The 72,089-nt window shown below is 33.0% G+C and overlaps 3 protein-coding genes and 1 pseudogene across 18 annotated transcripts; 2 read left to right on the forward strand and 2 right to left on the reverse strand.

The window, feature by feature from the left end:
* The first annotated feature begins 9,117 nt into the window (after positions 1-9,117).
* LOC107417121 (uncharacterized) lies at positions 9,118-14,702 on the forward strand. 14 transcript variants are annotated; one of them, XM_060816314.1, is made up of 11 exons: positions 9,118-9,599; positions 10,545-10,591; positions 10,780-10,878; positions 11,011-11,039; positions 11,195-11,441; positions 11,978-12,049; positions 12,174-12,241; positions 12,356-12,506; positions 13,420-13,500; positions 13,599-13,688; positions 14,291-14,702. In XM_060816314.1, exons 5-11 carry the CDS (start codon positions 11,196-11,198, stop codon positions 14,369-14,371), a joined length of 789 nt encoding a protein of 262 aa, XP_060672297.1. In that variant the 5' UTR covers positions 9,118-9,599; positions 10,545-10,591; positions 10,780-10,878; positions 11,011-11,039; position 11,195; the 3' UTR covers positions 14,372-14,702. The 14 variants fall into 14 exon arrangements, with proteins under 14 accessions (XP_060672297.1, XP_060672303.1, XP_048327404.1 ...); XM_060816320.1 differs by having other exon boundaries at positions 9,118-9,304; positions 9,526-9,599; positions 10,780-11,039; XM_048471443.2 differs by lacking the exon at positions 10,780-10,878 and having other exon boundaries at positions 9,119-9,304; positions 9,526-9,599.
* Positions 14,703-14,932: 230 nt separating this feature from the next.
* Positions 14,933-18,066, reverse strand: LOC107417120 (eukaryotic translation initiation factor 5). Of its 3 annotated transcripts, none has more exons than XM_016025683.4 (2): positions 17,908-18,066; positions 14,933-16,891 (listed from the first exon to the last, which is right to left on the reverse strand). In XM_016025683.4, the coding sequence occupies exon 2, from the start codon at positions 16,531-16,533 to the stop codon at positions 15,223-15,225; it is 1,311 nt and encodes a 436-aa protein (XP_015881169.3). In that variant the 5' UTR covers positions 16,534-16,891; positions 17,908-18,066; the 3' UTR covers positions 14,933-15,222. The 3 variants fall into 3 exon arrangements, with proteins under 3 accessions (XP_015881169.3, XP_048327397.2, XP_048327398.2); XM_048471440.2 differs by having other exon boundaries at positions 14,933-16,899; XM_048471441.2 differs by having other exon boundaries at positions 14,933-16,917; positions 17,908-18,063.
* A 5,023-nt stretch (positions 18,067-23,089) lies between these two features.
* Positions 23,090-27,226, forward strand: LOC125422118 (valencene synthase-like). Its single transcript, XM_048472581.2, has 7 exons — positions 23,090-23,227; positions 24,341-24,623; positions 24,860-25,232; positions 25,462-25,680; positions 25,865-26,003; positions 26,253-26,504; positions 27,029-27,226. Exons 1-7 carry the CDS (start codon positions 23,117-23,119, stop codon positions 27,224-27,226), a joined length of 1,575 nt encoding a protein of 524 aa, XP_048328538.2. The 5' UTR covers positions 23,090-23,116.
* A 5,436-nt stretch (positions 27,227-32,662) lies between these two features.
* LOC125422117 (protein PIN-LIKES 2-like) lies at positions 32,663-34,052 on the reverse strand (annotated as a pseudogene).
* Between the last annotated feature and the right edge of the window lie 38,037 nt (positions 34,053-72,089).

Below are 72,089 nucleotides of genomic sequence, written 5' to 3' on the forward strand. Positions count from 1 at the left end.
GTAAAACTAGATCTTTTCGGTTCGCTAACAATATTATAATCTATTTTTGGCATGCATTATTTAAGAAACAAAGTGACAAAGAGTCTAGTCATTAGTTTTTGTCTTATATTTGAGTTGGCTGGCTTTTGAATTCATTATTAAAAAATATATCTCTAAGGATAGTGAAGGATTCGGTCTTGGCTAATTGATACGATTAATTATTTTTATTTAGAGACTCTAAAAAAAAAGTTAGAATTTCAAGGTTTTTGTTTTTGTTTTTTAAGAAAACGTACCCTAGCTCTTATAAATCCCGTAAAAACATATGACTATTACTAAGTAACTAAATATGCTAAATTTTATATACCATATGATGTAGAACTAGGTAATATGTATGTATAGTTAATAAATAAATATTATAGGCCAAATAATTAATTAAAATTGGATGAGAAAATTCAATGACACAATATTACATAAACATATTATTATTCAAATAAAACAAACAAATGCTACATAAATTAATTAGTATCCAAGATTTGGCACAAAAAGTAAGAGAGATTTAGAGAGAGAAGTGGAACATGAAGATCAAAGAGATTTGCAGAACTTCCGACTCTGGATACGGTCACATGCAATATGTTCAACTTTTTCTTTCCTTTTTTTCTATAAAAAAAAAAAAAAATTGATTCAGTAACATAATATGAATATTTCTTTTTGCTAATTATATAAATCCTTTTAAAGTACATAAAAAAAAATCCTCGTGGTTACATAAATAATGATATGAGGGAAAAGAATAGAAAATCTGAATTTTATTTAAACTAGACCAATTAATATCCACGTGCTTACCCAAAAAAATAATTTGAGAGACATAATACCGGAGCTACCGAACCCGATAGTGGGTTACTTCCATGTGGGGACGAAGCTGGTGATAGACACGACACAATCGCCTTAATTGAAGGAATTGAGCATTAGCGATGAAAATGTTGTGCATGATTTGCAGGTCTACTTGCATGGAATTGCAGGAACTCAAGGCTCGGCAGGAGGGTTTGAATTGGAAGTGAAGCGAGATTTGGCTCTCATGAACAAAGCAGTTGGATGCTCTGAAAGATGAATACAAATGTGAGTCCTCAATGGTGGTGTGTGAGTAACAAAGGCATGCTTCAGTTGGCTGATGGATCTTGGGTCGTCAGTGAAATCGATGTTGAAGATTGTAACTTCTCTGTTGTAAGGGTAAGCTGGTTAGCATACCCATTCATGTTGACTGGGCAATCTCTGTTTCACAAGGAAATAAGAATCATGGAAAAAACTCCCTGTCTTCTCCATGGAAAATGTGTCTTTCATGTATTATATATATATATATATATATATATATATATATGTCTTCCAGCCAGTATTATATAAAAGTTACTCACTTAAAAAAAAAAAAAAATTGTGGAAAAAGAAAAGCCATTTTGAGTTATTTGTCACATATTAGGGTGACTAACGTCTTTTTAAATAAAGATATTTTTATTTTACCCAAAAAAAATTTTTTTTTTTTTTTCAATTTTTGATAGTGAGCAATCAAACAAACCGTCAATACCCTTTTTTTTTTTTTTTTTTGAAACGACTAAAACCATCTATCCATACTTAACTATAAGCTTTAATAATTCAAAAAAATAAAAAATAAAAAAAGTCAAACGGGCTTAATTTAGATACGGGCCTATGCTAGGCCCACTCATATCATATATTAATTTGATGCCGTGGGATCATGCATGATTTGAAATTTTGCAAATTTTTATAAAAGGCGCCAAAATCTCTTTCCTACTCCTAATCAACTACTTGTTTCTTATTTCTCTACCCCATTTTAGTTTCTATACATTTTTATTATAATCCTACTAAACTTCGAAATATGCATTATATATATATATGTATATATATTGTGCTTTATTGCATAAAACAGCTAATCTCGTTTTTCTTTTAAATTCTTTTTCCACTGTTCACTCTTTTTTTCAATTTTTCTTGACAATGGAGCAGACTGATGAAGAACTTTGGTATGGGCTGAATCTTCTTGCAACTGTCAGTGTTCAAATACTAGAGTCTATGTCTACTAAAAAATCCACTTCTGGATACCCAAAATCAGGTATACCAATCAATTTCCCTAAGAAGAAAAGATCCAATATCCGTTTGAAGAAAAAATCGAAAACATCACCAATTGAAGGTCAGCCAAATTTGAAAATCTCATCAGATAGTTCTAGTTATAATTCTAATATTGTGAGTAATAATTGTTTTTTCCAAGAACATCATGGGCATCATAAGATGACCAATGAGCAATTGATAATGATGAGAAAGATGAATATGATTGAGGAAGAGGAGGATGATCAGGGTCCAAATTCAAAACCCGAGTTGTCAAGAGGGTTATTGGGTCGAATCCAAGAGATGGGTGGCTCGGATATAAAATTGGTGATCCAAAAGAAACTTTACAAGAGTGATTTGGAGAGAGACAGCAATAGGCTTTCCATGCCATGGAATGAATTGAAGTCTGAATTTCTTGGCCCAGAAGAAAAGACTTTATTGAACACAAAGAGAGAAAATAACAATCGTCATGAAGGCATAGAGGTTTTGGTTATAGAACCAAACCAAAATGTATCTCAACTCTGCTTGGAAAAATGGGATTCTAATGATAATAGCAGCTCTTATGTGCTTACTAAAAAGTGGTATGATGTTGCAAGAAACAACAATTTAGAGGTTGATGATATCGTGCAGGTTTGGTCATTCAGAGTCAATTCGGATCTCTCCTTCGTAGTCGTCAACTTAAGCTCCCAGCAATCATGTACAACATCGATTTAATTTGCGCCAGGAAAATTCTTTATTGGAAACTTTCATTTACATTATTTATCAGTTTATAATTAGTTGTTTTTTATTTTATCAATTTTCAATACAATTATTACTTAACTATTTGTGGAAACAGAAAGTAACTTTTGAGATTATGTTATTTCGGCCATTCTAGATTCCATAATTTGATGTAATACATCAATCTTATTAGCTCTCTCTACTTTTTTTCAACCCATATATATATATATATATATAATAAAAAAACATATTAAATTAAAGAGAAATAAATTAAAGTTAATTTTCCTGTTATACATACCTTCGAACCTAAACCATTTATATGTAATTAAATAATTAGATAGCCGATTAATTGTTCAACTAGTCAATTTAGATAAAGTATTTAGATAGCTGGTTAATTGTTCAACTAGTCAATTTAGATAAAGTATTAACCCCGAATGCCATATATCCTAACCTGAGATGATCATTCAATAGCTAAGCTAGTTTAGTCTGAATTCTAATACCAAAGGCAAAATCATGAGGCATAGATACATTAATTCGTAAACCTACTTTTATGTGGAAATTATTTTATCTTTTGCGAAGGCCGTTAAGATCAACTATAAGCACCACGTCAAGTGAGTTGAGTCAGTTGATAAAGCCAATCATACTTACATTTGAAAGGTCGTGAGTTTGAAATATTAAAACAGAAAGAAGGGAAATCATTGTAATTATAAAGAGGTATAATTATAAATAAAAAACCCATGAGCATCAGGTTTCAAACCAATAATGTTTCAATAATTTCTTGAATATTTAAAGGCAAATTTGACTTGAGGAGTACAATTGTAAGAAATTAAAATTAATTTTCTATATTTGACTTGGAAATGTCATTATTTTATTAGTTGAATAAATAATATAACTATGTTAATTATAGATAAATAAAGCTTTGAAGGAATAAGTGAAATTAAATATAAATCAGCAAAATAATAATATACAAATTATCAATATCACTTGGTAAAAAATTTGATAGGCTTGTCGGTGTCCTTGACATTATTCATTTAACCTTGATGGCTTTATTTTTTATTTAACATTGAAATGGAGATTGAGATTCTAACTCCGTAGTAAAACAGTAAACTTTACCAACAAGAGTCTTTTAGTGTTGATCCAAATTAAATATATTTGGAGAGCGTATGATTTAGATTGCGTACCTTGAACACACTTATCTGGGGTCGTTTTCTTTGCATATTATTGCTTTAGGATACCATTTCATGTGCACATTTAACATGTATCATCATTTCCATCTCATGGTGCTTATCAAGAATTTACTATCCAGATAAATTTTGAATTTTAATCTATGATAAGAAAAAAATTACATAAATATATATATACGTAATAAGTTTAAAGATGAAGATTCAAACTGGATCTCATTCTATATCTATATGACAAAATATGCAAAATTAATAATATTGTGTAATCATGGTTTTTCATGGCCAACTTTGCATAAAGATCTAAAGTGCTCGTTTTCAATAACCGATTTTATATTATGAGTAAAACATTTTTAAAAACAAACTTTTAAGCACTATGATATATTTGACCCATTCATCAGTTCAAATTCATTTTGTAAGAAAAAGGTTTTTTTTTTTTTTTTTTTTTTTTAATTGCTATCAAAGAAAGGGAATTTTCACTTTAAATTTTGAATTTTGAAAGTATATATATTTTAAATGGAACTTTTTTTAATTATTTATAATAATTTTTTCCATTCATTTGATATCTCAAATCTACAACCTTTTAGTTTAAAATATAAACGGTTTAAAGTTAATCTATTTAATAAAACTCTCTCAAATACGTTAATTGACCCACGATGAAACCAACAACGAATGTCTATAAGGAATAGCGGGAATATTTTACCTTTATTTTTGGGTGAGAATACATAATATTAATTACTAAATAAAAGGGACCCAGAAATCAAATAATAATCTAGTAGGTCCCTGAAACCAACTCCATATAAGTTGTAAACTAGTTTCCTACCATCAAGACAATAATGAAAAGGCTTTCCCAAGCCGTCAACATTTTCCCATTTTTTCACTTTGATCACATACTTCCTTTTAGATGTGAACCACGAATATTGTATATGATCTCCCATCCACAGAAATAAGATAAAATAAAATAAAAGCTTAATTAATTAAAAATAAAAACAATTGAGTAAACTAGAGAGTTGTACGAAGTGTAAGAAATTAAGCACTCATTTTCTTTTCCTTCTTATTTTCTTTTCTTTTTTATGAAAATAACCAAAACAACAAGAGGTTTGTTTGATTATTTTGAAAGAATAGCGACATGGCTTGCGTTTGTGGACAAATGAGCTCCCCTGGACCACGAGAGTTGCGTAATATTTGAAATATTATATAATTCATATACTCGTAGAAAGTTTCGTTTGGTATTTATTTATTATTTTTTTTTTCCCTTTCAGCCAAAAAAAAGAAAAAAAAAGAAAAAAAAAAGGTTTTATTCAATCCAAAATAATAATGTTGACGCATAGAGACAGGAGACTCAGACCATTAAAGAGGAATTATTGACAAATCTTTGTAACAAACTATTTTATCTTCAAAATTGATTTATCCAATCTCTACATAAATGTATATATATATCAGTATTCTACAAGACGAAAAAAATGCTGCCTATGCATGATGTTTTTAGATAACATCTTGCATAATAGTAAGATTTAGAAAAAAAGGATTAATGCTGTGTTGACCAATTAAGTATTAAAAAACGTGAGCCTTTTTGTCAAAGTTTCTTTTAAGATTATTTTTTAGAAAATGTTAAAAAACAATTCATAAGAAATTAAAATATATATATATATATATATATATTGTTAAAAAATAGAAACTTTTTTAAAATTAAGTTTTATTTCTTAAAAAAAAATAAAATAAAAATGAAAATGATTAATAAAAAAAAGAAGAGTAATAAATTAGAAACTCTACCAGCAAGTGATGTTAGTAATGCACAATGATAAATTGTTTAAGGTTGCAATGATGATGAAAATAATGATGAGATAGAGAATGATATATTACCACTTAAAAAAAGTTCTAAAAATGCTCAAATTGAAATTAGAAAGCCCGAAAAAAATGATTTTGTATCAGATGTCACGGAAGATGAGTTGGATGAAGATGTAGATATTGAATTGGAGTCCGATAAAGAATTAAACAAACGATAGATTATGATAATAGCTAAAATATGTATTAATCTAGAAATTATTAGATATTTGTAGGTTTGTAATATATATGTTTTGAAACTAATCTATTGTTTAAAACTTGAAAAACATGAATTTTCATAAATCTATTATAATCAATTATATACTAATTCATATTTATTGTATATACAAAAATAATATAGACTTATATATATTTTGACATTTAAAATATAAATTATTTTATTTATTAGCAATATTATAATAATTAAAATAATCATATAATTGTGAAATATCTTGTTTTTGATTAAGTTTCATCTAAACATACCTAAACTTGTAAAATTTAAAGCTTAATTTTGTCGTTTTATAATTTTTTATGCCTTTTAGAACACTAATATATATACACACACATATAATTTAACATTTCATTACTGATTCAGCTAAATAAAAAAAATAAAAACGTTTCATTACTGATATATTGGATACATATCCCTATGATATATATGATGGAGTGTGTGTGTGTGTGTGTGTGTGTGTGTGATGCATTCAGGCACAGAGTCTTGATAAGACATAAAAAAAATTGTCTTATAGAGCTAGTCTAATCAGATGGATGCATTAATAATGCATTCAAGTTGAAGGGCCATCTCTTATATTCCAACTCAAGATAAAGCTAATAAGACTTGTGTGCAAACGTGGCGGTTATTATAGAAAAAACTTAAATATTATATAGATAAATTTATATGATTTGATAGTTGTGAAATTATTTTTTTAAATAATATTAATTTTTTTGACAATAATATTTTTGTGTACATATATATATATATATGTTTTTTGAATTCATGCCAAATTTTTTTTTTTGGTAATATGAATTCATATTATACTAGATCATCAGACTCATAAACCATACATAAGAATCATTTGTTTGTCTTCAAATTGAATTGTTGTCTAAGGTACATTTCAAATAAAAAATATAATATATATCACCTTTTTTTTTTAATTGGTTAATATATATTAAATGTAAATATTTATATAAGATTTGGATCATATGAAATGAGCCTACTTTACAATTTTTACAAATGCTGTCCTCATTTACCAAAGAAAAGAGAGAGAGAGAGAGAGAGAAATTCTGTCCTTACTGCAGCCCTAATATTATAAATATAGTATATACCATCTTCCAAAGTCAATAATTAGATCCACATGTATATACAAAAAACACGACATAATTGTTTGAAGCACAAGGCTGAGAGTTTTCGACCCTTTAATTAATTCACATTGATTGACAAACAAAAAACTCCTGATATACATAATCTGATCTTCCTGAGTCTAACTCATAATTCTACTCTTCTATTAATAGCACAATTTTAATCAAGGATGATACAAAAAGGAACTTGAACAACAAACAGGATACTAAACAATGCCTCAGTCCAAGACCAGTCTGTGACACAATATATAAAAGGATATTTGAAGATTCCATCAAAATGGAGTTGTTTTTTTTTTTTTTTTTTTTTTTTTTTATAATTTTTTCCAACCTATATCAATAAGACTTCTAATGGTAGCACAATTGTAATTCAGACTAATGTTCTATATGGGGGGAAAAAGTTATTGTTTATTTTCAACAACTACATAAAAGAGAAAGAACTCTACTCCTAGGTATCATGACCTAGTAAAGGTGTATTAATTTTTTTAGGCCATCCGATAATAATATGACCTTATGTATGTATGCATATTTGCCTTAATCATGCATACTACCAACATTCATTAGAATCAAAAAGGGAAAGGCAGATCCCAGAATCAGGAAGTAGATACGGAGTTCTCCTAATTCATACTAAAATAAAAGTTCCTAGAAATAAGATGAGGATCAACAGGCCCTTTACCAACATACTTTATTCAATGTTGAGTTGTTAAGGGATGAGACATATTATAAGCTGATTTGCTTTAGCATATGCTAGTTATTTAAACAATTATTTCAAGAAATTCTAGCGAATTTAATATATGTAACTCAGCTCATTTAAGCCTATCAAATAATAGAATCCAAGTTCTAACTCAAAACCCCACCCGTGGGCCAACATCCAAATATTTAATCATTGATTCTCATTAAATATTATCCACATGAATAAATGAATGAACCTCGCCCATCATGTCCCTGATTGAAGTTACTTCCCAAGTTCCAACCTTTTCAGTCTTTAGATTTAGGAAAATGGTAAATATTTAAAAGAAATATTTTACCCAAAAAAAAAAAAAAAAAAAAAACTTCAACGTTTTGAGTTTTTAAATCTTTATCATGCTAATTGTTAAGGGTTATAAAAATCCATATTTAATTTTAGAATCAATTTTAAAAATTCAAAAATTATTATTATCTTCTAATCAGGGGTTCAGGAATGATCTGGCATTTAACCTATAGTTTAAATTCAAAAAGATTCAAAAATATATCTTTTAATTACCCATATTCTCACAGTTATTATTGTCATTACCTACGTACACCGTTTTTCTGATAATAATTTTAATTTTGAAAATTTGAAAATTGATTTATATAAAAATCAATTAAAATCTATAATTGAATTTGTCACATCTAAGAATCTACTTATCTACAGGTACATTTACCAAAAAATAAAAAATAAAAACTAAGAAATCTATATGTCCATTAAAAAAATAAAAAAAATACAGATACAATTCTATAAGCAATACAAAACATAAACATAAAATAAACCAAGTAAAAGATGACAATTTTTGTCAATTTATGTTATATATTACTTTTTCGCTGAAATTTATGTTATATTATTGAAGCTAGACTGAACTGTCTTTTTCATGGCAAGACTTAGCTGGTATAGTGTGAAATTTAGTAGGAAATTCAATTCAATGCAAGTTTCTATTTTGGCTTTGATCATTTAAATGGATATATGTTTCCCATATAACAAAATTCCCCATAAACTTCATATATAATAAATTTAAGAAAAAAAATTCCATATAATCGAACTGGGTCCAAGATTCAATGGCCTAGCAAAGATTTTCTTAGCCCAGCGAAAATCAATATCAAAATCACCATGAAAATGAGTGATAAGCACAAATATTTGTGACCAAGCAATATGATGAAACTTTCGCGAGAAATTGAAAAAAAGAGAAAGTAATATATATATATATATATATATATTATATACTCTGAAAGAAGGAAAGCGGTGAATGAGGAAAGAGGAATCGTGGAGAGGGTGTACGTGGTATTGGCGTGGAGCTTTTTGCCGTTAGAATCTCTCTCTCTCTTTCTCTCTCTTTCTCTTTCTCTACTTTTCTCTCACCCTTTTCCCACTTTGTCTTGCTCTCTCCTTCCACAGACAAAACACGTAAGAATATGTAAGTGTAATGTAACAGAGACGCAGAGAGAAAAAAAAAAAAAAAAAAAACAGAGAGAAAGAGAAAGAAAGAGGGAGTTTTTGTTTTCTTTCTAGTGGGTTTTTGGGCTTTTGGGATATTATTATTATTATTATTATTTGTTATTATTGAAGCAATGATGTTGCTAATCGTTATTGTATAAGCCTAACACTCAATCTCTTGCTTCGTTTCTTGAAACAAAGAAAATAAAATACACAACCAGCGAAGGCAAAGATTGTTGCTTTCTTCCATTGCAGAAAATCCCATTTTCTTTCTTGTAAGCTTCTTTATCTCTCTTTCTTTAACATTTCTCAACCATTAAAGTGTTCTGCCTCTGTCTCTGTCTCTTTCTTCCTCTGTATTTTAAACTTATTTAAAACTTTTTTTGTGTTTCATTGGATTCCTCTCTATTGCAAATTCTGTAAGATTTTTAAGTAAATGGGTTTTCTTTTTTTGAAGGATTAAAATACTGGGTTTGGTTTAAATTTTCCATTTTTCAATCGGATTTGAATTTTCCATTTTTCGATTGGGTGTCTTTCTTTCGGCCACTTTCTCTGTTTTTATTCCCAGAATTGTATTTCGGTTTGATCTCATTTTCATCTTTCCTTTCTTGTATTTTTCAAACCATTATTGTTCGCCTATTTTGCTTTTTGGGTTTTGTGCTTTCAATCAATGCCTGTCTATTATAGCTTCTCATTGTGGATAAAAGGTACATTCACTTTAATTGTTTTAACTTTTTTTGCTTGTAGACAGCTTTGGATCTCTTATTTCCTCCTTTCTTTCTCCTTTTTTTAAGTTTTTCTTCCTTATGGTCCTATAATGATTTTGGTGCAGCTTGAGTATTGCTCTTTTGACTGGTTGCCAATACTTCCTTTATTGGGTTTCCTCTATCCTTTCTTGCATTAATCATTAATACTTGTTTTTCTAAATGTAAGGTTTATTATTTGTTTTTAGTCATAATTATACAACAATATTCTGATGAATGCCAGTTCATTTATGTTGAAATGGTAGCCCCTTCCTTATTCCCCGTTTGGTTGCTGAGAAACCCGAGGAAAGGAAGGGGAAAACTGTTTTGTTTTGGATCTTTTTGCTCTATCCTGACCCACTTTTGAAAATAAGTGCTCAATATTGAAAAATCCGGTTTCTTTTCTTGTGCTACATTTTTTCAGCAATCCAACATTGTCAATTATTTTCACACAGTTCTTTTCTTTTGACAATTTAGGATTCATTTCTATACCAGAATCATAAGTTGCCTTGACCATAAAAGAGGTGATTTCACAACTCTTTCTTGATTTGTAATTGTTTTGTTGTCTTTTTCATCTTTATATGCTTTCTACGGTTCATGTTCCTTTTTTATAGTCATTTAATTGTTTCCAACTACCAGTAGCGTTCTAGGATAGATTCCAATTGTCTAATAAATGGTGATTTGTCCTTTTTTTCTTCCTTCATGTGGGAAGCTAAGAAAGATTGTGGTTCCATACCCACTTCTTAAATAGGAAAAGCCGGTCATAACTAAGCCAAGTAGTGACCCTTGCTCAACTCAGCGGTCTCATTAGGCAAGTCAATATTTTTTCAGCAACCATAGGAGTCACTGGGGTTTTATTTCTATTTCATAAATTGTCATTTTCTTGCTTCTTGGAATTTTATGTATTTTCATATGAATATATGGGCTTCTGTTACCATTGCAGATTCATATTTTATTACAGCTGTATTGGAGGTAATCCTATTATCCTTTTTTGTTGTTTAGTTCAATCTTTTCAAAGGCTTGGTGATTGCATTGATCATCTACTTTTTGATCTTCTGATGAAGGAAAATTTAGTCCCATTTAGGGTTGGCTTTGTTTTCCTCAAATTAATCTTCTTTGATTTGAAGGATGGGGGATCATTTTGTGTTGTTGGTGGATCGGCTTCTCACTGAATCTACTCTTGAAGCTGCTATTGAAAGTAAAAGTTGGTCACAGCAGCCCACAATCTCAAAAAGCCAAGATAATATGATTTCTTCCCACAAAATAGATGTCAATATGAGGTCACCTTGTAAATTGGTAGAGTGTAGGATATGCCATGATGAGGATGAAGCCTCCAACATGGAGACGCCATGTTCTTGCTGTGGCAGCTTAAAGGTAAGTTATAATACAATTTGTACAGTTGCTTCTTTAGATGGATCTAATCTTTATAGGTTGAAAAAAACCATCACATTGGTTAGTCCCATTTACTTGAGCTTCAAATGCTTTCATGTGTACTCCATCTAACATTTTAGGATGAAAAGGGAGGGGGAGGTTAGGGAAAATAGAAAAAGAAACGTTTTATTCTCCATTTGCTTTCACCTAGAAATTTACTTCCTTGCTTTGGTTTCAGTTATGGTTAAGAAAAAAAAATTGTGCATTTTCTACCCCTAAGATCTTCCCCTTAAAATTTCCAATATTAACTGCACTTTTTTCTTTCCTTTTTTTTTTTTTTTTTTTTTTTTTTTTTGGGTTGTAAACAAATATAAACTGAGCTAGTTCCAACACTTGGTTATTATGTTTTGGATGCATATCCATAGTACGTCAAACTTTCTTAGCTGGGCCATTATTTCTGTTCTCGAAGGTCCTGGATACTATTTCCTATTCATTTAAGGAGGTAGTGAAAACAATTATTTATTTCTTGGTTATTGCAGTATGCTCACCGCAAATGTGTTCAGAGATGGTGCAATGAAAAAGGTGATACCATATGTGAAATTTGCCGCCAGGTCTGTTACATTTTTAAAAAATTCTTTAATCTTTTTTGATTTCAATATAGTTCTGATTAATGATTGTATCAAATGAGATTTTCTCTTCTTGCCTTTATAATTCGCTTTGTTTTTGGAACTGCAGCAATTTAGGCCTGGTTATACGGCACCACCTCCTCTGTTTCATTATGGTGGTATTCCTATGAACTTCAGGTATCTATGTACCAAATAATGTATGATCTTGATGTTTTTCTTAGTTATTTTTTATGGATGGGATTTATGGTTTATCTGCTTATAAAATTTATTTAAAACTTGTCATCATCTCAGGGGCAACTGGGAGGTATCCAGAAGGGATCTTCACAATCCTGGATTTATAGCAATGGTTTCTGCTGAACGTGATTATATGGATACTGATTTTGATGAATATGCAGCTCCCTCTTCAAGAAGCCTTATATGCTGCCGTATAGTTGCTATAATAGTACTCTCACTCTCTCTTTACTCTCTCTTTCTGTCTCTCTCTAATTTAAAATTATCTTAACAAAGGAAGAAATCTTTGAGCTCCTGGCTCTGTTTATTTCGACAAAATGCAATACCTTGAAGAACGCTAATCTTTATAGATCTCCGACTTTGTTTGGTATAATGTATAACCATGAGATTGGATAAACATCTCTCCTCTCAGCTTGGGGAAATATTTCTTTTTTTCCTTAGGAAATATTATGCCCCCGGCCATTATATGAGAGTAAAGACTTCTAGCATCTATACTAGCTGAAACCTCCAGGAGTAATTAACGACTCTGAAGAAATTATTATCTTCTTGTGCGATAGCAGTGGCATCTACGCATTTACCACATTGAGTTACAGCCTTTTTTTTTTTTTTTTTTTTGGGTAAGAAAAAGAAAGAATGACTTTTTTAGTTTGTAGATGGCAGTGAAGACACATCCTATGGCCTCTGAGAATTTTTTTCTTTCAAATTATTGGAATTGCTTACGTGATAGAATTGGATTGTTACTTGAAATTTGTGAGTAGCACTAATTGGTCATAAACTTTGTTACTTGATTAGGCTGGGGATCTACAATATTCTGAAGTTTTGCTTGTGAAGGGGAAAGTTTGTCATTTATTATTAGGTTAAAGCATTCTGTTAGAATAATCTAGGTATCATCATATTTTATCCTCCTTTAAATGTCGTAATGGTTTATCTTGTTTGATCCTGCAACTTAAATAAACTCAACTAAGATCTTAGTCCAAAATATTGGGAGTTGACTCTTAGAGTTGCTATTTGATTTTTAGCATGAACTGTTTTTTGCCACTCATTTGTGTCCGATGATACTGCATTCCTGATCTGATCTTACCATTCTTGAAAGCCTGATCGCTGATATGTTTCTGTATTTGCAGTTTATGGTTCTTTTGGTTTTACGCCATACTCTACCAATTATTATTAGTGGGGCAGGAGAGTACTCAATGACATTGTTCACGGTGAGCTTGACAAGCTGACTTTCCTAATGGAAGAATGTAACTGTACTGTAATGGCAATAATTTGTTAGAGATTGCTTAGGTTTTGCATTATTTTGTAGTTATTGATGCTGAGAACGATTGGGATTCTTCTGCCAGTCTACATCATGGTTAAAGCTTTCACAGCTATCCAGCGACGAAGACATAGACAGGTCAGTCCTTTAAGAACTCTGTCTACACTGCTGAATATGCTTCAGCATTCTTTTGGAGCATAGATGTTCACATTCATGACTCAAGTTCCTAACTTTTTCCCCTTAAGTCCAAAATCTTGTACCACAAAATTCAGAATGGAGTACGTCCATATTAGATGGTTATCTAAGTTAAATGTATTATTTCTCCGTCTCCCCCACCTCCACCCCCTTTACCTCCCCTAGTCAACAGTAAATAAAAATGAAAAATAAAAATAAAAAAACCTTATGTAATTTCTAGTAAATGAAGACCTTTAGATTTTGGATCATATTAAGAATAAATCAACCTGTCAGCATAATTAATAGGAATATTTTTGTCTTGAAGGTAGTACGGAATATATCTTGCTGGTAGTGGGGCACCTTTATAGTTCATGTGTTTTGAATATGGTACCCAAGTGAGATCATTAAATTTATCATAAGCTCTAGGCTGGATCACATATTAACATGCTCGAGCTATATGAGCATTGCTTAAAATGCATAGTTTTTTTTTTTTTTTTTTTTTTTTTTTTCTCCCTCATTTATATCAACATCTTGATTCATTGTTTTCTCACGTGTCTCTGCTATAGGATTCTCATCTTCCTCTTGCCACATCAGACGAAGAAAATGATTCGCCACTGCCCCAGCCACGTTTCATTCAAATCCGATGATTGCTCTAGCCTTGAGCCACCGATGCTGCCAGAAGGAACCTGATGATATTGATGAAGATGCAACCTTTTGTATCCCGAAAGGGAAATTAACATTTGAAAATCTGCAATTGTCTGTAAGCTGAAAGATGCTCATTGTCATCAGCGATGAAAGAAGAATCCTTCACACTAGGATTTGAATCAGCACCTCATATCATGGATGGGAAAGCTATGTACAAACACTTAAGAGAAAAGAAATGAGTAAGAGAGATTTATAAAGGATAGTAAAAACTGGATAATCGCCTGTAAATATTAGCATTTCTTATATGAAGAATGAGGAAACAAAATTGAAAGATGGCTTATCATATCTACTATTTTTCGGAAGACAAGATAATTTATCATCTTGTTCCCTCCCCTAAATTGATTAGTTGATTCTTTTACAGAATAACATTAGCCAACTAATTTGTTTACAAAATTTTATCTACCGTCTAAGTTGTGTGGACCCTTAATAATTTTATTAATAATAATAACGACCTGTCACATTATTTGGTATATGTAATACATTAGCGAATAGATAGAAAGATATAAAGCTCAAAACGGGCAACAGAAATACATCTTATACTTGAAAACAAAAAACACTAGGTTTGCAAAGCAGCCAACGTAAACTGCATCTAACAATCCGATGCCACAACAACAAAGGAAAGATCAAAGAAGCTCCCCACAAATGGCTAAGAATAACAGAAGTTCGTAAACATGACACGCTAACATAACATCAATTATATGACAGAATAAACCAGTAGGACAACTCAAAAGACATAAATCAAAACACTAGGAATTGAAAACAGAAGTTATTTTCTTGCTCAAGTACCAAAACATCATTCCTCCTCGGTTTCTGACTCAGCACTCTGTAGCCAAGTGATGAAAGGTTGAGAATTCTTCCAAATCGGTGAGTCCTTGTTGCCTCCTTTCGACCCTTCTTCGTACCACTGAATTATGCATTCTTCCTCCAGAATATCAGAATCATAGAGAGCTTTTAAAACCAGCGCAACTTCCTTCAAGGCACTAGAGGTTGACTTCCGACAGAAGTCTTCAAGTGCTCGGAGCAAGACCAGCTGTGATCCCTCATCCTGAGCAACAGCAGCAGCAAGGTAGTTTCTTTTCTTTACCACCTCCTTTGCAAAACCTTTCTGAACTCCTTCAAAAAGTGCCTCAACCAAAACAGATATCTTCTCCTGAGCTGAACCAGAAATAGATCCCAGAAGGGACTGAAACTGCTTGGCAGAAACACCTTTCTTTATGTTTGTTTTCAGCTCATCAAGAACACTTCCTAGAGCTGTTGAGTTCCCATTCTCAGCAACATCACTTGTTTTTGTTTTAGTTGCTGCCTTTTTCTCCAGCTCATTTGTAGAGAGCATAACCATATCGGCTGTCACAGCACTCAACTGCTCTCGACTCCGTTGGCGAGCAGCCTCCAATGAGGTATCAGTTTGCCACTGAACATCATCATCATCTTCATCATTAACATCATCTACCTCTTCCTTCTCATCTACCTGGCTGTGGGCAGGTGATCTATCCTCATCAGAGCCATTTGCCTTCTTCTTCGAAGAGCTAGCCTTTGTGGTACCCTTCTTTGAATCTTTTTTCAGTTTCTTTTGCTCCTCATCAGCAGCCTCGCCTTCCCTAATCCGCTCCTTTTCAGCCCTTCTCATTGCCACCTTCTTGTCTTTGGATCCCTTCTTCTGCTCAGGTGGGTTCTTAATAATGAAAGTGGTGAGCTTGTCCCTCATATCCACATCAGACACAAAACCACATGCAGCACATTTCAGTTGGATCATCTGACTTTTAGTAATCAATATCTCAGTTTCGGGATTCCCACAACCATAACACTGGACATATTTCTTGATAAAGTTCTCAAGAAGTGCAGCTAGTTTAGCAGTTTCATGGGCCCCATTAACCAAAGAAGTACCATTTTTCTCATCAAATTTAGATTGGGCCCCAAGCTCACAACCAAAATATTTTGTGGTGTAAGATGCAGGCCTTGCTAAAGCCTTTGCTATGTCAACCATGTTGACTATATTTGTCTTGATGCCATTTCCTCGGCCCTCAATTTTGGTAATCATTTTGGGCATTTTGTACCTATAGAAGGCATCATCACTATTCCCAGCACCAATGTTCTGTAAGGCCATCTTGACTTCAGCATAAAAGTTGGAAAGGAAATATTAGTTTGATGTCACAGCAAGGAAATGCCGGAATTCAAAGTGTAAATAGCTTGACTATTATCTTCTTCACTTTTCCAAACAAGAGAAGACTGATCTTCTGCAGTTAAAAGAGGTTGCATCCAGCTGCAACCAGGAAACCCACAATTTTTGTGAAATGGTCCGAGATGCATGCAGCCAATTTGTGCTGATAAAAATCTATTCCTTTTTCTTAAGGAAGGACAATACTCTCCAAGCAACCCAATAGTTCCCAAATCGAAAGTGGCCTGTTCGGACATAAAAGAAATTTCAACTTTTACAACTTCACCTTGAGAATCTGCAGATAAACCTGCACAGCTTGAGGAGAAAGAATACCTAAAATTAGAAAGAACATTCGAATTTCAGCAGATATTGCAAAGACTTTGTTATTAATAATAATATAAACAGAAACTATTGCATGACAGTATAACTAAAATGGCCATGATATATATCAAACAGTTGAACAGGTAATAGATGTGTGTAATTAACACACTAAAATTCTTCCAAAAGTTATCTTATACATTACAAATTCAACTTATCAAAACAAGTCAAGTAGCTCTAGTGTGCATGCTGGACACTGTGTATTTGTAAGTGAAAAATACTAACTCACAAGATTGTAAGGTTAAACAAGGACATCAGATAAACAAAAGCTCGAAAACTAACACGTAAGGGGAGGACTTCTTCTAATGTAGTAAAACAGAACTACCAAAGACTAAGCTCGAGATCGATGAATGCAATGACCAACATATTAAGTCAATCAATCATCAAGTATCAGTCTAACAAAAAGACTGTCACCTTCCCAGTCCCAATCATAAGAAATTATACGGGTAAAAAAAGATGGATATAATAAGAACATTCATAATAAAACCATAACAAATCCAAATAACCATAGTTTAAAAAATCCAGGTAATTATCTATTTAGATCTCACCTACCACTGAATCCCTACTTTAAGGATTGGCTAATTCATATAGCCACACAAACATATATGCATATATACATAAAACATATTCATTCACTGTCGCACACAAATTTGATACACAAACTTCGATCTACCTATTATTTGTCATAATATACCATACAAGATTATAATCGCCACAAAAATTTTACAATTAAAATTTCAAGTCCTAAAATCTACAGATTAAGATCCACAATAAACTTTAAAAAAGAAAAGAAAAGAAAAAAAAAAAAAAAAAGGAATAAGAACAAAATTAGAGATCAAAGAACACAAAAATTCAAAGAAAAAAGATAGTAAACGATAATCGCCAACAAGTATTGATATTGATAAAACAAACCAATAAACAAAATTTAAAAAAACAAAAAAACACCTGCAATGGAAACCCTAGAGACGGAGAGTGAGAAGCGATTGGAATTTAGGGTTTAGATGTTGTGGAGAAGAAACTAGAAAGAAATAGAAGAATAGAGAGAAAGATAAGAGTTCATGAGAGGCGGCCAAGCAATTCTCTGTATATCATTTATTGTTATATCTATATATAAATAGGGTTGGATACGACCCCATTTTTAGAAATGTGGTAGTGATGTATTGTATTTATTCCTTCCTTCTTTGATGTAAATTGGAATAGCTGACTCAGCCACATCTCTTTTTTTCCTCAATCACAGCCGTCCGTTTGTTATCTTGTGGATAAGATATTTTTCTCTTCTATGTTTCCTATCATATTATATTTGGGAAAATTACTAAAATATTCCTCTTTTTTAAAAATTAATAATTTAATTGATTGTTTTTGTAAACAATATATATCTAAGTTGTAACTCTTTTTTCTTTTTTCATGGTGATTGTAATTTATTTATTTATTTTGCATTCCTCATCTTGTTTTTCGATTAATGAGAAATCTTTCACCCAGCAAAAACACGATCTATGAGATATTCTGTCATTCCAAAAACTACAAGAATTTTTGTCATTTCTATCCTTGTTGCCATGTATTTTTTTTTTTTCGCTTTTTTTTTTTTTTTTTTTTTTTGGGGAATGTATTGCCATGTATTGTTAAAACATTAAATTATATTGAAAAATAACAATTTTTTTGTTTGATTATCTTTGTTTCTAAAAAAACAAAATCAAGGCTTAATAAATAAAATAAGGAAACCATAATTTAAAAAGTCAAAGTTTTAAGTCTTGTCTTAATATGCAATCAAAAAAAAAAAAAAAAAAAATCTTGTCTCAATATGCCTTCAAAAAATATCTTGTCTTAATATAATTGTCTTATAATTTGTTTTTTTTAATTTGATCTTTTTTTTCTAAATAGGAAGGTAGATAAGAAAGCCAAACTTATTTGCACAAAATAGGAAAACTAAGATTAAAAAGTTCTTATCAACAATATTAAAATTACCAAAATATTTGACAAATAATATAATCAATAATATAATAATATTTAAATAAATTATTTTTATATTCATTTAAAAGTTGTAAATATATCAATTATTTAATATATAATATTGGTAAATGTTATGTTACCTATCTCGTTTATGCTGAGACTATACATATTGAAACTTGAAACTAACTTTTAATCTCTTGGTATTTATGTTTGCTAGTTAATGCCTAAACCAATCGTTAATTTGCGACTGAAATTTCCATCTCTATACAAATTCATTTGGATTGTAGACATTCATCTTTCTCTTCACCCATTACAAATAATTACATGAGGAAGAAAACTGTAATATATCTTTCAATGCTTGAAAACAGAGAACGAAATACAGCCTACCCTATAGATTAGGAAAACTACAAAAAGCTTCAGACAAAAAGATGGTATCCTTTACGATGAATCAGGAAACAGAATAATCAAGTTATTATGAAAACTTAATCCAGCATTTGTAAGAAATTGTGTGGAATTTTAATATGCATTTACAGAACTTAATACCAGTAATTACTAATTTTAATTAACCAGTCAATATGATGTGTTTGATTCCCTAAAGCTTGCAAATAATAATAATAAAAAAAAAAGCATTCAAAAATCAAAGGAAATATGAAAACTATAATATGGTTGAGCTCTATAGTGCATTTGGACTACTGTTTCCCACTTGGAAGGTTGCAAAGAATGTAATAAGGGCGCGCATGAATAGAAATTCTCTGTCGCTAACATATTGGGGTTTTAATGGCCCGCTTCCGTAATTAGTTTCCAGTAATGGAGTCTTAATCTTCTTGCACACCTTTTAACCCTTTCACAACCCTGCATCAACAAGAAACAATTTAAAGAAAAAAAAAAAAAAAAGGCCAGAGATTTAATAGAACCAAAAAAAATATATATATATTAGGGTTTGGGATTGCTTCTTCCATTGGAAGCAGAAGAAAGGCGAATTTTAATGTGCGTCGGTGCGATTTCTTCATCAGCGAGTTACTGAGAAACAAAACGGCTTCGCTTATCTATGAGCGTGTCCGATTTCAAAGCACCACCGCCATGGATGATGGAAACTAGCGCATGGACATAAGATTGCGAATCTTTCTGCGTCTCTCGGCGGCGATGGCGGAGGGAGTTTTCTGGAGGCCCTGCAACTCTTTGATCACGATCTTCTGCACAGAATCGATGTAGTGGAGAAGAATTCTCTCCCTTGGAACGTAATAAGCTATGCCTCCGCAGCTAATTGCTTGCTTCTTAGAAATTAGCACCAAAATTCTCTTCAATGTCTTACAAGGAAAAGAACGGTGAGACAATTTAGAGGAACACATTTTTTTCCCCTTTTTTATTTTTTATTTTTTTTGTCATGAAGATTCAAATCCACAAAGACAACTAGATCGTTTATTGAAGAATGAAGATTTAAGAGCAAGAGAGAGCGAGCAAGAGAGAGAGAGAGAGAGAGAGTCAGAGAGAGAAGGGTATCTGATAGACTTTTTTTGTGCCCTGAATTCCGTCGTCTTTATTACGCGGTTTACCGTTAGCGTTCCCGCTCTACCCTTATTTTTTGAATTTCAGATTTTACGCGTTTTTTATTTTATTTTTAATTATTTATTTTCCTTGTAATTTTGTTTTGAGGCCCAAAGGACTATCTAATGGGGTCCAACTTATGAAAAAGCCCATTTTTATTTTTATGTTTTATTTTATTTTTCAGTAGCGCTAGAAAGGTCAAACAATATCAGACTTTGGACGAACTAATATATATATATTTTTTAAATCAGATTTTAAATTATGACTTTAAATTCAAAATAGTAAAATCAAATGTAAAAAATAAAAAGGCAAGATTGATATAGATTTTAAAAAAGTTAGACAGTCTCGATTTAAGTTTTTTCTTTTTTAAAAATATTAGATAAAATAATATCTCATCCAGATAAAAATTTTTTGCTTCGACCAATTTTAACAACCCAATGAATAGCTGTAAGGCACATGATTAACCTCCCAGAAATCCATTTTGTTTTTATAGATTGTTAAACTTCAGTTTGTAAATTTTGGCATCATATATAGGAAAGTTAGATGATCACAGAGGTTTTTAATTTTAAAATTTTTAGCCGATTGTTGTTGATTTGAACCAATTATTTCTGGCAAATTTCTAAATTTTATTCGAGCAACCAAACTTTGGTCAAATTCTATTTTTTATTCAAGTTTTGCCAACCTACATATCGTATCCTAGATTTAAGATTTAGTGATTAAATCTCCTCTCTCAGTTTAAAATTTTACTAACCCATTTCTAAAAGTACATTTCCAAGTAAACCATTTGTAGATGCAAGAGCCAAAATATGCTGCCAGAAAACTAGTGCTGAAGCTTCTCTCACCGCATAACCCCTCAAGCTTGCAATTGCTCCTGGCAACAATATACAGCACTTGATGCTGTATATTGCAGCAAAAGAACAAATTCATACAATCGGTCACCAGGGACAACTAATTTCTCTCTCTCTCTCTCTCTCTCTCTGTGAAATTTTTAGGTTGTCTTTTGGTTTTTTTTTTCAATCAACTCTTTAAATTTATAGTTATTTCCTAACAAATTCTAATACCATTTACAAGAAGACTAAAAAACATTTGAAATAAGCAAAATTTGCTAGAAAAATAAAAAATAAAAAACCATTACCAAATGTGACATTAGCAAATTACTCATTAAAATTACCAGGTTGACCGCAAAGATTTTGTGTGTAGAACAACGCTTAGCAAATATTTGTTCCAAGTCGATCCACGGAAACATATACTGTTTAAAAATCCATAATGTTAGAGTAAACATTCTACCTAGTTGGTATCTGCTATGCGTATACACTAAGGATCATCGGGTTGTATAGATAAGTATATAATTCATTCTTATCATTCATCTGTATGTTATCCAATTGTATGTGCGTCAGTATATTTGATGAGTTGTATTAGACAGTCTAAAGGCTTGCTTATCTCGTGTACCAATGCTTAGCCACTAGCTTGTATAAATTATCTCATCATCAATATACAATTAAATAATTAATACACGCTTCCAGCATATTTCGATCTTTGTGTTTAATCATGCACATGATAGTTATTTTTATTATTTTTTTTTTTTTTTGATATTGGGGTATGAGGATTTGGGGAAAAAATAAAAAAAAAAGGGTAAATTTATCAATGGTTATTTCTACAGGGACAATAATATTCAAGTGTATTGAATATTATGTACATACAATATTAAGCGTGATTTACACTCTCATTTTGGGACAATGTAAATAATAATAACTATTTATGATAGTATATTCTTTTGACAATGTCCGCTTTAAAATACTCCTTTCCAATTCATTATTAAAATAAAATAAAATAAAATAAAATAAAAAAAGAAAAGAGAAAAGGCCGCCCTATTTGCACTAAACGAGGTGCATGAAAACATTAAACCAATAATATTTTATTCGGTTTTGCCAGTCAAATTGAACTATTATTCAATTAATTATATAATATTTAATTCCTTTTTAATTTTAATCTGAGATGGTATAATTCAAATTCAGAACCATAAAGCTGACATTAGATATTAATTTGCCATTTGACGAACTCTTAAAGGCTATAATTATAAACTAACAGTTTCAGTGAATTTAACCACTGACAATTTATTTAAAATTTTATAATTCTTAATAGTTTATAATTTGGCAGATGTGGTCAACCGCCTGCGGCGGCTAAAACCATTACGATGAGACCCGCCATCTCAATTTTTATCTCCTAAGTTTTTAAAGTGATTACTTTATATTTCTATTTATTTATTCATATGCCCTTATACTATTAAATCAACGTTTGATTCAAACTTCCAGCAAAAACTAATAAAAAAAGGCGTTTGATTTAAACTTTATATTATAAGTAAATTTAATTTATAGTTTTTATTGTTTAGTTAAGAAAGTTTTGTTCATTGAAAGCAATTTTTAAGATGAAAATCAGCACGGAAACACCTCCATCATAAAATATTGATTTCTTTTTCATGTCTGCCACTGGTTGGGGTATGTTGAAAATGAAAATTTGTCCATTTAATTTGGTATCACGCATGCACATGATGTCATGCATGCACTCAACTCCCTCTATAAAATCTTGAGCTAAATAAGCATTTTAATGATCACACGCTAATTAAGCAGATAAGCAACTCAATTTCCAGATCCTTTAAAACAAAATGTCGAACCAAGTTTCAGCAGTTCCTGAAGCCTTAACCCAAAGTAAAAACCGTCCCTCTGCAGATTTTCATCCCAGTATCTGGGGTGATTATTTCTTCTCTCACTGTGTGGTATGCTACTGTTTTTTTTTTTTTTTGTTTTTTTTTTGTTTTGTTTTGCCTATTCTTAGTATATTTAGGTTATTGGTTCTATTAGTCCTTGAATTATATTCATAATTGTATATATATATATTTTTATCTTTAAATAAACTCTCTTTCTTGTTACTTTTGTCCATAAATTTCATTTTTTTGTCATTTTGATTAATAAATTGTATACTTTATGATAAAGAAATAATGAAATTACAAAATTAGACATTTCTGCAAGACCCACCTGCATGTGTCGAAATTGTTAAAAAATAGATAAAAAATTGTAAAAGGACCAAAAATACATCAAAAATTAAAGTTTAAGACCAAAGTAAGCAAAAAAAAAAATTTCATGGGCTAAAGGGCAATTATGGGTATAGTTATGGGTAGAGTTTAAGGACGAACGAAGCTAATAATTTAGTATCTTTAGACTAGAACCATCTTGTTAAAAAAACTATTCGGACTTCTCATATTAGCTCTTATATTATTTAAAAAAGTTGAATTTAAAGATATACTTAAAATTTATATAAATTTATAAAGTTTCATTTTATTTTTTCAAAATTTTCGTATTTATTGAATTCATGTAAATCATACTTTTTTTTTTCTTTTTTTTTGGGAATAATAAACTATTAGGGTCTTCAGTCCCTTTTGAAACTGAGAACAAAATAACAAGGCCCATAAAAATAATTGACCGCTAATAGCTCTTTATAGATTTATTTGTTTTTAGATGTACCTCCAACTGGAAGATTAAATTATTGATATATATATATATATATATATATATATATATATATATATATATATATATTTTTTTTATCAATTGTGATAAATAATAATTAGTAGTGCTATAGCCACCTACTTGTTTACCATACGAGATGATTAAAATGCATGGCATGTTATATATTCACTAAGAAAGAAAAAGAAAAAACATGTTTATATTATTTGATAGGTTGAAAAATTAACATAATTTAAATAAGTAAAACTTAAAAGAGATAAATGAAAGCATAGACCAATAAAGTAATAATATGTTATAAACAAGTTAAACAGCTTGGTACCTATAGCATTATTTAATAATTAACCAATATGTATTCGCCCTTGCAGCAAAAGGAGCACATCGAAAAAATGCAGCAACAAGTCGAAGAATTGAAGGAAGAAGTTAAAGGGTTGGTAATGAAATATTCTCAGAAAAAACCGTTGCAAAAGTTGGAGTTGATTGATGCAATCCAACGTTTAGGTGTGTCTTACCATTTTGAGAGGGAGATTAACGAAGCATTAGAGAAAATCTATAACTCTTATGGCTTTCTTGATGAAGAGGATGATGACCTTTACACTATTTCACTTTGGTTTCGTTTGCTTAGGCAACATGGTTATTATATTTCGTGCGGTAAGTTTCTGTCTCTATACACTTCAACTCAATGATAAAAAAAAAAAAGAGGATTAAAACATGATTTAGATAAAAAATAACATAGACGAACTACCTATATACAATTAATTATATATTTTCACATAATCAAAACTACTGTTTATATTGCGCTTTTGGAAGTTTATATATAAATTGGTTTTGGTTGGTCTACCATCTTAAAAGATCAATTGGATTTTTGGTTGTTTATTTTTTGAAAGATGTATTTAACAAGTTCAAGGAAGGAGATGGCGAGTTTAAGGCATCCTTAACCGTTGATATTCCTGCCATGCTAAGTCTGTATGAGGCAGCACACCTTCGCATGCATGGAGAAGAAATTCTTGATGAAGCCCTAGCTTTCACCACCACTCATCTTCAGTCAGAGATGGGTAATATGAACCCTGACCTCGTCGAAAAGGTGACCTTCGCCCTTAATCGGTCCATCCGAAAAAACATACCGAGGTTAGAGACAAGACTTTACATCTCTTTCTACCCTAAAGAAAATTCCCACAACGAAACTTTGTTGAAGTTGGCACAGTTGGATTTTAATGTTTTACAAGCATTGCATCGAAAGGAAGTAGCCAACCTATCAAGGTATGTCTAAAGCAAGTTGAAAGTATCTCCAATATTTTGTTTATAAAATCCTTCAAATGTGATCAGGATAATATTATAGAAAAATTGAGTTTTTATTGTTGCCACTTAACTAGTTGTAATGTTTCTTTCACACTTTAATTAGTATATTTAATTCAAAATAATTATTATATATTATAAATTTTTATGTTACTGAAAATTATTATGGTTTTGTACGTATATGATTAATTAGGTGGTGGAAAAACTTGGACTTTAAAAGGAAGTTGCCTTATGCAAGAGACAGACTGGTAGAATTATACTTTTGGATTTATGCAATGTTTTTTGAACCCCAATATTCCCTTGCTAGAGTGTCAGTTACCAAATTAGCATCCATGGTATCCATCATAGATGATACCTTTGATGCTCATGGTACATATGAAGAAATCAAACTCTTTACGGAAGCAGTCATGAGGTAATATAATTATGATTAATTTATGCTTTAGCTCATATATGAATTGGTTAGAATTTTGTTGATCTAGCGTGTGTTTTTATTTTTTCCCTTAATCCATCATATTCAATTTATTTATTTATTATAGTAAAAATTGTGATCCTTAAATATGATAAGATGTTACTTTTTGTTAATAAATGATTCTCAGGTGGGATATTAGCGCCAAAGATGTTCTTCCAGATTACATGAAAATGACATATCAGGAAATTTTGGATATTTATAGTCAATTTGAGGAGCATATTGACAAGGAAGGAAGATCCTATGGTTTAGCTTATTCCAAACAAGCGGTGAGCCCGATTAATCTTGAGTTTATCTTTTTTCTTTTTTGTTTAAATTATTTAATAATCAAAATCTTCACATGGAAAAGGAAGATTAAACAAAAAAATATTCTTATAACTTCTTAACGGGATAAAAATAAATCTTTGTTTATTTGAGCAAAATTTATTTGTTTATGATAATTTTCCTGATATGTTATGCTTATATACCACAAATGTTATTTTTTTACTATTTTTTTATTTTTCTTTTCATGAGTTTAGACGATAGAATTAGTCCAAGCCTATTTTGCTGAAGTTGATCGGTTTCATAATAAGTACACTCCAAGGGTGGAGGAATACATATCCAATGGCGAAGTAAGTGCTGCTTATTATGCTCTCACAACGGCCTCGCTTCTATGCATGGGTGAGGAGACTGCAACTGAAGAAGCGTTCATTTGGGCCTCTAATAAACCAAAAATCATTAAAGCTGCTTCACTTATTGGCAGACTGATGAATGATATCACCTCCCATAAGGTTGTTATATATATATATATATATATATATATATATATATATATGTATATATATGTAATTGTTACTATCTAAAAATATAATTAGACTTATATCATTTTACTCCCAAACTAAATTACTTTTTGTATTTTACCTATCAACCAAACTACGAAGATTTTCATATTGCCTTTTTATCTTTTTTTCCTTTTTTTTTTTAAATAAAAAAACCAGTTTTGTAAAATTATGCATTTCTTTATAATGAATTTCACAAAATTAGCCTTACACACTTACATAAATGAAAGTTTTTAAAATAAAATTACTAGCATGGTTCATCAAATTCATAAGACAACAAGAGGTTTTTTTTTTTTTTTCCAATTTTTTTTTATGGTTTAGTTAATTAATTTCATCTCAAGTCATTTGAATTCCTTTATTATATTTTTACGTTGCTCTTCTACATATACAGATAGCAAAGATATAATTATTTCATACTTTCTATGTCGTTTGCAATTGTATATTTATTTGTGTCTTTTGTACTTTGTAATTGGTAGTTTGAGCAGAAGAGAGAACATTGTGCATCGGTGGTTGAATGTTGCATGGAACAATATGGAGTTGAAGAAGAAGAGGCATGTAAAATGTTGCACCAAGAAATTGAAAATGCTTGGAAAGATATAAACCTGGAATTCATGAAGCCAACTACTGTAGCAACCCCAGTTCTTGACTGCGCTCTAAATCTTGCACGTGTGTAAGATATTATTTATAAGAACGGTGACGGTTATACCAATCCTCATTTGATCAAAGACACCATTACTTTACTGCTTGTCGATCCTGTACCCATTCACGAGCATCTTCTTCCATAATATATTATCCTAGCCCTATATATATATATAATCATAATGATTTCCTATTAGAACATCATAATGGATTTCCCATTAAATCTTTCATTATTATCCTAGCCCTATATATATATATATATATATATATAATCATAATGATTTCCTATTAGAACATCATAATGGATTTTCCATTAAATCTTTCATTATTAGTTTTTGGATTCATGTTAAGATTTAAAATTGGTGGATTATATGAGTTTGGTAAAATAATAAAACTCTAAAAAGTAAAATGAATATATTTTTAAATATCAATTATTGACATTTAAAGCAATCCAAAGGCTGATAAGTAAAATTTTCATGGTTTTTTCATTGCGTTGTACTAATAATGGAATTCCATTATATTATATTATATATATAAAATAATTATAAAATAAAGAGGGAGAATTAGTCCTTTGTATTTTCTCTTTCGATCTCCTGTTTGTTTGCTGAGCGTATTAAGAGTGCATTAATAAGTGAATTCAAATTTATATGTCAGGACCCGTCCAAAACTCTTCATCAGAAACCTGGACAAGTCTTGATTCCAGGAAAATACCACCGAACCTTCCAATGGAAAATCCAACAGTATCTCCCCTAAGGGAAGGACTTACCACAAAATTTACCTGCACAAAGATACACTCCTATATGGTACCACCTTATCCCTCCCACCTAACTAAAATAATTTCCACAATGGCAGCACTTCGATAACAATTTATATATAAAACACATACGTATATATATATATATATATATATGCAATAGGAATAATCAACTAAATAAACAACCAATTATACCTTTAATCATTCATGTCCGCTCACATCACCCACTTAGTGCTGCAAATTTCAAATACATTTTAAATGTCGGTTTTTTTACAAATATGCCAATGCGTAATATAGAAAAAGGTGTACAAGCCAATCACCACACCAACAATAATAATAATAACTATATTAGTACAATTCGTCTGAAGGCTAGGTATAACCATACATATTCAAAGGTTATCACATAACCTCACCTGCACAAGGATTATCACATAATCACACATGCCAAGAGCTATCACATAACCACACATGTCTAATGGCTATCATATAACCACACCTGTCCAATGGCTATCACATAACCATACCTGCCAAGGGCTATCACATAACCACACCTGCCTAATGGCTATCACATAACCACACCTGCCCAATGGCTATCACATAACCATACTTGCCAAGGGCTATCACATAACCACACCTACCCAATGGCTATCACATAACCACATCTGCCAAGGGCTATCTTTCTCACCGGTAGGTTGTAATACTTATTTAAAGTTATAGTATGATAATAACGATGATAAAATTTATTAATAATAATAAGAATATATGATAAAATCAATAGTAAGAAATCAGATCACGAATAGACAAGGTAGCATAAGATAAAATATTATTTTAAAATCCATAACACATAATACAATATGCACAATCGTAACGGAGATATATACGATACCATCTAACATACTATGCGATCCATGATTCCAGCTATCGTCGATACTCTACTACCCATACAGTCCGGGGTGGTTTCCTAAATTGGCCGTCCGATCCCCTGGATTTGTAGGCAACATATATACGAGAATAGCTTTACATGGACTACATCGGATTGCTGTCCCCATACGGTGTGATACATACAAATATAATATATATATATATATATACAAAAGATACTTGATGCACATACTATATATCAGTGGTGTCTTATGGTGCCCAGCGTCCCAAAGCACCGTCTAACAGGGAGGTTAAAGAGAGAAACTGGCATACGATCGCGTGGCATCCCACCGAGCCGCTGCTTAAACTGTCATCCCGGCCATGGAAGGGGCCGACTATGGCCAATATGAAACTTGCCTGCCCTCGGTCCGATGGCAACTCACAGGAGACATTACAACCTGGGCGCTAATCACATCCACAACTGCAGAACACTGGCACGTGTATGGTGCATCAAAAACTGATAAAAATATTTTATAATATTATATATTTTTTAAAAAATAATATAATATTATAAATTTTGAATTTTTATATGATACACTTAAATTTATGCACTTTATAAAATTCACAAAATTTCATGCATAAATAAATAATTAAACACAATTGTATAGTTTCGATCACAATAATTCAATATAATCAATTCCGCAAACCTTCAAATTAATTCATACTAAATGTCAATAGAACCACATACAATTCCACAAATAATTAAGCATATAAAGATACATTCTATTAGCTGTCATAACTTTACAGTAACCTCACAGTAAAGTTAACAATAATTTAACAGCAGTTTAAAATCTACACCTTTCTAAATTTAAGAAACATTAATTCAACCTATATTTATACAATTCAACACAATTGGACATCATCAATATAAATAGCAATTATTTAAACATCAAACATATATTTTTCAGATTACCACATTATAATAATATTACTTTATCCAAAAATGGCATCTTTCAAAATACCCAATCACAATTCACAAATAAGGTGCCAAATGAAAGCTAAGGAGACGATGAGTGCAAAACCAATCTTCGTTCGGCTCGGAACCGTCGGAGTTGGCCGGAAAATGGTCGGGAAGTTTCGGCCAAACTCCCCCTCCACTCATCTCACCAATGGCTTGGAATTTAGGCAAATGGATGTCATTTTTGGAATCAGGGGGTTGAAAACTAGGGGGAGGGACCAACCTCGGGACTGGTGGCCGTCGAAAAATTGGCCACCCACCACCTCACCTACCGTCGGCTTTGGCATTGATCCCGGAGCATTTGCCAACCAATTGACGGGCGACTCGACGTTCAGGCTCATCTAGTCGTGGGCCACCACGTCATCCGGTGCGTGTGGCAGTGCGACGGCCGGAAGAGGTGCAGCAGAGAGAAAGAGGGACTGGTGAGAGTGAGAGGGAAGGTAGAAAGCAGAAGGAAGAAGAAGAAGGAATCGGAGGGGGGGGGGCGCTGTGTTTTTTCTTCCCACATGGGAAAGAAGAAAAAAAAGGAAAAACAAAAAGAAAATAAATAAATAAATATATAAAATAATATTAAAATAATAATAATATAATAATAATAATAATAATAATAATAATAATAATAATAATAATAATAATAATAATAATAATAATAATAATAATAATATAATATTTAATTGTTTGAAATGTGGTATTTCCATGCGTGACACATGGCACCCTTTATAATGCTACACGTGGTGTCGCTATTCACGCACACTTACATATCGATGAATAGTAATAGTTATCTCGGAAAAATATCACAGGTCCTTAACTTTCCAACCATATGTCCAAATCGGGCGTGCCGCTAGTCTACGAGCTCGTATCGATGAGTAATTCACAAACATATATAAATCAAAGCTCAATTTTACAAGAATAAAAAGTCAACTCTGGCCCGTTCGAACAGTTCGGACCTTAATTTGTTTTACTCATAACTTCCAAACCATAGTTCCGTTTTCTACGTGCTACTAGTCTGCGGACTCGGGTCGATGCATACTTCGCAATGGTGCCTCGGTCAACCTAGAATTCTTATCGAGTAAAAAATTCAAAACTTAACCCTTCTCGATCAACGATGGTCAACTTGAGAAATTTCGGTGTACTTCGAGACGGGATGTTACATTATATATATATATATTTATTATAAAATAAAGAAAGAGAATTAGTTCTCTGATTTTCTCATATGATTTCCTGTTGGTTTCTTGACTATATTATGAGTGTATTAATAAGTGTTTGAATATTCATGTTTTTAAAGTGACTTATTTACTTTGTTGTAATATATACTTTAATCATTAGTAAAATTTCATTTTTCACATGATTTAATTAGTTCTTTCAAAAAGAATATGCACTGTTTGTTTAATAATAAAATGGCATAATTAATTGCTTACATGCAATTATCCATATCGAAAATATTTAATTAATGACAGATAATTAGGTCTTTTAAATATAAATTATATCATATATTATTAATACTTCAATACTACTTACAAAACCTCTTTATAGTTATCTTTTTTGGACAAAATTAATTTTATGACTATAAAAAATTATAATTTACTGGAGTTACAGTGAAAAATATTTTGTCTTCAATAAGAATAGTATCCATTTCAATGAGTTATTATATCCTTGCAATTTTATTGATATTATAATAACTTTGATGAATAAATAATTATCTCAAGCGATTTTACATAAATATTTTATATCATCATGAATTTTTACTATAAGATACCATATATTTTTTGCAATGGATAATTATCATTATGTAGAGATAAAATTCCTTAATATGAGGCTTAAAAAAATTATAATTTATTATAATACAGAGTTTATTCTTATTTATAACCAACCCAAATTAAGACTAAATTTTTTTATGACTAAATAGAGATTATTCCAATATATGATATTATTATAAAAAAAATTTACTATGTTTAGACCTTAAATGTAATGCAACTATTAATTAATTTTTGTTATTTATTCATTAAAAAAGAACTACACGATAGTTGACAAAAAATTGATTGGCATGAATAAAGGAATTATAAATTCTAAAAACCAAAAAGGTTAACTTTAAATCAGAAAGGAATATGTATATATATATATATATATATTGTACAATTAAAGTATGAAATCATCTTCAGTAGGGATATGTATTATAAAAATAAAAATACCGCATAAGCAATACAAAAAGTATTTTAAAAAAATTGCTATTTAACTAAAATTTAAAATAAATATTAAATTAATATGATTTAAATATTATCAAAATGAATATCTATTAGAGACCTGTTAGACATTTTAAATTTTTTTTAAAAAGTAAAATTTTCCTTAAAACATCAATTCTTTCAAAAATAAATAAATAAATAAATAAAATATTTAATTAATTGATAGTTATAAATGACTTTCATATGCATTATCATTGAAAAATAATTTTATATTTAATCATCCATTATACCACCTCTCAATTGGAGATACTGTGTAACATTTGTGTCATGTGTTTTCCTTTTTCTTTTGTTTTCTTTTCATCCACCATATGTAAATAATATTATTTCATTTATTAAGAACACAGTATGAGTGACCTTATAAAGCCTATTTTCAATATCTGGGTCTGAATTCTAACAAGCATAGTTGGGTTGAATTTCAGGCTTGGGTCGGATCTAAACCTTCTTCCCCAAAGAATGTAGACCATTTTCCCTCTATATATATATATATATATATGGAAACTTTAAATAGTATTTGAAAACAAAGAGAGGAAACTAGAAAGATGGAGAGAAATTGGAAGAGAAAAATAGAAAGATTATAAGCATTCAGTAATCAAAGAAATTAAACAAGATAGAAAAGTTTGTCACTATTAAGCATATCAGTTAAATATACTAGCAACATTTTAAAGTAAAGAATTATGTAAAATGAAAGAGAGAAAAACAGCAAAAACATGCTGCCAGAAAAGTAGTGCTGAAGCTTCTCTCACTGCATAACCCCTCTGGCTTGAAATTGCTCCCAACAATATAGCACTTGGTGTTTTGTATTGCAGCAAAAGAACAAATTTATACAATTGGTCACCATGTACCAACAAATTCAATCTGTCAGCCAAAAGTACCACTGCAATTCCAACCAAAGGAAGCACCAAAAGCCTTGCAACAATGATACCAATTGTTGTCCCTATTCCAAGATTAGATTCATTTGGTCCCTCAGCAAGCATTCCACCAAAAACAATCATAGCAGAAGGCACCATTGCATCTGCTAAAATCTCTAGACTATCCGTGATGAAAGAAAGCACAGTATCATCTCCGAAAACAAATGCTTTCAACTCGGGATATACTCCGATGACAATGGACAACAGAGAAACAATTATCGGAGGCTGAAGAATGTGGTGGATTTGAGTGCTTTCCGCAACTATCCTTATCTTTCTCACCAACTTAGGCTTTGCCAAACATCTAATGGATTCAGTATTACAACCCGGATTTTCATCATCTGAGGATTCGAATTCTGGGTTATTCATATTCGAAACACCTGAAATGTTATTGAAAAGCCTAGCTATAAAGGGTGTCTTGCAGTGTTCAGTATCGTTGTCTTCCATTCCAGGCCATTCAGCTTCAACAAAGGGTGGCTTGCTAAGATCATTAGCAGGCAGTTCCTTAATCTCAATCTGAGCCTCTTCCTCGATGATTTCGTAATAATCCAAGTGGTGGCTCCATCATATGATAAACAAGGGTATAAACAAGGATAGCAGAGGCCTATTGAGAGAAAGCAACATAAGCCACACCAGAGACATGGCATTTTGGACCAAATGGGTTGTCCTGGCTATGGCACACAGATGTAACAATCGATAGAGGGAGATTATCCGTGTTCCCGTATGCCATCATGATGACGGTGAACAAGAAATATTGAGGCGGCGGCTGGCAAATGATGGCCACCAGCAATCCCAATATGCAGCCAATAGTAGTGCTGAGGAGAACATTAACAGGGATGAACCACCAGAGGGTTAAATTCTTAAGAGTAATGGATGGACCGAGGTGGGTGAAAATGAGGCAGGGCGGAAACAAAGCAAAGACGAGTTTGCTTAGAAGCTTAAGAGTTGCTTTTAAGACAAGTAGGATTTTTGGATGGGCAGTAAGCAAGCCAATCACTGCAAGAGAGAGGAGAGGAGCTTTAACAATGGAAGTAACACGTTAAGCACATCTCCACCTTTAGATTTTATATTTTCTTGCTTCATAGCGGTAAGGATGTTAAACTCCATTGGATCAAACGTAGAGGCTGAATTAGCAACTACTTGTTAACAAGATTGACAAATTCATGGAATTGGTGGATCATTAAGGATGTAGCGGCAATTTTTTTTTTTAAAAAAGATTTTGTGATAAAGTGATCGATTTTTCTAAAACGATATTTTGGGAAAGTGATCAATTTTTGTAACATTTCATCAATGAAATGATGCATTGTTTTTATATTGATTACTTTAATCAGGGTCAATTAATTGTAGGAGTTGGAATAAAATACTGTAAAAGTACTGTTGAACAATATACTGCATTCGGATTCAAAAGGCCTAAGTTAGGTGTCAGATTTAGAACTACTAGATATCTTGTGCCCATTGCAACTTTTATGTCGTCCAAAAGTTTATAACATGACAAAGAAGAAATTATAATAAAATGTTGTTGCTATCTTAGAGCCATAAATCAAATTAATGGCTTTTAGGTATCATGATGGGTTATAAATACGTTGTTGTTTATCCTATTTATTGTTATTATTATTATTTTTTATTAATGGGTTGGGTTTGTTCGTACGGACTTTTTAAAATGTTGCAAGAAGTTGATGGGTAACTAGCAAGAGAGAATGGGCTAGGAATGGTCCGGGCTGAGTAAATACAACCTACATAAATTATGCCTTCAACATAACAAATATGTCACTCCTTTGTTTTTTTTGGCTCAAACTGGGAATTCATTGAGACCAACAAGGATAAAAAAAACATCAATGCTGGATCCAGGATGCTTTCTCAGGTATGCATTCCTGGACCATTATCTCTGTGCATGCACAAGGCAGCCAATTGTGTTCTATAGGACCTATAAAATGTTGTGCCGCCGCCCATTTACTAACGCTGTGGCCAATCTATTAGCTATTCTAGGGACCCAATTAAACTTAACAACCTGAAATAAGTGTGTTTTATCAAAATATCAAGGAGGAGGCTTTTTGAAGCCCAGTGAAGATGAGTTACGTCCTTGTTTTGGAGTGCCGTAAACACTGATAGTGAATCTGTTTCGAAAATCACCTTCGGCTAACCATGAAATTGAGCTACCTACATGGCTTTGGCTATTACGTCTAATTCAGTGACTTCGGGTATGAAGACTCGTGACTGGAAGGTGTGGATAGCAAACACTATGCCTCTATTGTTCCGAGCTATGATGGTTAGGAAACTGTCATTCACCTTCAACGTCGCATCAGAATTTAGTTTTATGAAACCCTCTGGGGGAGTTCTCCATGAGTTGGGGGTTGGGCAGTTAAGATCCTCCTGGTTGAGTCTCATTCGAGTCTCACAATTGTTTGCAACAAGCAGTTCATTAACCTTGCTATTGATTAAGTCTGGTTCTTGTTGTATAGCATTGACAATACCTTCCTGACCTTCATGATAAGGTTTGTTTCTAATTCGCCATAAGTATTCCAATGTGATAGCTCCGTATATGAAGAAAATCTCGTTTGCTTCCACTGGTATTGGTAGGAACTCTGAAAGGTTGGCCAAATAGTATAGAAAGGACGTGAGGTTGGTGAAGTGAAGGGAGTCCCATCTTAAACCCCAAGGGCTCGCAAACCATATTCTTCAGGCTACTTCGCAATGAAAGAAGATATGAATTTCATCGTCGATACTGCTACAGCCATGAACACACTTCTTGTGATCAATAGACATTCCACGAATTGATAAATTAGAAACGACAAGGAGACCATAATTAGCTAATTTCCACATAAAGAATTTTGTTCTCTCAAAGATTTTGCTTGTACAAAGGATTTTCCACCACTTTTGCTTCTCGAAATGATCTTCTGCTTGGATTTGATACGTGGTCTTCATGCTGAATATCCCACTTTTCGTTTTTGGTCAGATTAGTTTGTCTTCCTGGTTACTCAGAGCCCAAAACATTTCCTTTATTTTCTGAGCCGAGTCATGGTCGAACAGATCATTCAATTTGACATCATCCCAATCACCATTACTTTGTTTGAGGGAGTTGACCATGCCAAAAGAAGTGATAGGAAGTTGTTGCGGATGGGGAATGAAATTTGGAATGTTGGGACCCATGGGTCTTCCCAGAAGTTCACTGAATTTCCCTGTCCTATCTTATAGCAAAGGCCCTTGGCTAGAAGATTTCTAGTCTTGAGGATACCAGACCAAAGCCAGGATGTCAGGACCCGTCCAGAATTCCTCCCTGAAACCCTAGACAAGCCCTGATCCCAGGGAAATACCACCGAACCTTCCAACGGAAAATCCGGTAGCACCTCCCCTAAGGGTAGGACTTACCAAAAATTACCTGTACTGAAAACACATTTCTATAATCACCCCCTTATTCCTCCCACAAAACTACAAGTTGTTCCACAAGTTTACAGCACTTCTCAACAATAACAACAGTCCAGTGCATAAATAAAACATAAGTGTCCCAATATTATACAGAGCTTTATGAAGTGCTAAACAACAGAAATACAACAAAGATGAAAGAAATAATACACTAAAATGAAAGAGTACAAAGGTACTTCTCGAAACACGATAGCAGTGGAAAATTGGTTCGCTCCGGAAGGACGTCTACCACCTCTTGCACCTAAGGGAACAGAACTTAAAAACGTGAGATGCTAATCATCTCAATGAGTGACCCTAACTACTGAACACTTTTAATAATAATAAAATAATAATAATAACAATTAAGGGAATTGAATAAATACCAACAATAAGTAAATAAATAATAATAACTGTTGGAAATAATAATTTCCCTCAAAACTCTCACCAATCACTCCGTTTGAAATGTTCCCTTTTTAAAACAATTTCACAAAACCCGATGTACGTACTTCCCGAAAACCAAGGGATTAAACCATTTGATAAACAATAGATAAATAAATACATACCCCAATATATAATTAAAATTTAATAAATTATAATAAATAATTTTTGAACACCTTTGGGGTTTGAAACATTATTTGAAAATCTACACTTGGCAATTACACTTGACGCACCACACCATATACCAGTGATGCCCTCCGATACCCAGCGTCCTGAGCACCGACTGGCGGGGAGATTAAAGAGAGAAACTTGCAAACGGCACTTCGGCATCCCGACAGTACCGCTGCTGAAACCATCATCCCGGCCAAGGAGGGGGTCGGCTGTGTGCACTATATAAGACTTGTCTGCCCACGGTCCAATGGCAACTCACGGGTGAAATAATAATACTTGCGCGCTGAACCACATATACATATACCAGAACACCAATACTGTGTGAATGCGTCTAAAATAATTATTAAACCAACTGTACCGTTTTCCAAAATTACTGTGGGAAATATACCAAATTTTCATAAAATACCATCCCACATATTTCCTTTTCACAATCCAATACGAAAACATCAATAACAAATAAACCATAATTTTCTCGTAACACGAGGTGCAACAATTAAAATACCGCGGGCATAATTTATAAAATTAAACCACCAACTTAAACAAATATTTTTATAAAATATTTACCCAATTAAGCCCGGAAAATAACACTTAAAACCACGTACGATTATTACCGAAATACACTTTGCTCATGCATAAATAATAAATTACCAATAAAACCATAATTAAATTGTACCACATGAGCATAATTTAAATACCAATTAAACATAATTAATTGTCCAAAATATTTTTGAAGGTGGGTCACTCACCTTAAGCGCGTAAATCAGTTAAGATCCTCCGCAGGATCAACTCCACTACTTGTACGCGCACCTAAAACATCCACAATATACCAACCAAATATATTAATATTTTATTCGGGTAATTCCCAAATGGGTACCCGGGGAGCGAACACCAAACGATATCTAAAAGTTACGAGTTATATACCGAATCGAAGCTCAAGTGATGAGGATCACGGATTCGGTCTTACTTTCCGGCGATTGGACCCGAGGAGGTCAGAATCTCGTCGGAAAGCTTTCAGGTTTCGACTCCGCAATTCTCCCAAGCCATCACGAATTGGCGGAAACGGATGCCGGATTCGGGTTCAGGAGGTTGAACACAGTCGGGAGGGATCGGCGGGGTGATTGGGTACTCGCCGGAACAGTAACTTCCGGCGAGCCGCCGCGGTCACCGGCAACCGTCGCTGGCGGCGGCGTGTGCGGTGGCCGTTGGCTGGGATTTTTTGCAGATTTGTAGATCGAGGGGAGAGGAATCCAACGGGACCAGCAGTGAGGCAAACGGAGGCCGGACGGAGGAGAAATCAGGGTTAGAAGAATTTCGGCCCCTCGCCGGAAAAAGCTCCGATCCCAACGCGTCGGAGGTCCCGTGGCCGTGAAATTTGGTGGGTAGGCTGGACTTGAGGAGGTGGTGAGGGGTGCCTGGCGCGTGTGGCCGGAAAATGGCCGAAAAGGGGTCAATCGGCGGTGGAGGGAAAAATCACTGCCGATCTTCGCCGCCTCGATCCGGGCGCGTCCGGTGGCCAATGGCCGTGAAACTTTGTGGTTTTGCCGGAAATGGGGAGGGGCTTCTTGCTGGCCGGCGCGTGTAAGGTGAGTTGGCCGGATAATTTGAAAAGCTCCGGCGGCCGGTCGGTCTCTCTCTCTCTTTCCCGAGATTTTTGACAAATAAAAGCCATAGTGGTGACACTGTTCATCCATGTGGACCAATCAGGTGATGACACATGGCATTTCACTGTTCAACGACTCAAAAACATTAAAATATTACGGTATCCGGCAAACTTCATGCGTCCATAACTTTTTAACCGGATGTCCGTTTTAAGCGTGCCGCTAGTTTGTGAACTCGTATCGACGAGCACTTCACAACCATGCATGAGTCAAAGCTCATTTCCCCATAAATAAAAAGTCAACTCCGACACCCCTTGGACAGTTTGGACCTCAACTTGTTTTGCTCATAACTTTCAAACTGTAGCTCCGTTTTCAACGTGCTACTAGTCTACGAACTCGTCCCAACGTGTACTTCGTAACGGTACCTCAGTCAACCTAGAATTCCAACTGGAACAAAAAGTCAACTTTTAACCTGCTCGGTCCACGGTCAACCTCGGTCAATGTGCACGGATTCCGGTGCGATTTGGGACGGGCTGTTACACAGGAACAATGGTTTTTCTTCTTACACTTCATGAAGGAAGAGTGGGGAACTATTTTGCCTTAAGGGCTTGCACCCAGAGAGCTTGATCATCTATTGCTAAGCACCATCTGATCTTGGTAATGAGGGCTTTGTTGAAATTCCATAGGTGGTTAATGCCTAGGCCACTGTTGAATTTTGATTGACACACCTTTCTCCAAGCGATAGGATTAAAGCCTCTCATGTTAGAAGTATTGTTCTTCCATAGAAAAGCTCTCGCTTTGCTTTGTATCCGTTGGCACCGACTTTTGGGAAGTAAGAAACTTGACATTGTATACACCAGAATGGAGGTAACCACATGTTTGATAAGGGTAGCTTGGCCTGCCTGGGAGAGAAGTTTCACTTTCCACCTTTGGATTCGAGCTTCCACTTTTCGTTGGAGATGCTGGAAAGTTTTAGATTTCTTTTTAAGAAGAAATAAAGGCAAACCTAAGTGTTTGGTGTTTTTCTCGAGCTCTTTCATTCCTAAGATCTTTTTTATGTCCATTTTTTCCTTACTGCTAACATTGCGAGAGAACAAACATCCGGACTTTTCTCGATTGAAAGATTGTCTGGTCCACTTGCAGTAGAGTTGAAGACAGCGATGGACATTGTGGGTTCTTCGGTATTGGCACCACAGAAGATGATAACGTCATCTGCGAATAACAAGTGTGTCACCGATGGAGAAGAACAGCCAAACTTCACGTCAGTTATCTTTCTATCAATTTCCCATTTGAATAACATTTGAGAGAGTAATTCTGCCATTAGGATAAAGAGAAAAGGAGACAGCGGATCTCCTTGCCGGTGCCCTCTTCCATAAGAATTTTACCAAATGTGCTTCCGTTTAGAAGCAATTCCATGGAAACAGAAGATATACAATTTAAGACCAATTTAGCCACTTTGTCCGAAAAGCCAAAGATAATTAAAAGTCTTGAAATCACGACCCAATCCACCCTATCGTAAGCTTTCTACATGTCCACCTTAATGCCTATCATTCCTTTCATCCCTTTCTTGCGATTCATAGAGTGAAGCACTTCATTGGCCAGAATTGCATTCTCTTCGATCCATCGCCCCGGAACGAATGCCGACTGGCTTGGAGAAATGATTTTCTTGATAACCTGCTTTAGTCTATCCGCTAGGATTTTTGTGATGATCTTATAGATGGTATTGCATAAACTTATAGTTGAAGATGTTTAACTTCCGACACTCCTGTCACTTTTGGAATAAGAACCATAAAGGTGCGTTTGATATCCCTCGGTAGTAAACCAGATCAGAAGACATTTTGCGCCATGTAGACCACATCTGGTCCAACGATGCTCCAATACTTTTGGAAGAAGATTGCTGACATTCCATCGGGTCCTGGAGCCTTCCTTGGGTGCATTTTCTGAACCAAGTTCCAAATCTCACTTTCTGGCAGGATTGCTTCCAAAAATAGATTATCTGCACTTGTGACATAATTTTGAATAAATTCCCCCATGCATTCATTTCTTCTAATATCAGCAGCTTTGAAAAGCTTTGTAAATTCCTCGGTTAACAATTCTCCAATCTCTTCTCTAGATTCTCTCCAAATACCATGCCCATCCTTTAGAGCTGGGATAACGATTTTCCTCCGATTTGCTATAGTGGCCACATGGAAAAATTTGGTGTTTCTGTCTCCTGCCGAAAGCCACAACTCCCTCGATTTTTGTCTCCAAAGAATTTTTGTTCTTTTCCTCCATTCATTTAGTTCCCATTGGGTATTCCTCTCTTCTGCCAGAATATCCTCTGAAGGTTCCAGGCTTTGGAGTCATTGAATTTTGGATTCTAATTCATCAATTCTAGTTTAACAAAAACAGAAAACATTTTTATTCCACTACCTCAGAGCTATAGCCGTGCTGCGTAATTTGTGTCTAATGGATGTAGGTCGGTCTCTGGTATCTGCACTTCTCCACGCCGTCTCCACCACATCTCTGCATGTTATATCTTTTGTCCAGATTTCCAAGAAACGGAAAGGTCGATCTTTTGTAGAACACCTGCTTGTTCAAAAGTTGTTTGCCACAATGGACTGACAATAGCGCGATCAAGGCGTTGCCGAATATTGGCTTTGCCGCCCCTTTTGTTACACCACGTGAAAGGATTTCCATGATACCCCAGATCTAACGCCCCCATTTTGAATTAAAAGAATGCAGGAAGTGATTATGTTTCTCTGTGACCGGTCTACCTCCTAATTTTTCATTCTACTCATACACGTCATTAAAGTCGCCTACACAAATCCATTATTCTAGACCTGATTTGACTTGAGCAGTTAGTGCTTCCCAAAAAGCCCTCCTTATGGATCGTTTTGCTAGGCAATGGCAATACTATATCATCCAGCTGTCCATTTGGGCTGAGTCAACCCTTCCACTAACCAGCTATTAGCCAAAGTGACTGACCATTTCCATTTGGAATCCCAGAACAGCGCCATTCCACCTTTTTTATTATCAACTTTGACTACAAAAGAGTTCTCAAAGGCTAATTTCCTTATAAGTTTTTCGATTTTCTCCTTATGAGCTTTAGTTTCGCAAAGAAAAAGACCTGTGGGGGAGTATTTTCGGACAAGGCCATGGAGGCCGCGAACTGCCGAGTTTCTCCCCAATCCTCAGCAGTTCCAAGATATGAAATTCATGGTTGAGGGGGGGGGGGGCATGGTAAGGCCCGCCTCCTCAGCCTTGGACTCAGTGGAATCATTGAGTAAATTTTCTTCAGTATATTCCCTAGCAGAAATTGCACGAATATTTACCTGGTGTAGACCTCAAGCACGTTTCTTGAGTTGTATTTTCGGTGAAGGAGAGTTCTGTGTTACTTGGTTCTCCAATATATTTGCCCCGAGACAAGAAATCGTGCTAGGCCGTGGCTCTCCTTTGAACTCAAAAACTGATATTTGCTTATTAGGCTTTGGTGAAATGGCTTCTTGGGCTTGAAGATCTCCCGGTAGGGCCTTTGGTTCATTATTTTCTTCCTGTGGTTCTTAGGCAGGGCTCTATTTTAAAATAAGTTGTTGGGCCTCACATATAAAAAGCCCTTTAGGCCTAGCCTTCTTTTTGTGGCCCACGCCAGTCTTCTTTTTTTGGTTCTCCTCTTGCCTCGTGAAGATGCCTATCCTAAAGCAGGAAGGCTCTTTGTCAGATCTCTGTTGCTTTTTGTGAGGAGTGAAAATATTTTTCTCTGCACGAGGATTGGGTTCATCATCAGGTTTCTCAGCAGTCACTCTAGAGATCTCTGTGAGTGTAGAATTTAAATTTGAAATGCCTTCCTTCAGGTGGTGGGTGGGGGATGTGTCAGACTTTTCTTGCACATCTTTCAATGGAGCCCTAAGGTTAGGGCTGTGTTTCATGATGTCCCTATTCCGACCACTGGAACCCTTGTCTGGTTGGGCATGTGATGCATGAGGCAACGTGCCACTGTGTCAGGACCCGTCTAGAATTCCTCCCCGGAACCCTAGACAAGCCCTGATCCCAGGGAAATACCACCGAACCTTCCAACGGAAAATCCGGCAGCACCTCCCCTAAGGGTAGGACTTACCAAAAATTACCTGTACTGAAAACACACTTCTATAATCACCCCCTTATTCCTCCCACAAAACTACAAGTTGTTCCACAAGTTTACAGTACTTCTCAACAATAACAACAGTCCAGTGCATAAATAAAACATAAGTGTCCAAATAGTATACAGAGCTTTATGAAGTGCTAGTCAACAGAAATACAACAAAGATGAAAGAAATAATACACTGAAATGAATGAGTACAAAGGTACTTCTCGAAACACGATAGCAGCGGAAAATTGGTTCGCTCCGGAAGAACGTCTACCACCTCTTGCACCTAAGGGAACGGAACTTAAAAACGTGATATGCTAATCATCTCAATGAGTGACCCTAACTACTGAACACTTTTAATAATAATAGTAACAAATAGAAAATTGAATTAATACCAACAATTAATAAATAAATAATAATAACAGTTGGAAATGATAAATTTTCCCTCAAAACTCTCACTAATCACTCCGTTGGAAATGTTCCCTTTTTAAAACCTTTTCACAAAACCCAATATTCATACTTCCCGAAAACCAAGGAATCAAACCATTTGAGAAATAGTAAATAAATAAATACCCTAATATAATTAAAATGTACTAAATTATAATAAATAATTTTTGAACACCTTTGGGGTTTGAAACTTTATTTGAAAACTACACTTGACGCATCACACCATATACCGGTGATGCCCTCCGATACCCAGCGTCCTGAGCACCGACTGGCCGGGGATTAAAGAGAGAAACTTGCAAACGGCACTTCGGCGTCCCGACAGTACCGCTGCTGAACCATCAACCCGGCCAAGGAGGGGGGCGGCTGTGTGCACTATATGAGACTTGCCTGCCCACTGTCCAATGGCAACTCATGGGTGAAAAATAATAATATTTGCGCGCTGAACCACATATACATATACCAGAACACTAATACTGTGTGAATGCGTCTAAAATAATTATTAAACCAATTGTACCGTTTTCTAAAATTACCGTGGGAAATATACCAAATTTTCACAAAATACCATCCCACATATTTCCTTTTCACAATCCGGTACGAAAACATCAATAACAAATAAATCATAATTTTTTCGTAACACGAGGTGCAACAATTAAAATACCGCGGGCATAATTTATACAATTTAAATAAATATTTTTATAAAATAATTAATCCAATTATGCCCGAAAATAATACTTAAAACCTCGTACGATTATTACCGAAATATACTTTGCTCATGCATAAATAATAAATTAAACCACAATAAAATAATAATTACATCGTACCACATGAGCATGATTCAAATACCAATTAAACATAATTAATTGCCCAAAATATTTTTGAAGGTGGGTCACTCACCTTAAGCGCGTAAATCAGCTAAGATCCTCTGCAGAATCAACTCCACTACTCGTACGCGCACCTAAAATATCCACAGTAAACCAACCAAATATATTAATACTTTATTCGGGTAATTCCCAAATGGGTACCCGGGGAGTGAACACCAAACGATATCTAAAAGTTACGAGTTATATAACGAATCGCAGCTCGAGTGATGACGATCACGGATCCGATCTTACTTTCCGGTGATTGAACCCGAGGTGGTAGGAATCTCGCCGGAAAGCTTTCGGGTTTCGACTTCGCAATTCTCCCAAACCATCGCGAATTGGAGGAAACGGATGCCGGATTCAAGTTCAGGAGGTCGAACATAGTCGGGAGGGATCGGCGGTGCAATTGGGTACTCGCCAGAACAGTAACTTCCGGCGAGCTGCCGTGGTCACCGGCAACCGTCGCCGGTGGTGGCGCATGCGGTGGCCGTTGGCTGAGATTTTTTGCAGATTTGTAGATTGAGGGGAGAGGAATCCAACGAGATCGGCGGTGAGGCAAATGGAGGCCGGACGGCTGAGAAATCGGGGTTTGAAGAGTGTCGGCCCTTTGTCGGAGGTCCGGTAGCCGTGAAATTTGGTGGGTAGGCCGGACTTGAGGAGGTGGTGAGAGGTGGCTGGCGCGTATGGCCGGAAAATGGCCGGAAAGGGGTCAATCGGTGGTGGTCGGCGGTGGAGGGAAAAATCACCGCCGATCCGGGCACGTCCGGCGGCCAACGGCCTTGAAATTTTGGGGTTTTGCCGGAAATGGGGAGAGGATTCCGTCTGGCCGGCGCGTGTAAGGTGAATCGGCTGAAAAATTTAAAAACTCCAACGGCCGGTCGGTCTCTCTCTCTCTCTCTCTTTCTCTCTCTTCCCCGAGATTTTTGTCAAATAAAAACCACAGTGGTGACACGGTTCATCCACGTGGACCAATCAAGTGAGGACACGTGGCATTTCACTGTTCATCAACTCAAAACATTAAAATATTACGGTATCCGGCAAACTTCACGCGTCCATAACTTTTTAACTGGATGTCCGTTTTAAGTGTGCCGCTAGTCTGTGAACTCGTATCGATGAGCACTTCACAAACATGCATGAGTTAAAGCTCATTTCCCCATAAATAAAAAGTCAACTCCGGCATCCCTTGGACAATTTGGACCTCAACTTGTTTTTCTCATAACTTTCAAACCGTAGCTCCCTTTTCAACGTGCTACTAGTCTACGAACTCGTCCCAATGTGTACTTCGTAACGGTACCTCAGTCAACCTAGAATTTCAACTGGAACAAAAAGTCAACTTTTGACCCGCTCGGTCAACGGTCAACCTCGGTCAACGTGCATGGATTTCGGTGCGATTTGGGACGGGGTGTTACAACTGGCTGTGGTCGGAATTGCTGCCCTGGGTTTTGTGAAAGGTGCGATGTTGGTGAAGGCTTGGATAGATGCTCTATCGGTGTCTAGTGCTGGTTCGTCTTCTTCGATTCGTAGTTCTTCGTTGGAATATGAATCAAAAAAATCCTTGCGTGGAGTCTCAATTCGATGCAGCTATGAGCCTAGCTTCATGATAGAAAAAGCCCCCTCTTCGGTGCGCAACCAAACCCCAAACGCGTCTCCATCCACGCCCTGTTCCAACAATGATTATTTTGCACTCTTGCAAGATTTCTTGAGGTGTCCTATTATCCCACAGTGATAGCAGAAGTCGCCCAGTTTCTCGTAACAGAAATTAACTTACGTTTTCTTTCCTTTAATATTCTGAAAGAAACCAGTGAGAAGTGGCTTTGTGACCTCAATCTCGACTTGGATCCGCATGAACTGCATCTCGAGCCCGCTCCTTTGCGAGGTATCTTCACAACTCACAACCTTTGGGAATAAGCTTCAGATTTTGCTTGCGTTTGATTTGCTCATGAGAAGTCAAAATCATGCATGGACATGTGAGGATTCCATTCTTTTAAAGACAGGTGAGCCCCATTGATTGTCCATGGTCTTCGGTTCCAAACTCTGTTTTGATATGCTATTCTCTTGAAAGAAAATACAAACATGTTGTTGGTAATTTGGTCCACATTTACTGGATCTTGTGTAAACCAAATTCTCTGTGTGATCATCTGCACTGTGAATTTCTTTACAGGTTTTTCTGATAACACTTTCCCTACCAGACTCAAATTCGATTTCCTTGTTGCTTCTGCAATGTCCGGTAGGAGATCTAGTGGTGGATGAAGACTTCGTTCTTCCGTTGTATGCTCCTCGTGGTCCATTGCTTCCCGTTTTGTTAGCATCAAACGCAAACGAGAAATGAAAAGAGGATGAAAACGCTAGGTAGTGTCGATTGAAAGCAGCCCCATACAGATCTTGCAAAGAAAGAGACACCTTCTGTAGGTGTATCGTCTAACCTTGTGTTAGAATCGCTCTCACTCGGAGAGAAAAAACCTTAATCTAGCATGTATATTTTGCAAAATTATGATGGTGTCTTTACGTCACGCCCTTTATGGGAACCAAAATTATGTATATCATGAAATCCAATGATGTTTAGAAAGAGACATGGACACTTAATTATTACCAAAAGAAAGAAGTAACCAACAAATCGTCCAATTGTAAAGCCATTATGCTTCATCAAAAATCTTCATCCTTCAAAACCTATGTACACTTAGACATTAAAATATATTGCACACTTAGTTAATTATTAAAAAGTAAGAATATTTAAATATGAGATTCTTGTAATGTAACTTGTACATGAGCAAATACATCTTAGCTAGTATCAGCTCTCTTTATATATAAGTTATGGTTTTTTGTACCTTAAAATATTGAAAATTATTAATTTTGAGCAGAAAAAAGAAAAGAGTTTAATTATAAACTTTAAGGTAACATGGCTTTCATGAAGATAAGATTTTGTGCAATAATAATTAATAATGGATTATTGATCGTAATGCACTATATCTCATGTGTAGTACGTGCAAACTCTCTAGCTTCTCAAGTAGTTTTGCTTCATGATGTTCTTCCTTCACGTTACGATAATCCAATATTCAACGTTAAATTAATTTCCTTCTAATATCAAGAAATTAGGTGCTGTAGGAATGTTTGCTAAGTGCATGGAAAAATATTGCAGCAATGTTGGTGTTGTCCTCTTTCTTGATAATCATTCAAAAAATATAAATGAAATAAAAGTCCATCTTCCATTAGTTTAAGCTTTTGGAATAAATGGTATTTCAACATTGTATTAAAAATCCAGCTTAAGCTTTTAAAATAAGTGGTATTCAACAAATTACTATGAGGGGATATCAAAGTATTGCTCAAAGCTTTTTCCAAAGCCATAAAGCCAGTAATATAAACTGTTCAAAAGTTATATATGATATACATATTTGCGTATATTCACAAAAAAAAAAAAGGAAGAAAAAAAAAACATATTTGCGTATGATATAAAAGTTCTTAACCTATATATTGATTTGTTTTTATTACTTTAAACTCGTAAAATTATAAGTTGCATATGGATATATAATTCTTTTCCATATAGTAATTAGTGTAAAAATAATAATTGAATAGAATTCGTATAGTGAAATCTTCCTACACATAAATATATATATATATATATATATATAGAGAGAGAGAGAGATTTATGACTTTGTAAATGTATATTTAATTTACAAACAATAAAAGTAGTTGCTTGCTCTTTTTCAAATTACATGCATTAATTGTCTAGTCAAAAAAAGAAAAAAAAAAAAAGGGAAAAAAACTGAGAGATTGAATTCATATAAATAAATTTTCATAATCAATTAGTATCAGTAAAGTGCAATCAAATAGTATTGTCTGAGCAAAATTCAAGTCATATGCTGATAATATTTTTCAATATCTTGAGACATATTACATATACATATATATATATATATATATGATACTTAAATTTGATTATCTAGTATGATATATTTATTTTTTTCTACATTATCATTAATGCTATTAGATATATATATATATATATATATATACATATATTTAAAAAAAAAAAGAAACCATGGTTCCCTCTGATTGGGTTCCTAGTTCGAATCTCCTCACCTTTTATATATAAAAAAAAAATGCTAATACTTCTTAATTGATGATAATAAGTTTTTACATTAATTACAAAACAATTAATTACAAGTACAATTAATTACAAGTACAAATATTTTTCATAATATTTGGAGATTTTTTTTGGTCATCTACCTAGATTTTTGAGCACTTAATAGTCATTAGTATATCATCGTATATGCATAGAGGTTTATATATATATATATATATATCTACATATTTGGATCAACTACGATATTGCGTTTGTTCTTGCAAATGAGTTGCAGAAATTGTTACGGTGCGAATGGACACAGACCATGAGTATTAACTTAATCTATAAGAACCAAGTCATTATGAAAACTTAATCCAGAATTTATGAGAAATTGTATGGAATTTTGATATGCATTTACAGAACTTAATGTCTGTAATTACTAAGTTTAATTAATCGGTCCATATGATGTGTTTGATTTCCTAAAGCTTGCAAATACAATAAAATAATAATAATAATAATAACAAAACCAAAAAATAATAATATTCTGTCAAATAATAATAATAATAATAATAATAATAAAAGAGCTTCGTTGATGGGGTATTGAACAAGGATCTTGAGCGAGTTTCAGAGAAATAAACGTGTCGGTGCCTGAAGGGCATGAATAGAAATTCTCTCCCGCTGACATATTGGGGTTTTAATGGCCCGCTTCCTTAATTAGTTTCCATTAATGGAGCCTTAATCTTCTTGCATACCTTTTAACCCTTTCACAACCCTGCATCAATAAGAAACAATTTATTAAAAAAAAAAAAAACCAGAGATTTAATCGAACTAAAAAAGAATAAATGTTAGGGTTTAGTATTGCTTCTTCGATTGGAAGCAGAAGAAAGGCGAATTTTAATGTGCGTCGGTGCGATTTCTTCATCACGAGTTACTGAGAAACACAACGGCGTCGCTTATCTATGAGCGTGTCCGATTTCGAAGCACCACTGCCGTGGATGATGGAAACTAGCGCATGGACATAAGATTGCGAATCTTTCTGCGTCTCTCTGCTGCGATGGCGGAGGGAGTTTTCTGGAGGCCCGACAACTCTTTGATCATGATCTTTTGCACGGAATCGATGTCGTGGAGAACAATTCTCTCCCTTGGAGCGTAATAACCTACGCCTCCGCAGCTCATTGCTTGCTTCTCAGAAATTAGCACCAAAATTCTCTTCAACGTCTTAGAAGGAAAGGAACGATGAGACAATTTTGAGGAACACATTTTTTTTTTCTTTTCTTGTTTTGATGATTCAAAGCGACATAGTGAAGTAGATCGTTTATTGAAGAATGAAGATTTAAGAGCGAGAGAGAGAGAGAGAGAGAGAGAGAGAGAGAGAGAGAGAGAGAGAAGAATATGTGATAGAATGCCCTTTTTCTTGGCTCCGAATTCCGTCGTCTTTATTACGAGGTTTACCGCTAGCGTTCCCGCTCTAACCCCTATTTTTTGAATTTCAGATTTTACGCGTTTTTCATTTTATTTTATTTTTGAATATTTATTTTCTTTGTAAAATTTTTTTCCAGGCCCAAAAGGCCTACTAATATCTATTGGGGTTCAACTCATGAAAATCCCAATTTTTTTTTTCTTTTTCTTTTTCCTTTTCTCCACTACCATTAGAAAAGTCACGACCCAATTGACAAGATTGTGTATATAAAGAGTCTAGGTTTACTCTAAATTCAAAATAGTAAAATCAAATGTAAAATATAAAGAGTCAAGATTTAGATACTGATTTTTAAAAGTTAGACAGTCCCGATTTGAGTTTTTTCTTCTCTCTCTATATATTTTTTAAATTGGGAAGGAAATTTTAACACCAAAATTTTGAATTTAGGATTATCAAAACAATATATATATATATAGAGAGAGAGAGGTTATTATTCTTGTTTTTATAGATTTTTGTGGGTTGAAAATAGATATTTTAACTGGAATTAGAGATATCAAACTATTAAAGTCAGTACATAAAATATTTCTAAAAACATTGGGTAAAATAATATCCCATCCAAATAAAAGAGTTTTGCTTCGAGCAATTTTAACAACCCAATCAATAGCTTCAAGGCACATGATTAACCTCCCAGCAATCCATCTTGTATTTATAGATTGTTAAACTTCAGTTTGTAAATTTTGGCATATTGTATAGGAAACTTAGATGGTCACATAAGTTTTTAACTCTAAAATTTTGGTTGATTATTGTTGATTTGGACCAATTATTTCAGGCAATTTCTTAATTCCATTCAAGCAACCAAACTTTGGTCAAATTTTGTTTTTGTATTCAAACTTTGCCAACCCACATATCCTGACTTTAAGGTTTAGTGATGAAATCCCATTCCCAATTTATTAAAAACTACAAGAATTTTTTGTCATTTCTATCCAGCTTGTTTCCATGTATTGTTAAACATTAATTGGAAAATAATAATTTTTTCTTTGATTATCTTTGTTTCTTAAAAAAAAAAAAGGGGGGGGGGGGGGCTTAATAAATAAAATAAGGAAACCATAATTTAAAATGTAATAACCCAGACCATCCGCATGCGATGTTGTTATCTTACAACCCAGCCCTCAAGGTTTTAAAAGGTTTCCCAAGGGAAATGTATCCACACCCACTTATAAGGAGTATTTCGTTTCCCTTTGCAACCGATGTGTGACTTCACAATTCTCCCCTCTTGGGGTCCAGCGTCCTCGCTGGCACACCGATCCAGATACCGGCTCTGATACCAATTGTAACAGTCCAGTCCACCTGTATGAGATATTGTCTGCTCTGGGTCCCGTCGGCACGGTTTTAAAAAGCCTCTCAAGGATTAGGGGTCCCACCCCTTCACCTGCCAGTCCCACTGGCCTAGGCAACCAGCTCTGATACTAACTGTAACAGCCCAAACCACCCACATGCAATATTGTCATCTTTGGACCTGGAAAATCCTCTTACAATCCAGCCCTCAAGGTTTTAAAAGGCCTCGCAAGGGAAATGTATCCACACTCACTTATAAGGAGTGTTTCGTTCCCTTTTCCCCACTTTGGACCCCGCCCGCACGGTTTTAAAAGGCATGACATGGGTTAGGGGTCCCACTCCTTCACCTACCAGTTCCACTGGCCCAGGCAACCAACTCTGATACCAATTGTAACAATTTAGTCCACCTGCATGAGATATGCTCCTTCCGCACGGTTTTAAATCCTCTGCACGGTTTTAAAAAGCCTCTCAAGGATTAGGGATCCCACCCCTTCACCTGCAAGTTCCACTGGATTGGGCAACCAGCTCTGATACCAACTGTAACAGCCTAGACCACCCGCATGCAATATTGTCCTCTTTGGGCCTGGAAAATCCTCTTACAATCCAGCGCTCAAGGTTTTAAAAGGCATCGCAAGGGAAATATATCTACACCCACTTATAAAAAGTTTTCTTTTCCCTTTCCAACCGATGTGGGACTTCACATAAAAAGTAAAACTTTTAAGTGTTTTCTTAATATGCCTTCAAAAAACATCTTGTGTTAATATAATTGTCTTATCATTTTTTTTTTAATTTGAATTTTTTTTTTCTAAATAGAAGGTAGATAGGAAAGCCAAATATTTTGCACAAAATAGGAAAATAAAATTAAAAGGTTTTTATGAAAAATATTAAAATTACCAAAATATTTGACAAATAATATAATCAATAATATAATAATATTTAATTAAATCATTTTTATATTTGCTTAAGAATTTATTTATTTAATACATAATATTGGTAAATGTTATGTTGCCTGTCTCATTTACGCTTAAAGTATACATATTGAAACTTGAAACTACCTTTTAATCCCTTGGTATTTATGTTCGCTAGTTAATACCTAAATCAATTGTCAATTTGCGAATGAAATTTCCATCTCTATACAAATTCACTTGGATTGGAGACATTCATCTTTCTCTTCACCCATTACAAATAATTACATGACGAAGAAAACTGTAATATATCTTTCAATACTTGAAAACAGAGAACGAAATACAGCCTACTCAATAGATAAGCATTAGGAAATTAAACTACAAAAAGCTTCAAACAAAAAGATGGTATCCTTTACAATGAATCAGGAAATAGAAGAACCAAGCTATTATGAAAACTTAATCCAGCATTTATGAGATATTGTATAGAATTTTAAATATGCATTTACAGAACTTAAAAATGCCAGTAATCACTAATTTTAATTAGCTAGTTAATATGAAGTATTTGGTTCCGTCAATCTTATCTTAATTAATTAATTAATTACCGCCTTGTAGTAATAGTGTATATGTTAAACTTATCAATCTTATCAAAGATAGTGAACTGTTCTTGAGAATATGAGGATATAGGATTTTGATTAATTTTGCATTTGTTTTCTTCTTTTATTTATTCAATTAATTAGTATTGGTTTGATTAGTTTGCTCAAGATGTCAAATAGTTAATGCAAAAAAAAAAAAAAAGTCAAATACTTGGATTTGGGCAAGGACAGTAACTTTTTTTTTTTTTTTTTCCCCTTTCCTTTGCGTCAATAAGTAAGCTTATTTCTTGGGATAGTTTGTCATTTATTATAAGGGTTTTGAAAATACTCTGCAATCTTTTTTGGGATAAAAAATAAATAAATGAAGAATTTATTATATTTTGATGTCTTTGATTTTTATAGTTTAAAAATTTAAGTTTTCAATTTCAAAAGTTGCAATTTAGGTACTGTGCTAACGTGTTCAATTTTTTTTTTTTTGTCTTTTTCTTTTAAATTTTATGTAGTTTGCTTGCTTTATTGATTTGTTAATGTTAATTAATAGTAGTTAGACATTTTTATTAACTATAAGTGTAAGATAAAAAAATAAACAAAAAATAAAATACAATAAAATTGTGTTGATTTTTTATTTATTTTTTTATATATTTTTTTTACATTTGTAGTTAATTGATATATATAATAAACATAAATATTATTAGTTAACACTAACAAACAATTAAAATAGACAAACTACTCACAGTTTATATGAAAAAGAAACACAAACAAAAAACAAAAATTGTACATGTTAATAAATTAGGCTCCCAATTAACAATTTGTTGCAATTTAAACTCTGTTCAACTTTTGATTAACGAAGTTTAACAATTATTTCGAATCATATGATTTGTATTATGCTATATCACTAAATAATATTAAAATGTAAAATTTTAAAATTAAAAGATATCAAAATGCATTGAACCAAATAAAATCACACATTTAAAATTTGAATGCCTAAATCTTTAAACTATGAAAATTTAAAATACTAAAGTGCAACTACTATATAAAAAACTTATGCATCAAATATGACATTACAAGTGGGACATGATTTTTGAACATTTTGATGGAAAAGTCACTATTTAATATTGCAAATATTTAAAGTTCAACTTTTCCACACTTGCACTGCTAAATAATTTTTAAAAGTATCGTTTTTAAATTTAAATATTATTATGGTGGTTCCCGTAAGGGTAGATCTAATTGCAAATCCCATTATTTGTTCTAGCGAAGGTGTGCATATATATCAAAATATTTATTATATATATTATCAATTATTAATTTAAATTAAAAACATGAATAACAAAGCAACAATCATTTAACGCTTATCATGTAGAATAGAATAAAATATATATGTCTAATACAAATATTTTAAAATTTTATGTTGGACATAAAATATATAATATAATTAACTAAAAAAATAAAAAGTCAATATAAAGAAAGAGTGAAAGAAAGAAAAATCAATTTAAAGAAAGAGTAAAAGAAATAAAAATAAACTGTTTTTTTTTTTTTTCCAAAAAGCTGATATTGAATATGGATGTAGAGAGAGAAAAATGTGTATGTTTGATATATAATAAATATACACCTGATCTAGTATTAGCAATATACATATATATATATATATATATATATATATATATTTGATCTAGAATATTTTAAAAAACTGGGAAAGAAAAAACGAGTTTTATAATAGTAAATATATCAATAAAATTGAATTTCATATATTAAAAGTAATTTTTCTTTTTATGAATGCTACATAATTTTTTTTTTAATATATAGTTTTGAAAAGATGTATTATAAAATTTAAAAACGATTTTCAAACAAAATCATGAAACGCTAATTTAGAGAAAACATAATAGACTATTTTGTTGACTTGTTGTAACACGGAACTGAATGTTTAAAAACTATTTCTAGAAATCCTCAATAAATCTTACCAAAATTTTCATTAAAAAAAAATACATATATATATATATATATATATATATATATATATTATATATAACATTTATAATTTCATTTGAAACCATATACAAAATTTGAGAGGGAGTCTAAATATTTGCAAGGGAAAATCTTAAAATTTTTGTTTGGGCATGATTTAAAAATGACGCAAAAAAAAAAGGTATTTTGTCAAAAACAAATGCATGCTTTTAATTTTAAAAAATAAATTTTTGAAAAAAAAATCAATAACCAATAAGCCTCGTAATAAAATATTTTCATATGAAGTTACAAATTGTACATAAACATTAATAGCTAAAGTGATGAACATTTGAACGTCGTCAAAATTATATATCTATCCACAATAGTTTTACAGAAATACCATATGTTAAAAGCATTCATGGAGGACATTAATACATATAAAACGTACCATATCCTAGAAAAACAATTTATCAAGCAATATGGGCAAAAAGAAAACTAAAACACAAAAAATAAGAACAAAAACACAAAAGAGCAAGATGTTAGAACCTTCAAAAGGGTCTGTGGTGGCATTTCGAGCTACTAAATTGCGAGGTAACAAGAAGAAGAAGAAGAAAAAAGGCCACCAAAAGCAAGAATACAAGCGAGGACCAAAGGACGGCATCTTCAACCAACTCCGACTCATCTTCTTTGGGTTTACTTAAAACTTAAAAATGATTCCAAGTTAGTTTATGCAGACATCAACATCATTAGAAGAATCGCAATGACAAACGATGCAATTAATGCATCGCACAAAATAAAAACTGATGTTTTATGAAGCGTCACTTAATATTCTATCGCTAAAACTATAAGACAAAAGGCGACGCATTAATAATATTGCCTAATATTAAAGAAAAGCCGACGTTGTACAAAATGCGTCACTAAAAGTTTAAAGGAAAAACCAACGGAGTTAAAATACATCACCTATTTTTTGAGTTTTTGGTGACGCTTTTTGAAATGTATCGTCTATTTTTTTTTTAGTTTTTAGCAACATTTTTTCAAATGCATCCCTCATTTTTTGAGTTTTTAAAGACACTTTTCGAAATGCGTGGCTTTAGTTTGAAAAAAAAAATTGCTTATTTTAATTTTGTGAAAATTGATTAAATAATAAAAATAAAAAATAATTAAAATACAAAAAAAAAATTAAAACTAGCTTTATCCAAAATAATTAGAGTACAAAATTTTAAAATAAACATTTTTATAACAAAATAATTATCAAATAAATTAAATATTATCTCATGAAATATTTTTACAATTTGGTAAATTATTGTATATGCAAAAGCAAAAGCAATATAATTAAACTTTCATGAATGCATAGTCATTGAGATGGAAGTTGATGATATTACACCCTCATACTGCATATAAAAAAATTTTAAAAATTATTAACACTTATGCAAAATAAATAAATATTAATATCATTAATAAGTAATTTAGTGAATGAAAATTTAAAGAATATTACCATTATTCTTAAGATTTGGCAATGTACATTTCTTCTAATTAAAAGTGGAAAACTCATAATGAAGCGGATCAAAAAATTAATTAAGTGAATAATAATAAATGCCATAAATATTACTTAAAATCTAAGTAATAAATCTATAGACCAATTTATTTAGAAGATATTTTTTATCCATATCCGCTCATAATCATTACCAACATAGTCACTCTGACATTCATCCTCATTATCATTTTCATCAACATTTGGCAACTGTATGACAAATGGATTGTGAGCTATCATAGTATCGCCAAGAACATCTTCTTCAACAAAAGTATGATGTTGTGGTGAAGTTAAAATAACAAACCATCTCGAATCAAGTTGATCTTCATCATAAGATACTTGTTGAACTTAACAAAACAATGTCAAGTAATATTACAAATAAAACATCTACAAAAGTAAGATTAAGAAAACCCAACGAACCTAACCTGCAGTTAAAATTAAAAAAAAAAAAAAAAAACACCAAACCACCACATGTCTCCGCCAACCACAAAGAAACAAGAAACTCACCTAAACGAATTAAGACAAACAAAGAAGAAACCTAGCTTCTCGATGGCAACATAGGCAAATGAAAAATGAAACTCGAAATATCCCATTCTTCAAGTCTCTATTAGATTACTTCAAAGTCTAATCTATTAGGTAGTGTACTTAATGTAGTTTTAGAAAAGAAAAGGGATTCAAAGGCGCGCATAAAAATTTTAAAAAGCATAAAAAATTTTCAGAAAATGGTAAAAAGGCGACCCTTTTGAAGATTTCTTTTTTTTTTTTTTTTAAATTAAGAGAACAGATGATGCATTTACATTTTAAAGCGCCGCCTGTTCCATCAATGTCATTATTATTTTCTTTTGTTTTTTAATTAATTTTTTATTCTTCATCTAAAAATAAATACTGAAAATATTTCTTATATATGTGAAACGAAATTACCAAAGCGGTAGTTTAATTATTTTGTTTTCCAAGTACAGTTTATTTACTTTAAAATCTTGTAAATTTCTTATTTTTATTTTTATTTTTTTTTAAGAAAGGGAATAAGCGGCGCATTTACAATAGAAAGCATCCCCTGTTCTAAGTTTTATTATTTGTTCCTTAATTTGATAGAACAAGCGAAGCATAAAAAGCAAAAAGAGTCGCTAGATACTTTTTATTTTTTCCTTTTGAATTACAGTTTATTTGCCTTTAAGAGTTACAAGTATTAAACTGCTTTTTTTTTTTTTTTAAATTAAGGGAACAAGCAACATATTTACAATTTAAATCGTCGCTTTTTCTTTAATTTCAGTTTTTTTCTTTGATTAATTTTTTTATTTTTTATATATAAATAAATAATGAAAATATTTCTTAAAAATGCGAAGCAAAACATCGAAGATTGCTATTTATTTTTCTATTTTTCAAGTACACCTTTATTCTTTATAAAATTTGCATGTTTTTAAATTTTTTGTCTTTTTTAATTAAGAGAACAGACTATGTATTTTCTTCAAAAAGGATCGCTTGTTCTTGAATTATGGGATTAAGTGACGCATTAGCGTTGAAAAGCATCGCCTGTTCCATTTTTTATATTTTCTTTATAATCTTTAAATAGTTTTTTAATTGTTCATCTACAAATATATTCACATAGCAATCCAATGAATATCAAATCCATTGATCTAAAAATAGAAAACAGTTTTGTCAACATTCTTTTCAATTATTCACATATATATGTATTCACGAAACATAAAATTTCTCAAAAGCTAATTTGAGGGTATACCGAATGTAGAATTTTAATTCAATAAGGGCTTATTAACCAATTTCTCTATATAAGTATGTTAAACGAGCTAAACTTTCAGGTGTTTGTGCTTCAATAATAGTTTAATTGTTTTTTTAAAATTTGCAAGCCTATTAAATAAATTTGTTTTTTTTATTTAATTTGAAGGAACAGGCGATGTATATACAGGAAAAAGAATTGCCAGATCCTTTTTTTTTTATTAGTTATTAATTTTTTTTTGTGTTTTCAAGTACAATTTATTTGCTTTCAAAATTTGCAATTCTCATAAATACTTTTTTTTTTTGTTTAAATTAAGGGAACATGCGACGCCTTTGCAATATAAGCGTCACCGATTCCTGTAATATCAATTTTTTTTGTTCTTTAATTAGTTTTTTATTATTCATTTACAAATAAATACTGAAAATATGTCTTAAAAATGTGAAGTAAAATTACTAAGTTGGTTGTTTACTTTTTCTGTTTTTCAAGTACAGCTTGTTTTTAAAATTTGCAAGTCTTCTAATTTTTTTTTTTTTTAAATTGAGGGTACATGCGATGTATTTCTAGCGAAAGGCGTTGCCTGTTCATAAATTTTTGGACACAAGTGACACATTTTGATAAAAAAAACATCGTCTGTTCTGTGTTTTATATTTTCCTTTTTTCTTTAGTTAGTTTTTTAAACTTTCATCTACAAATATATTAATGTAGCAATCCAATGAACATAAATTCCATTGATCTAAAAACAGAAAACAGTTTTGTCAATGCTCTTCTCAGTTATTCACATACATGTGTATAGACAAGACACAAAATATCTTAACACCTAATTTGAGATAGGGTACCAAATATAGAATTCTAATTCAACAAGGACTTATTGACCAATTTATCTACATAAATATGTTAAATGAGCTTAAATTTCATGTGTTTGTGTTCAATGATAGCTTACTTGTTTTTAAAATTTGAAAGTCTATTAAATTGCTTTTTTTAAAAAAAAAAAAAACAAAATTGAAGGAATAGGCAACGCAATTCCATCCAAAAGCATCGCCTATTCTATAACAGTCCAGTCCACCTACATGTGATATTATCCGCTTTGGATCCCGCCTGTAAAGGTTTAAAATGCGTCATAAGGTAAAATTATTTACATCTTTATAAGGTATACTTCGTTCCTCTTTCCAACCGTTGTGGGATCTGTAACAGCCCAGTTGTCAGGACCTGTCCAAGATCCCTCACCGAAACCCTAGACAAGCCTTGATCCCAGGGAAACCCTATCGGACCCTCTAATGGAAAATCCGGTAGAACCTCCCCTAAGAGTTGGACTTACCACAATTCCTTGCACTGAAAACACACTTCTTTATATTGCCTTATTCCTCCACCTTACTACAATTTAATTCCATAATAATCAACACTTCCATAAATTAAACAGAGAACTAATGCAGTATTTAATAAAAGATATCCAATACAGTATACAGAGCATCATAGGATACAATTAAGTATGAAAGTTATACAACAAAGGATGGAAAGAAATATTACAATAGAAATAAATAAAAAAAAGAGAACTCCTCAAAATACGACAGCAACGAAAGTCAAGCTCACTCCGGACGAACGTCTACCAATCTTTGTACCTAGGGGAATGGATTTAAAAATATGAGATGTTAATCATCTCAGTGAGTGACCCTATCTACTATATAATTATAATAGTAACGATAATCATAGTACATTTGGTTATTAAGAATAAATAAGTAAATAAACAATAATTAATTGAAAATAATATTTTCTCTCAAAACCCTCACTATTCACTCCGTTGGAAAGGTTTTCCTTTTAAAACATTTTCGCAAAACCTAATCTTTTATGCTCCAAAAATCAAGGAATAATTAATTTAATAAATAATTAAATAATCCAAATGCGAATAAAATACAATAAAATAATTTAAAATACTTACATTAAAGAAATATAACAAAAAAGTAAAATTCAATATATAATTCATAAAATTTGATTTAATAAATCAAAATAAACAGTGTCAAAAATATAATTTAAATAATTACAAACAATCATGTAAAATAAATGGTAAAAAATATTATAAAATTCATTTTGAAATATTCAGTCAATCTATATAATAAAAATATGGCAAGATGCATTTTAAAAATACTGTTTTAAAATAAGTGGCATAAAATATGAATAAATACATTTTAGAAAATACTAATTGGAAATAGGTGATAAAACAAATTAAGTACATTTAATTTAAATACAACTTTAAAACTTTGGGATTTGAAATTTATATCTGAAAAATAATACTTACCGCACCACACTATATACCAGTGATGCCCTACGATACCCAGCGTCCCGAGTACCGTCCGGCGGGAGGTTAAAGAGAGAAACTTGCATAAGCTTACTTCGGCGTCTCGACAGCACTGTTGCTTAAACCGCCATCCTGGCCATGGAGGGGAGCGGCTTATGTGCACGATATAGAACTCGCTTGCCCTCAGTCCAATGGCAACTCACGGGAGACACTACAACTTGCGCGCTCATCCACATATACAATACAGAACACCAGTATTGTATGAATGCGTCTAAAATAAATAATCAAGTTTATTATTAAAATACCCAAATTTTCTAAAATTCACCATGGGAATTATACCATTTTTCAAATTAACAATCCCACATTTTTCTTAAATATCACCAGCATAAATCCATCGATAATATATAATTTTTCCCATATCATAAAATCCACCATATAATATTTCAAGTGCAAAAATATATATTTTGAAAGCACCATAACTTAAACCAATATTTTTCTTGAAATCTTTAAAATCAAATCATGCCAAAAATATTATTAAAACAACGTGAAATTCATATATTCTTAAAATAATGTAAACGCATTTGTTATGCATTATAAAATCAACATCAAACTCAATGATAATTAATTAAAAACCTTAAACTATAATTCCTTTAAAATCCCAAATACATTTTTGGCAACAACACATATATTAAAACCATCATAAATCGGCATTGTACAGTTAAATGGAAATTTCTTCAAATATTAAACATATATTAAAATTCACATGAAAGCATTTCTAATCACACAATATTCCAACAATAAAATTTAACAATTATAAACAAAATCCCATATCCATATAATTCTTGAACCCAAAATATTTCTTGATGCACAAATAATTATAATTCATTCAATTTTGGCATCAAAATTCCAAATATAAATATACTAAATATTCAACACATAAAACATATTTTTCAAATAACCAATTAACACAAAATATATATATTTTAACATCCCAAAATAATTTTGAAGGTGGGTCACTCACCTCGAGCACTCAATCTAGCCATGATCCTCCATAGGATTAATTCTACGACTCACACGTACTCCTAGAATAACAATATTACACATGATTAAATAAATTAATATTTTATTCAGTAAATAATACTCGGTATCCGGGGGAGCGAACACAAACGACAACCAAAATTTACGAATGATATACCGAATCGATGCTTGTGAAGCGAGGATTACGAATATGGTTTTACTTCTTGGAGGTCGGACCCATGGTGGCCGGAATCTCGTCGAAAAGCTCTCGAATTTTAGGCATTTGATTCTCACAATCCGTTAAGAATTGAGAAAAGTGGACACCGAATTTGGGTTCAAGGGGTCAGAATTAGTGGGAGAAGATAGGCGGTACAACTGGGAACTCACCGGAAATCGATTTCTCGACGAGCCGCCGTGGTCACCGGAACCCATCATTGCTGATGGTGTGTCCGATGGCCACTGGTCGTGTTTTTTTGTGGGAAGATAGACCGGGGAATGGGTGACTCAACGGGACTAGTGGTGAGGCAAATGGAGGTCTGGTTTGGGAGAAATCGGTCGGAGAAGGAAATAGGCCACTCACCCGAAAACACCCCGATCTGGGCGCTTTTTGGCTGGCTGGCCAGTTTTGATGGGTGGGTCACGGTGGTCAAGCGCATGTACTATCTGGTGGCCAGAAGTGGGTGAATGGTGGTTGGCCGGTCCTTCCCTTTTTTCTCTCTCTTTCTCAATCCTCTTTCTCTCTCCTCCTTCTCCTTTTCCTTCTCTCTTCTCCCTCCCTTTCTCAACCAGTCAAAATGCCCGTGGGTGCCACTGTGCACTCACGGGTAGGTCCACTTTTTGTGACACATGGCATCACTGTTCACACACATACAGATCCATGAATAGTAAATTTTGTCTCGAGAAAACTTAACAGGTCCATAACTTTCAAACCACATGTCCAAATCGGACGTGCCACTAATCTATGAATTCGTATTGATGAGTACTTCACAACCACACATGAGTCAAAGCTCAACTTTGCACGAACAAAAAGTCACTCCGGCAACCATTGGACAATTTGGATCTCAACTTGTTTTGCTCATAACTTTCAAACTATAATTCTGTTTTCGACGTGCTACTAGTTTACAGACTCGGGTCGATGTGTACTCCGCAACGATGCCTCAACCAATGCCAAATTCCATCCAGAACAAAAAGTCAAAATTTTGACCCTCTCGATCAACGGTCAACCTCGGTCAACATGCAAAAATTCCGATGTACTTTAGGACGGGATGTTATATCAATCCACCCGCATGTGATATTGTCCGCTTTGGATCCTGTCCGCACGGGTTTAAAACATGTTACAAGGGAAAGGTATCCACACCCTTATAAGAAATGCTTCATTTCTCTTTCCAACCGATGTGAGATCTTACAATCCATCCCCCTTGGGGCCCAGCGTCCTCACTTGGGGCCCAGCGTCCTCACTGGCACACCGATCCAGGTACTGGCACTGATACCAACTGTAACAGTCCAGTCCACCCGCATGTGATATTGTACTCTTTGGATTCCGCCTGCATGGGTTTCAAACGATTCACAAGGGAAAGGTATCCACATTCTTATAAGGTATGCTTCGTTCCCCTTTCCAACCGATATGGGATCTTACAATATTGTTTGTAACTTATTGAATTATTTTTTTTGACACTGTTTATATTGAATTATTAAATCAAATTTTACGAATTATATATTGAATTTTACTTTTATGTTACATTCCTTTAATGCAAGTATTTTAAATTTATTTTATTGTATTTTATTCGTATTTTGATTATTTAATTACTTATTTAATTATTTTCTCGATTTTGGGGTTACAATAATGGGTTTTGTGAAAATGTTTTAAAAATGGAAACTTTTCCAACGGAGCGAAGTATAAGGGATTTGAGAGAAAATTATTGTAAATTATTACTATTAATTATATTTATGCTTATTTAATATTAATTAAACAATTTGGTTATATTTTATTATTATTATTTATTCATCATGTAATAGATGGGGTGACTCATCTATTATATGAGCGAACTTGACCTTTGTTGCTGTCATGTTTCAAGGAGTTCTCTTTCTTTTTATTTATTTTTATTTGTAATATTTCTTTCTACCCTATGTTGTTTAACTTTCATATTTAATTGTATCCTATAATGCGCTATATACTATATTGGATATATTTTATCAAATACTATATTAGTTTCTTATTTAATTATTGAAGTGCTGATTATTGTGGAAATGAATTGTAGTAAGGTGGGAGGAATAAGGTGGTGTATATAGAAGTGTGTTTTCTGTGCAGGGAATTTGTGGTAAGTTCAACCCTTAAGAGAGATTCTGCCGGATTTTTTATTGAAGGGTCTGGTAGGATTCTCCCTAGGATCGGGGCTTGTCTAGGGTTCCGGTGAGGGAACTTGGACCTGACATATTCCATGTTTTATTTATTTATTTATTTATTTGATCTTTAATTAGTTTTTTGAATGCTCATCTACAAATTCAAAAAAGAATATTTGAAAAATTAAAAAAAAAGTACCAAAAACAACTTTCAAAATTAAAAAAAAGTTAAAAATTAAAATTATATAAAAAAGGTAAAAATTGGTTGGGTGAAAAGGCGATGCATTTGTTGAAAAATACATCACCTATTCTTATATTTGGCGACTCTTTTTTAAAAGCATCGCTTGTTCCATGTTTCTTTTATTTTTTCTTTAATTATTTTTTTCATCTACAAATAAGTACTGAAAATATTTGTTGAAAAAGGTTAAAAAATAAATTAAAAATTAAAAATAAATTAAAAAAAAGATAAAAATTGGTTAGGTGAAAAGGCGATGCATTTGTTGAAAAATGCATCACCTCTTCCTCTATTTGGTGACTCTTTTTTAAAAGCATCGCTGTTCTTTTTTTTTTTTCTTTAATTGTTTTTTATCTGCAAATAAGTATTGAAAATATTTGTTGAAAAAGGTAAATAAAAAAGGTAAAAATTAAAATTAAATTAAAATATTAAAAAATTGGTTGGGTGAAAAGGCGATGCAATTACTTCATTTAGCCTCGCCTGTTCTATGTTTATTAAGGGAATAGACGACGCAATATCTTCTTTTAGGGTCGCCTGTTCTTTTTTCTTTTTTCTTTAAATAATTTTTTTTCCAAATACATTTTATTTTCTATTTAAACTTGCAAACCTATTAACTTGTATTTTCATTTTTTTTTAAATTGTATTTGTAGATGAAAAATTAAAGAACTAATAAAATAAAATAAAATTCATAAAGTACGAAACAAGCGACACATTTTGAGATTATTGCTCGCCTATACACTAAATTAAAAAAAAAAAAAAACAATTCTAGAGACTTGCAAATTTTAAAAGAAAATAAACTATACTTGAAAAACACAAAAATTACCCAACCAACTTAGTAACTTTGCTTTACATTTTTAAGAAATGTTTTTAGTGTTTATTCGTAGATGAACAATCAAAGATCTAAATAAATAAATAAAAATAGGCGACACGTCATATTACTAATGCGTCGCCTGTTCCTCAAGTTTATTGTAAAATAAAAATTCAAATGAATTACAAATTTTAACAACAAATAAACTGTATTAGAGAAACAAGGAAATTAAATAACCAGCTTATTAATTTTTCTTAACATTTTAAGTAATATTTTAAGTGTTTATTTGAAGATGAACAAAAAAAAAAAAAAATTACACATAAAATAGGTGACACATTTTTAAGGTAATGCGTCGTCTATTTTCTTTTGTAAAAATAAAATATTTTTTTTAAAGAGACTTGTACATTTATAAGCAAATAAACTTGACTTGAAAAATAAAAATATTAAACAACCGCCTTAGTATTTTTCCTTCACATTTTTAATAAATGTTTTGAGTGTTTATTTGTTAATGAACAAGAAAAGAACTAATTGAAAAACCAAAAAAAAAAAAAAGTTATAATTAAAGGTAACGACGACGTGGTTATATGTGAATGCGTCGCCTATTACCTTAATTTTAAAAAAATTATTTTTAACAAACTTGCAAATTTTAATAGCAAATATGCTGTACTTGAAACAAAACAAAAAAAAAAATTTCGAGGCAATGTTTACCATTTTTTTGTTTGCAATTTTCACTTAATTTATTTTGGTAATAATAACTAATTCGTTTGTTAAATTAAGGAGTTTCAATTTTTTTTTTTTAATCATATCAAATATTAAGTGATGCATTTTCTATTATAAACATCGTCTATTTTCATATGTTTTTTTAGTATTCATATAATTAAATTTTGTGACTATGAAAACATAAATAAGTGTTTGGCTAATCATTTTGCATGGATCTAGCATTCAAACAATATAATTCAGATAAAATATAAGTACATTATTGAAGGCGATGCGTTTCAGACACATATTCAGCGGTGTCAAAAAGCAGGGTCGCATATTTTTGTTTTTAGCGACTTTTTGACATCGATAATTTTTGAACACCTTGTATATTTATAGAATTTTAACTAACGCGTTAGCTTCAGTGTCGCAGTTTAATTTTTTTAGATGCTTTTGTTTCTTAATGTTGTTAAGTTAGTGTCGCTAGATCTTAATTTTTGTATAGTGCATTTATAAGAGTGGGGAGATGCTTTTGGAATTTTGGATCTTTGTAAACCACAACTCCACCAAGTTGTTAGAAAGCAACTGGCAAATATAACGTAAGAAAATGACATGCTATACTATTTTATTGATTGAAATATTAATATAAATTTATAGACAAGTAAATTAATTTTTACATAAAAATAAAAAAGAGCGGAAAATTAGATATATATTTTTCAAGTTAGTTATGATTTCATGATACGAACCTAGGACGACCTGCTCCTAAACCCGTATTATATTAGCCCGGATCTTTAATTAAGTTCAAGTTCTAATGGAATGGACCTCAACCCCTAACCAACCTGTGGTTAGAAACCTTGGTATAATGAAGACGCCACAATAGGGGATGGAAAACCTATTGATAAGTCAAGCTAAAACAACCAATTCTCTAATGGTGTTTTAGGTGTTCTCAAAGAACAAAGAGATAATTAATCTCACAAGTATTTTCTTAATCAAATCAAAGTTTAAAGTTATATTATTAATGAAAAATAAGCCTTTAAATAGGCTTTGAAAGAAACAAAATAAACCCTAAAAACCCTAGGAAAAACCGGCCACTCAATGAAGAATTCTACCTTGGCCGAAACTTTCCTTTTCCTAATCTAATTTGGATTAATTAATTCCTTTATTTTGAATTAGGAATTAATTAATTTACAATGAAAATAATAAAATAATAACTTTCCTAATCTTATTTGTCCAGAAAATAAATAAATAGAAACTAAAAATAATGGTAGTTTCCTAAAACAAAAAGTAGAATAAAATTAGGAAACTAAAATACTAGCTTTTTGACTACATTGACTTTGACCAATTCTTTGACCAAATTGATCTCCAAATCAGCTTCAATATGCTTTTTAGGATGCCAAATAAGCTTATTGTGAAGTTCCCCACGTTGCCCTTGCTTGGAAGTATGAAAAAAGGTCAATACAGTAAAATACAGTAAAACCCGCGGAGAATACAGCAAATCCGGCCCTTTCCTTCTCCTTGTGCGCAAACCACCTTGTTGGTCGGCTTTGAAGCTGCTTTGGCTGGTTTCTATGACTCATCCTCCATATGAATTGAACCCATAAAGATGGGGTTCCAATTCATACAACCCGGCCTCCTTATTAGCACCAAAAACGTCACCCGACCCTGTTTTGGCTTCTATTGCTTGTATGAGTAAAACAGGCCTTGGTTCTTTAGATGTGGCCAACCCCTCTTGGCTATGACTTATTCCTTGTATGAAGACAGCAAGATTGTCCTTGAACCTCTTGGCTTGGGCCCTAGTGATCGGTCCCACCTTCATTTGTATTGGGTCAGCACCCCAGCGGGTTGTTGGTCGAGCAGTCTCGGGTGGATTCGCATCATTCCCCTCCTCTTGAAAAGGATTTTTCCTCAAATCGAAGTCATCACCTGCAGCAAAAGGAGATAAATCAGCAACATTAAAGGAGGCACTAACATTATACTCACCCGGTAGATCAAGTTTGTAGGCATTGTCGTTTATCCTCTCCAAAACTTGAAAAGGTCCATCACCCCTCGGCATGAGTTTTGATTTCCTTTGTTCGGGGAATCTTTCTTTCCTTAAGTGCAGCCATACCCAATCTCCAGGTTCAAACACCATTGATTTTCGGCCTTGATTAGCCACCCTTGCATATTGCTCAGTCCTTCTCTCAATGTTTGCTCGAGTCTTCTCATGAATCTGCTTTACAAAATCAGCTTTTTGTTTTCCATCTAGATTAGCACGCTCACTTAAAGGCAAAGGTGTTAAATCTAATGGAGTCAAAGGATTAAAACCATAAACAATTTCAAATGGAGTAAATTTAGTTGCTGAATGTAAAGACCTATTATATGCAAATTCAACATGTGGCAAACATTCTTCCCTAGTCCTTAAATTTCTACTAATTAATGCTCTCAACAATGCAGACAAGATTCTATTTACTACTTCGGTTTGTCCATCAGTTTGTGGATGACAAGTAGTTGAAAATAAAAGCTTAGTACCTAATTTAGCCCACAATGTTTTCCAAAAATAGCTTAAGAACTTAGCATCCCTATCCGACACAATAGTTTTTGGCATACCATGTAATCTCACAATTTCCTTGAAAAATAAATTAGCAATGTTGGATGCATCATCAGTTTTATTACATGCAATAAAATGTGCCATCTTAGAAAACTTATCTACTACAATAAATATTGAATCCTTACCTGTCCTTGACCTAGGCAACCCAAGAATAAAATCCATAGACAAATCTATCCAAGGATAGGTAGGAATCGGCAAAGGCTTATACAATCCATGCGGTTTCAATGTTGATTTTGTTTTTCGGCACTTCACACATCTTTCACAAATTCTCTCAACATCTCTCCTCATGTTAGGCCAATAAAAATGTTCTTGCAGCAAGGATAAAGTCTTTAAAACACCAAAATGACCCATTAAACCACCCCCATGTCCTTCCCGAACCAATAATTCCCTAATACTACAATTAGGCACACAAAGTTTGTTTTCCCTAAACAAATATCCCTCAAATATGTAAAATTTATTAAATCCATGTTTCAAACAGGTTTTAAAAATTTCTCCAAAGTCACTATCATGCTCATAAAGTTCTTTCAATTGTTCAAATCCAAGCAACCTAGCATCTAAGGTAGAAAAGAGCACATACCTTCGGGATAATGCATCGGCAACCACATTTTCCTTACCTTTTTTGTAGCGGATCACATATGGAAATGTTTCAATAAATTCAATCCACTTAGCATGCCTTCGGTTGAGCTTTCCTTGACCCTTGATATGCTTCAAAGACTCATGATCCGTATGAATCACAAACTCCTTTGGCATGAGATAATGCTGCCACGTCTCCAAAGCCCTCACCAAAGCATACATCTCCTTGTCATAAGTCGGGTAGTTTAGGGCAGCTCCATTCAATTTTTCACTAAAGTAGGCTATGGGCCTTCCTTCTTGCATTAAAACAGCTCCAATACCTACACCCGAAGCATCACACTCAATTTCAAAAGTCTTAGAAAAATTTGGCAAAACTAACAAAGGTGCATTACACAATTTTTCTTTCAACAAATTAAAAGATTTTTCTTGTACTTCCCCCCATTTGAAGCCAACATTCTTCTTGACAACTTCATTCAATGGTGCTGCTATGGTACTAAAATCCTTGACAAATCTTCGGTAAAAGCTTGCCAAGCCATGAAAGCTCCTCACTTGGGTAATGGATGTAGGAACCGGCCACTCTTGGATTGCCTTCACTTTAGCTTGGTCAACTTTGATTCCTGCAGCACTTACTACAAAACCTAGAAATACAAGTTCTTCTTTGCAAAAGTCACATTTTTTAATGTTAGCAAATAATATTTCCTTTCTAAGAACTTGCAAAACTTGCCTAAGTTGATCCACATGGTCATCCAAATTTCGGCTATATATTAAAATGTCATCAAAATAAACAACCACAAATTTACCAATAAATGGATGCATTACATGATTCATAAGCCTCATGAAAGTACTAGGTGCATTAGATAATCCAAAAGGCATAACTAACCATTCATACAGCCCATATTTAGTTTTGAATGCGGTTTTCCATTCATCACCTTCTTTCATCCTAATTTGGTGATAACCACTCCTAAGATCAATTTTTGTAAACATGCAAGCACCATGCAATTCATCAAGCATATCATCTAATCTAGGAATGGGATGTCTATATTTGATGGTAATGTTATTTATAGCCCTACAATCAACACACATTCTCCAAGAACCATCCTTTTTAGGTACCAACAAAACAGGAACAGCACAAGGACTTAAACTCTCACGAATATATCCTTTATCAAGCAAATCACTTACCTGTTTTTGCAGCTCCTTTGTTTCTTCGGGATTGCTCCTATAAGCTGGTCTATTTGGTATGGCAGCCCCCGGAACAAAGTCAATTTGATGTTCTATCCCTCGAATAGGTGGTAAACCACTTGGAATCTCATTTGGGAAGACATCTCCAAATTCCTTCAAAAGAGAAATCATTGAACTTGGCAATTCAAGTTCTTCAAAGTTAGTTTGATCATTAAAATAATTTTCTTTATAAATCATGACCAGCAAAGGTTTCTTACACTCAATCACCTTATTAATATCCCCTAAACTCAAATAAAAGTTGCTACTTGACCTTTCTTTTCTTTCTTTTTCTTTTTCCCCCTTGGATTGGCGCAAACCTTCGGATTTCCCTTCCTTCTCCAAGCTCTCGGGTTTGCCACTCTCTTTCCCCTCTCTTTTGATTTTTCCTTGATCTTTCCACTCAATATGAGTCTTAGAAACCTTACCTTGATCAACAACCTCATTCTTACCTTCTTGAAAGGATGGTGAAGCCGTTGGTGCCATACTTGCTTTTTCCTTGAACTTTTCGGCTTCCCTCCTTTGTTGCATTTGTAATTGGTCCTTGTAAACCTCTTTAGGAGATAATGGTTCCAGCTTGATCTTCTTCCCTTTAAACCTGAAAACAATACTATTTTCTCGACCAAAATGAGTAGCATCTTTATCAAATTGCCATGGTCTACCTAATAGTATATGTCCGGCAATCATAGGCACAATATCACATAAAACTACATCCTCATATCTACCTATATTAAATTTTACTTTGGCTTGTTTGTTTACTTTCATCTCACCACTATCATTAAGCCATTGTAATCTATAAGGTTCTGGATGTTTAATTGTTTTCAAGCCTAATTTATCAACTACAAGATTACTTACCACATTAGTACAACTCCCACTATCTATAATCATGCTACAAATTTTACCTTGTATTTCGCAGCGAGTGTGGAAGATGTTTTCCCTTTGTATCTGCTCTTCATCCTTGTAGACAGCAAGTACTCTCCTTGAAACCAAGCTCAACTCGACATTAGATGTATCCACAGGTTCGGATTCATCTTCATTGCGATCCTCCTCTTGCTCGGTTTCAGCCCCACTTTCTTCACTTGCGGATTCCAGCTCACCATCACCCTTTAATACCATGATTCTTCTATTTGGGCATTGGCTGGCTATGTGTCCTCTTCCTTGGCACTTAAAACAAATTATTTCTCTAGATTTTTGAGGTTTAGGATCAGATTTTATCTCACCTCTAAGTTCTTGGACAGATTCGGTCTTGACCTCCCTTCTTGGTCGGTTGGTAGATTCTTCTCCTAATTTCGGCCTCAACTTGTTTTCATAAGTGGAATTGTTTTTCCAGCCACTTGAACTTGTCCTTCCACTGCTAGAAACTCCTCCAAACCGTGTACTAACACTCCTCCTCTTGAATTGGTTCTCAAGTTTAATGGCTACATGCAACATCTCCTCCAATTCCAAGTATTGTTGTAATTCAAGTTGGTTGGCAATGTCACGGTTTAACACTCCAAGAAATCTTGCCATTGTTGCCTCTCTATCCTCCCTCATGTTTAACCTCATCATTAACATCTCCATCTCTTTGTAATAATCCTCCACGGACCTACTTCCTTGAGACAAGGATTGAAGCCTTTGATGCAGCAACCTTTGGTAATGGGATGGCACAAATCGCTTCCTCATGACTCCTTTCATTTGTCGCCATGTTGTAATTAAGTCCTCACCAACCCTCCTTCGGGTACTTTGCTCATTTATCCACCATTGGAGTGCATAATGGCCAAACTCCATTGCTGCCATCTTCACCTTCTTACCTTCCGAATAGTTGTGGCAGTAAAAAATCATCTCCATTTTCTCTTCCCACTCCAAATAAGCTTCAGGATCACTTTTACCCATAAAAGGTGGGATATTAACCTTGATATTTCCCAAATCTTCATCTGTATCCTCCCTCCTATATCTCCCACGGCCAGCTCTATCTTGGACAGCAAAGGTTTCGTCCATACCTTACTCAAAGTCACCATCCAATGGCTCCTCATCAAATTCCTCTCTCGGCCTCTCGCGACCTCCTCGTCCTCGGCCTCGTCCTCCATGGAATTCTTGCCTATTTCTTGTATTCGGCCTTCCTTGTGAGGCTTCTAATCTTCCCACTCTTTGGTTTACATGCTCAAATTGAGCACTCATCCGCTGTATTGATTCCAAAATAGTTCTCAAGTCCACTTGGTCTCCACTTCCGGTAGCTCGGTCATCGCCATGAAATGCTACGGACTCTTCCTCATTGATCCTCAAAGGTGGATCCCGTCTTCTTATTCTAGAATCTGCCATGTTAGTAAAATATTGCAAAAAATAAAATAAATCCTCACAATATTCACTCCCTCACGTGTTTCACTCAAACAAGGTCTCGACACTCGTGTTTGCACACTAGTTTCGGCTTTTACCCTCTTTTAAGCTCACACACTCTTGCCTTTTTCCACTCAATGAATTATCTCAAAGTTCTAATTAAAACACCCACAAAACAGCAATTAGATCACTAGTATGTTTTAATTAAACTTATCAACAAACAGTAACAAAAAGTAGGCAATACCGAAAGAATCCAACAAATCCTAATTTTTCGGCTTTCTAGACAAGAAAATACAAAATAATGGGAAAACGTTGGAATTTTTAAAAACTGCACCAGATGGTAGTAGATTATGAGTTCAAGAATAAAATTCCAGAAAAAGAAATTCAAATACGAACAAGAATAAAAGAGAACAAAATTATAGAAAAGTGTTGGTTGTTGTTCTTGTAATTCAAGTTTTGTATCAATTCCTTTATCTAATTTTAATCCAGATAATTTAAGCACCCAAAATCCAAA

Source organism: Ziziphus jujuba, chromosome 4 (assembly GCF_031755915.1).
Source record: "Ziziphus jujuba cultivar Dongzao chromosome 4, ASM3175591v1".
NCBI classification, from domain to species: Eukaryota; Viridiplantae; Streptophyta; class Magnoliopsida; order Rosales; family Rhamnaceae; genus Ziziphus; species Ziziphus jujuba.

Bases quoted from the DNA above. Each gene is read 5' to 3' on its own strand.
- LOC125422118 (XM_048472581.2), top strand. From the start codon at position 23,117: ATGTCGAACCAAGTTTCAGCAGTTCCTGAAGCCTTAACCCAAAGTAAA. The intron at 25,233-25,461 runs GTATGTCTAAAG...ATGATTAATTAG, and splicing joins GAAGTAGCCAACCTATCAAG to GTGGTGGAAAAACTTGGACT. The intron at 26,505-27,028 runs GTTGTTATATAT...TGTAATTGGTAG, and splicing joins ATGATATCACCTCCCATAAG to TTTGAGCAGAAGAGAGAACA.
- LOC107417121 (XM_060816314.1), top strand. From the start codon at position 11,196: ATGGGGGATCATTTTGTGTTGTTGGTGGATCGGCTTCTCACTGAATCT. The intron at 12,507-13,419 runs GTACTCTCACTC...CTGTATTTGCAG, and splicing joins GCCGTATAGTTGCTATAATA to TTTATGGTTCTTTTGGTTTT. The intron at 13,689-14,290 runs GTCAGTCCTTTA...TCTCTGCTATAG, and splicing joins AGCGACGAAGACATAGACAG to GATTCTCATCTTCCTCTTGC.
- LOC107417120 (XM_016025683.4), bottom strand. From the start codon at position 16,533: ATGGCCTTACAGAACATTGGTGCTGGGAATAGTGATGATGCCTTCTAT.